Source organism: Martes martes (genome assembly GCF_963455335.1).
Source record: "Martes martes genome assembly, chromosome: 4".
Taxonomy (NCBI): Eukaryota; Metazoa; Chordata; class Mammalia; order Carnivora; family Mustelidae; genus Martes; species Martes martes.
In genome coordinates, this window is record NC_137891.1 from 161,201,882 (window position 1) to 161,271,519 (window position 69,638).

The window sequence follows — 69,638 nt, forward strand, 5'->3', positions numbered from 1 at the left end:
GCCAGCACTCGCGACACTGACCGAGATCCACAGCCCCTTCCCGGGCGTCGGTTCTGCGACTTTGGCTCCGCCCCGCGCCGCCATTGGTCGGGGTCGGAGGGGGCGGGGCCTAACGGCCGCGCGCCGGCCCCACAGGCGGCGGAGGCGGGGCGCGCGGCGCAGACGGCGGGTCCCACTGAAGAGGCGCCCGCGGGTCCGCGCCGCCCTCAGGGCCAACGGGAGCTCGCCCGTCGCTCCTGCCTCGGAAGCGGCCTCGGCAGTAGCCGACCGACCGCACAGCGACCACAGACAGATTGGCCGCCAGTCCCCAGTCCCCGGCCCCCGGAGGAGCGCCTACCGCGAGGCGGCGGAGGCCTCGTCGACGCTGCCGGGAGCCCAGCAGGTGCGGCGCTGGAGGCGGGCTGAGGTAGCGTCGCGGCCGCCGGCGACCCCGACCGGAGGCGCCGACCCCGAGCCTCGCCCGCCGCTCGCCGTCGGGGCGGCCCCGGCCCCCTCTCGGCCGCGGAGCGGATGCGCACCCGCTGAGCGCCCTCCCGGCCCGCCATGGCCGCGCGCCCCGGGCCGCTGTGGCTCGTGGGTCTGGCGCTGTGCGCGCTGAGCGGCGGTGGCCCCGGCCCGCGCCCCCCGGCCGGCTGCCCGGCCCGCCGCCTGGGCCCGCGCGAGCGCCGCGACATGCAGCGCGAGATCCTGGCGGTGCTGGGGCTGCCCGGGCGGCCCCGGCCCCGCGCGCCGCCCGCCGCCGCCCGGCTGCCCGCGTCGGCGCCGCTCTTCATGCTGGACCTGTACCACGCCATGGCCGACGACGACGACGAGGACGGCGGCCCCCCGGAGTGGCCCCCGGGCCGCGCCGACCTGGTCATGAGCTTCGTCAACATGGGTGAGTGCGGCCGCCGTCTGGGCGTCTGGGGCCCAGACGACCGTGCGGCCTCCGCGTGGAGGCGCGGGTGCGGACGGGGCCGGGGACCCCTCGCAGGCGGCAGGGGCGAGTGCACCGCCTTGGCCAGTGCTCGCCCCCGCCGCGAACAGGTGCCCCCTGGTCGTGGCCACGCCCCCAAGGAGGGGTGAGAAGTGCGGAGCTCAGGGCCAAGTCCACGGCGGGCAGAGGAGCGAATGTGAGTCCCAGGGATGTGCGCGTTCGTCCCGCCCCCGAACACACCCAAGGGTAGGAATCATCTCCTGTCGGGTGGACCGGACAGTGCCAGGAAGACAGTCTGGTCCCGGGGAGACAGATGAGTAAACAGGCCGGGATGCTGTCACAGTGATAAGGGCGGTACTGGAGAGAAGGACAAAGTTCAGTGTGGAAAGCCCCGGTCACATCATCAAAGTGACCGGAGCTGAGAACCCAGATGTCCTGAGTGCACAGCTGCCTGTTCCCTGGCCAGAGCCCCAGCTCCTGCAGGTGAGGGTGTGGCTGCCACGGCAGCAGGCGGGAAGGAGTAGACTCTGAGCTCAATGGGGCTGTCAGTAGTCTTGTCACCCTGGGCCTAGCACCTGGGACATGGCTGGCATGCAGTGAGTGTCCAGGCCTGTGGAAGGACCCAGTAGGCCCCTTGGGCCCTCCTCGTTCTCCCACACAAAGCCCAGCCTTTCCTTTCTACAGAAATTTTTCTCCAAGTCGTGGACCCATTTGTGGTTAGAGTACTCGAAGGTGTCTCCCCATTACTAAATGCTCTTTAATCTACAGTCGTGAATGTCCCCTATCTGCTTTGCCTCCTGTCTGTGGCCAGTGAGGGCCAGGGTTCTGGGCTGGAGCAGACACCAGACTGGATGTGGGGATTGAAGGACTGCAGCTCAGGCTGAGGTGGAGACAGAACCCTTGCCAAGGCCATCAGCATCCCTTCACGTACAGCGTCACGCTTACCCCTCCCCACAACCCCGGGAACAGACATGATATTCATCCCCATCTCCCAGATGAGGACAGTGAGGCTCAGAGAGGCAATGGCATGCTCAGGACGGCACAGCCTCTCCATGGCCCAGTCAGGACAGGCCCAGGTTGTTTGGCCCTACATCGGGTCCTCAAGGAGATGATATTTCTACTGTCAGGAGGGCAGGCTTTCAAGGTGGAGAGAGCTTCCAGAGGGGTTTAGACAGAGAAACCCAGGGGATGGAGCAGCAGCAGCAGGTTTTGTGGGGTTTTCAGCCATTCGCTTCCTCTATAAGGGCAGGCAGAGTGGACAGCCAAGGAGACCTCTGTCCACCACACCCCAGAGCTGGTGGGGGTGGCTGAGGTGGGGAGTGAGCACCAGGAAGTGGCTGTTAACCTCTGCTGAGAGCCGGGTGCCAGGCATAGGACTTGGTGAGTGGGTTCTGAATGCCACCTTCTTGGTTAAGGGCAGGGTGGGGGACTCAGGACGAAAGAGACCATGTGTGGAACTGGAACTAGAGCCCTTTCCTCAGGACAAGCTGACCTGGGGCCAGAACCAAGAGGGGTTGTGGATACAGTCATCCTGAGAATGTCCCTAAGGACAACATCCATTAGAGTGAGTCTCTGCCCAGCCAGTGTCCTGCTTCCCCAGCATCCCCTGGGTGAAGGCGTGCACAGCCTTGGTGGGAGCTCTTACTGTGAATCAAGCAGTACCCTTAGCTCAGACAAACCTGATTTCTCTCCTGCCTCTGCTGTGTGACCTCAGGCAAGCCCCTTGCCCTCTTGGAGCCACAGATCCCTTCTTGTAAAATGGGGCTCATTGAGATCAGTGCATCGTCAGGGGTATTGTGAGATGGGTTGATAGATGGGAGGGTGCACCTGGACTGGTCCCTGCTGCCCCAGGTCCCTTCCAGCTGCTGCCCAGCCTTGGTTGGGTATGTTGGGAATGTCCCGCACTTCTTTTTTTTTTTTTTTAAGATTTTATTTATTTATTTGACAGAGATCACAAGTAGGCAGAGAGGCAGGCAGAGAGAGGAGGAAGCAGGCTCCCTGCTGAGCAGAGAGCCCGATGAGGGGCTCGATCCCAGGACCCTGGGATCATGACCTGAGCTGAAAGCAGAGGCTGTAACCCACTGAGCCACCCAGGCGCCCCTTGTCCCACACTTCTTTTTTTTTTTTTTTTAAAGATTTTATTTATTTATTTGACAGACAGAGATTACAAGGAGGCAGAGAGGCAGGCAGAGAGAGAGGAGGAAGCAGGCTCCCTGCTGAGCAGAGAGCCCGATGAGGGGCTCGATCCCAGGACCCTGGGATCATGACCTGAGCTGAAAGCAGAGGCTGTAACCCACTGAGCCACCCAGGCGCCCCTTGTCCCACACTTCTTTTTTTTTTTTTTTTAAAGATTTTATTTATTTATTTGACAGACAGAGATTACAAGGAGGCAGAGAGGCAGGCAGAGAGAGAGGAGGAAGCAGGCTCCCTGCTGAGCAGAGAGCCCGATGCGGGACTTGATCCCAGGACCCTGAGACCGTGACCTGAGCCGAAGGCAGAGGCTTTAACCCACTGAGCTACCCAGGCGCCCCTGTCCCACACTTCTTATGTGCAACCCAGAAACAGATTTTAAAAGCCAACCAAAAGGTGCCTGTACCTATTTTTAGAATAAAAACGAGCACCTGAAGAGCCTTTGTTGCATCCATCTAGCAACATGTAAGCTGTTTTACCAGCCCCCTTTGCATGGGCTCAGAGAGGTTAAATGGCCAGCCCAGGGCCACACAGCTCATCCATGGCATCATCCAGGGCCTGTGGATTCCTGATGCCAGCTTCTTCCCACGCTGTCTGTGTGTGTTTCATTAAGATCTAAGGCCTCTGACGCTGTGGGATTAACAAGCAGATCTTTGTTTGGTGGAAGCCCAGTCTGTGGGTAGGCCCAGCCAGCTGTCAGAGGGCCTCTTTATTCTGATGTAATAATTGCACTAGTAGAACTCCTGCAGTGTGAGTGGTTTAACTGGTAATTACCTAGGATGTGGGGGTGGGAGGGTTAGACACCTAGCAGGAGTCTTTGCTTCTTTGGAGGCCCAGGCCCCAGGCCCCTGAACTGCCACAGAGCTTGATGGCGGAGTCACGGCGATATCCACGCCCACACCTGGGCACCTGTACCTGCACCTCCAGCTCCACCTCTCCTACTGGCCTCATCTGCTCCTGAGAAGCCAGACCCGGTGCCTGGTAGGCCCCTGACCATCCACAGCAGCCTGTGGGACCAGGGGCCTCGGGCCTGTCACAGGCCTCCAGCCCATGGGTCAGGCATCTGTGCCGAAGCAGATGCTTTAGGACACCCGTGTAATGGCTGACAGCGTCTCTGGAGGGAGGCTGGGGCTGTGGTCAGAGCTGGGGCCCCTGCCTGGCCTGTCTGTCTCAGACTGTACCCTCTTGGCTCCCCTTGGTCAGGACATGCTGATGGGGGCTGATGCCCATGTGGAACAGATGGGGTCTGTCCCGAGTGTCTCCTGTGCTCAGGGAGAGGAGAGCCCTGAGCTGGGAGGCAACATTCACATTCTTACACTGCCTGGACCCACCACTGATTCCTTCCTGTCCCGAGTCACCTCCCTTCCCTCCCTGGGCCTCTGCTTTCTCGTCCAGTCCACAGCGATGGTGTCAGGAAGCGAGGGGCCTCCCAGCCCTGACCCCCGTGGCCCTGTGCTGGAGACAGCTCCTCACCGCACCACCCCATCCCCTGGGCTGGAGGGTGGGTCTGACCGGCTGTACCTTAGGCACCTGGCACTGGCCCTGCGGCTGGTGAGGGAGGAATGAGGAGGGAAGGACCGACTCTGTGTGTTCCTCCTGGTCCTTCTCCACCTTGAGTCAGAGGAGTAGCAGATACCAAGTTCCAGGTTGAGAAACTGAGGCACAAATAGCCCTGCAGGCAGAGGTCTAGCCAGAAATGCATGGAGCCATCTTCACTGTTGTCCCAGCCCTTCTCTGAGCAGACTTACTCCCATGCCTTGGGCAGCCGAGGACGGGGGTGTTGACCTGAGGTGTTTGATTTGGGGGCAGCAGGGCTGTGGAAATGAGGAATCTGGTCCACGTCCTCCTCAGCCCTGTGACCTTGAAGGGGCAGTGCTTGGTCTGCATGACCCCAGGGTCACTTTCTTTGGTTCTTTATTAGGAAATTCTTTCATTTTTCATGAATTCACTCAACAAATAGTCGTGTGATAACCGCTGTGTGCCAGGCACAGTTCTGGTTACTGGGATGTGACAGTGAGCCTAACCAAGTTCAGCCCTCATGGACCTGGCCTTCGGGGTGGAGGTGGGGTGTGTAAATAATAAACGCATAAACCACAGAGATGGTTGTCAAGTGGTGTAGACAGTGACACCGCCCCCCCTCCCCAATCTGGAAACCAGGAGCTGAGGAGCAGGGGAAGGCAGATGGGACCTGGATGGGGGGTTCTGACCGTGGACTCAGACAGAATCTGCATCTCAATGCCACCACCTGCTGTGAGTGTGCTCTGGGTCTTCTAGTCCACCTCCAGGAGCCTCAGTCTCTTTTTCTGTAAAATGGAGGCACTCAGGGTACCCACCCACTGGAGCTGTTCCGGGAGCATGTGAGATGATGCCTGGTGAGGACCTCATGCCCAGAACGTCCAAGTCTGTGCCTTCATTTACATCACAATTACAGTCACATCTATGTTTTGGAAAAGAGGAGAGTGAAGCTCAGAGAAGTTAGGTGATTTTCCCAAGGCCACCCAGCAGGTCCGCTCCCTGCTCCTCTGCTCTTCTGCTCTTCTCCTGTATAGAAGCCGCCTCTCCACCCCCGTGGGGCCCTGGCCCATCATTAGGTGCATTAAGTGTGGCGGAATTGGACTGTGTGGAATGTAGGTTGTAAACTGAGATTCTTATTTTAAAAATATCTTCATTTGGGGGTTTTATAGAACTAATGAATGTTCACCGTAAAAAATTCATACCATATGGATTAATTGTAGAATTTCATTATAGAAAATCAGACCATATGTTCAGAAACATAAAATATGGGGGTGCCTGGGTGGCTCAGTGGGTTAAAGCCTCTGCCTTCGGCTCAGGTCTTGATCCCAGGGTCCTGGGATCGAGCCCCTCATCAGGCTCTCTGCTCAGCAGGGAGTCTGCTTCCCTTCCTTCTGTCTGTCTGCCTCTCTGTCTACCTGTGATCTCTGTCTGTCAAATAAATAAGTAAAATATTTTTAAAAAAGAAACATAAAATATGGAAGCCCTTTGCAACCCTCTCTCCACTTCAGAGAAAACCAACATTTTAATCCTTTGCTCTAGTCTCCCCAATCAGCCCTGACATTTTATCAATACAGATATTAATATTTTATTATTTTTTATAAAATGGGACATGTCTACTGTCTTGCTACTTCATCTGTCATTTAACAGTAAATCCTTTGTCCATCTTAAAAGCTGTTAATGTGACCATATGCCCAAAGGTGGCATCTCTTACTAAAAATTAACTTAGCTTTATCGATGTGTAATTGACATATAAAATTATAAGATATCCGAAGTATACTACGTGGTGACTTGTTACACAGAGGCATTGTATCAGGATTCTCTGCAGCTAGTTAATCACCACATTGGTCACCTCACAGATTTCAATTACACACTATTGTGTCATCAGCTCTAGTCCTTATATTTTACATTAGGTCCTCAGACCTTATCTTTTTTTTTAAATTTTTAAATTTTTTTATGAACATGTAATGTATTATTAGCCCCAGGGGTACAAGACCTTATTCCTCTTACAGCTGGACGTTTGTACCCTTTTAAATCTCTCCAATATCCCCCACCCTTAAGCCCCTTTCTACTCTCTCTCTCTATGATTCTGACTTTTTTTCCTAAGATTTCACTTAGCATAGCATGATTTCACCATGCAGTATTTGTCTTCTCCGTCTGGCTTATTTCACTTTGCGTAATGCCCTCAAAGTCCAGCCCATCTTGTCACAAATGACAGGATTGCCTTCTTTTTCATGACTGAATGATACTCTGTCGTATGTACACACCACATCTTTTTTGTCCATTTACCTGTTGATGCACACTTAGTTTGTTTCTATATCGTATCTGTTGTGAATAATGTGCAGTGAACATGGGAGTGCCGAGATCACTTCGGGATCCTGTTTTCATTTCCTTTGGATCTATTCTCCGAAGTATGTGTGCTGGATCATAAGGTAGTTCTGTTTTCAGTTTTTCAAGGAACCTCTGTAATGATTTCCACAATGGCTGCACCAGTTTACATTCTTACCAACAGTGGACAAGTGTTCCCTTTTCTCCACATCCTTACCAACACTTGTTATCTCTTGTCTTCTTGAGGATAGCCATTGTAACAGGTGTGAGGTGTAGCTTTTTGTGGTTTTGATTTGCATTTCTCTGATGCCGAGTGATGTTGAGCACTTTTTCATGTGTCTCTTGGCCATCTGGATGTCTTCTTTGGAAGAATGTCTATTCAGTTCCTCTGCCCATTTTTAAAGATTTTTAAAAAAATTATTTATTTGGCAGAGAGAGAGTGAGAGAGAGCACAAGCAGAGGGAGAGGCAGGCAGAGGGAGAGGGAGAAGCAGGCTCCTGGCTGAGCAGGGAACCCTATCTAGGGCTTGATCCCAGGACCCTGGGATTATGACCTAAGCCAAAGGCAGACACTTAACCAACTGAGCCACCCAGGTGCCCCTCTCTGCCCATTTTTAATTGGATTATTATTATTGTTTTTGCTATTGAGTTGTATGCTATTGAGTTCCTTATCTATTTCGGATATTAGTTCCTTATCAGATAAGTGGTTTGCAAATATTGTCTTTCATTTCACAGATCACTTTCCAAGAGTTGAAGGTGGTTCTCTTTTCTCTAAAACCCTGTCAGTCCACCAGGATGGTGTCCCCTGTGAATTCCTGATAACTGCCTCCTTCCCCACATCCATCTCCTCAGTGTTTCTTACCCTTCTGGGGTAAATGTCTACTACCACCCCCTGTAGGCAGGGGAGGAAATGGAGTCTCAAGGACTATAAGTGACTGGCCCAGTTCCTGGGTACCCAGGTCCACAGGGGCGGATGTGAAAAGTGGATCACAGCAGTGAGGAGGCTTGCCCCTGCCACTGGGAGGCCAGAGGGGTGGGCTACTTTGGAGGAGGACACGCCAGGTTTTAATCCTGGGTCTGCCACTTGAGAGCTGTGAGATGTTGCACAAGTTACTAGGAGCTTCCACATCTGTTTCCTCAACTTTAACATCAGGCTAATGTCCCTATATCCTGGTGCAACACTTAAATAGGTTAAGGCATATAAACCCTTAGCAAGTGCCTGGCAGTGCTCCGTAAGAGTGGCCTGCGATCCGAGGGAAGGGCTTGCCCTGTTTATCTACACCCTCCCCCGAGCCCAACCATCCCTTTAGGGACCTGCAGCTGAGTGGGTTTCAGGATCCATTTCAGGATCAGGCTGCCTGGGTTCAGATCCCCATTCTGCCACTTGCTGTTTGTGGTGGCTGCTGCGGTATTTGCCATGTCTTCTCTTCAGGAGTGAGCTGCCTGGAGGGTGGGCTTCTGACCAGCGGCGAGTCCTTCTCTAGGCGCTAAGAGGCCAGGTACACAGGAGCTGCTTACCCAAGGTCAGCCACCCTCCTTGGCAGCACCCCACATTTAATGGCTGGTTTATGGGGGTGTAAATGTCCAGCCCCCTTGTCTCAAGGAGGACTGCTCTGAATGGCCCCCAGCCCCAGAGCTCCCTCTGCAGGAGTAATGGGCTGAGGCCTTTGTGGATCCACATCACTGTTCAGCTGAGCTCAGTCCTGCTGCCTCCATTCCTTACAGAAAGTACTCTCCACCAAATCTCCTGACTCAGGGACTTTTTCCCAGGAAACCTGACCTAAGATACTGTTTATATGATTTTTGTGTAAATTATTTAATGCTCTGTGCCTCGGTTTCCTCCTCTGTAAAATGGGAGAGATAATAGTTCCTGTGTCACAGGATTGCTGTGTTAAATGAGATAATCTGTGCCAAGTGCTGAAACAGTGCCTGGTAAATACTCAATAAATGTTAGCTTTATCTGTTTTTAGCCCAAGGCCAGCTAGTTAGTAACAAGACCAGAAGTAAAATCCGGTTATTTTCTTTAGCTGCTGGCTCTGTGCTCTGAGCAACAGCCATTTATTCTGAGCAGCCAGGGGCTCTGAATACAGTGAGTTCTGGGGAAGCTGAAGGCTGCAAGACCTGGGTATGGAGGATGTTGGATTGTTCGGTCTGTGGCCATTCCTTAACACTACTAGGAACTCACTGTGTGCCATTCCCCTTCCTGATTATCTTGGGGCCTATTCCAAAGTACAGCCCCAGCCCAAGGTCTGCTTGTTATAGCTATAAATTGTGGCAAAATGGGAGGAATGACCATTTGTGCACTCAGCAAACAGGAGCAGAACGGTTCAGCACAGCAGAAGACAGACCAGGTCTTCCTCTCATTTTGTGGGAGACAAAGAGGCCAGAAGAAGAAGGTTCTCCTGGCTGGAGGACAGAGAAAGCTCGGCAGGAGGTAACATTCGTGCTGGACCTTGAAGAAGGGTAGAATTTAGTCAGAAGGGGGTGGGAGGAGAAGGTGTTCAGGTGGAGGGGAGGCATGAAGGTGAAAGCTCTCGGCATGTTTTAGAACTCCAGTTCCTCCAGTGAAAATCCACTCAAGACAATTTCTATGCTCAGGTTCCCTCTGTGTGTCCCTTCATGCCGGCATTCAAGTTTCTTGAGTCTCGTACTCTGTGCCCAGTGTTCTAGTCCAGCTTAACCACATGGTGTTCCCTTGATATGTCCCCAGTGTGCTGAGGCTTTGAATGAGGGGAAAATACAAACTTTGGAGTCAGATACACCTAGACTCTGATCCCACTTTGGGTGCTCCTGTGAACCCATGCAAATCAGTTACCTTCCCTGACCATCCATGTTCTCATCTATAAAACTGGGCAAATAATGCCTCTTCCACTGAGTTCTTGTGTCCTCTGGTCTGGTTCTCAGTGATCCTGTCTCCTGGTATTCATGCCCTTGTGCAGGTCCCTGCCACACTGTGCCAGCAGTGGTCTGTGTGACCAATAGAACATGAGAGTGGTGATGGTATGTCACTTCTGAGACTAGGTATAAAAGACTACAGCTTCCATCTTGGGTCCAACACTCTGCCACTCCCCGCACCCCCACCAGATTGCTGATTCTGAGGGAAGTCATAGTGTGAATGCCGTGAGCAACCCCAGGGAGAGGTGGACACAGTGAGAAACAGAAGCCTGCAACCAGCAGCCACATGAGTGAGCTTAGTAGATTTGTTCGTCCCAGCCAGGAGGGACCCCGAGCCAGACCCACTGGGCTAAGTGCCTAGATTCCTGACCCTCAGAAATATGTGAAATAATAAATGTTTCTTGTTCTAAGCTTCTACAATTGGGTTACTGTGTTACACAGCAACAAATGTTAGGTAAGCATTAACAGAAGTGGTGTGTGTAATGTGCCCAGTGTGATGCCTGACACAGTTGGGTGCTTAAAAAATGGGAGCTGGCACATTATTTCCCAACCCTGTGCCTTTGCCTCAAATACTCTCTTGCATTTCTGCTTGTTAGAAGTCTCCCACCACTCTCAAATCTGTTTTCTAGGAAAGTGTCACTGACCCATCTCCCCACAGCACCCTCCATGATTAGAGCCATGATACCCCATCCTATGTATTTTTCTTAGGATTTGAGTCTCTTTCTGCCAGCCTCATTCAGAGCCATGTCTTGCCCCTTTCTCCTGCTCCCTGAGAAACCATGAACAACCTGAAAACGGGGGCCAGATCTGACTCTTCATGACATCCCCCGTCCCATTGTGCACCCCAGCCCCTGTGTGGCAGGTGCATGGGGCAGACCGGCAAGGTGAAGGGAGGAAGAACACAGCGGGAGGCAGGGGCTGAGAGCAGGGGCAGGAGCCCGGGCCCCGTCGGCTGGGGCAGAGCAGGGCCTGCCCTCCCTGTCTTTGTGGAGGCCGACCCTGGGTGCAACATTCTCCCTAGACACTTCCCTGGGATCTCCAGTCCTCCCAGGGCCCTGCCTGGAGGAAGGTGGCTTCAGCAGACATTCTCAGGGGACTGGGGTGCTCCCTTTGACAGCAGAACCTCATTGACAGGTGACCCTCCCATCCTAATTTCGCCACCTGCAGGGAATCTGGTACCACGCATCTCACATCATCTTTAAGTCTGAAAGAATGTGCCCTGCCCACTGATGGGGTTCCTCCAGCACTGGGGCCCGGGACAGGGAGGTACACCCACTCCACCTCCTCATGGGAACCCATTCCCCACGGGAGAGAAGGATGTGTCACTGTGACCACATCTTTCTGGAAAACTCCCACAGTTCATTTCTTTCCCCGGAATTGCACTGGGGAATCATATACTTGCTCAATCTCGTTGGATCTATTTTTGGCCTTGACTGACTTGATGTGGTGGAGTGTGCGGGTGTTCCCTTTTAATTTGGGGTCAAAAGCTGTCTGAGGTCTGGACTGGCAATCATGAGTGCAGAGCCATTTATGGAAGTAGCTCTTGAAAAAAGTCGGTAATGAAAACTGACTAAAAATACCTTAGAAATGAAGCCTCCTTGGCCTCCTCTGGGTAGCACTGAGATTTCTGGGTGGGAGGGAGAAGCCTTTCAGATGCAGAACTGGTAGGTGATCAGTGCTGCAGCTCCTCCCTGGGCCCCCACCAGGCACAGAGACCCGGGTTTTGCTTTAGGTCTAAAGGGGGCACCTCAGCCTTGTCACTAGCAGGACTAGCTGGACAGGACCAGTGCCTCTGCCTCTGGGACCCTCTGGAGCCTGCCCTCCACCTCAGCAGCCTGGCTGTGGGAAGGAGGGCCAGTTCCGCAGCAAAGTGAAGATGTGAGCGGCTTCTGACGGAGACCCACTGTGCTGTGGAAGCCATTCCTAGACCAGCAGCTGCCCCACTGTTCTGCGGAGCTTGGGAAGAACCTGCAGACACATGCCCTCTCTGGGACCCCTGAACAAAGGGAGCTCAGTGACATCCACTGAGAGCCTCCCGTTTCTGCCCCACATGGTACAGTCCTGCCCTTAATTGCTCACCGTCCAGAGGGGCACGGGAACCAGAGAGGGGGACCCCTGGGACAGGGGAAAGAGAGAGGCCAGCAGGCTGATCTGTGTGAGGTCAGAGGAGGACGAGGGGCCTTGAAAGCTGGACTGAGAGGAAAAGCATCCTTTAGTCAGGGCAGAATGGGGGCGACTCAGGAGAGGGTGCTTTGGGGAGGGCCTTCAGGGGAGGGAAGAGGTATCTGTAGCCGGAAGGCCCAGGAGGCCATGAGGTTGGGCCGGGCCAGCTTGGGGGTGGGGTGGGGGGAGCAGAACCAGAGCTTGGTCTCCTCCTGGGGACCCTGTGGGGTTGGGGAAGGGTTTGAGGGCACACAGGTCAGGCGATTCTATGTTCTTAACAGCCACTCTGGGTGGCTTACTTTTAGTCAGAAGCAAGACAGATTTAGGTCCTGAGTGACTCTAAATTTTGTCCAGGGCACAAAAATAGCCAAAGCTTTTGTTGGTGTAGGACTGGTGGACTCAGGGTGTGGCATCTGGAGATCTAGCCCTTGAGTGGTGCAGGGCCTCAGACACAGAAACGTAGAATGTGGATGGCGGTCACAGAGGGTGGAGGACATCACGTCCCCACAGCGGGCCTTTCCCAAATATGGGATCTGGAGGTTGGTTTATCAGAGACTAAAGAAGGCTGAGAGTCCTAACAGCACACGTTGATGATTCATAATTATTTCTTGTTCCGGAAGCCACATTATGGTGATTCAGAAAGTAAATTCGTTTGCTCCTTCCCCAGACAGAAGCTGGTTCAGTGTTTGATCATTTGGGGCAGCTTTTATAATTATGTAGAAAATAAACATTTAGAAGTGCCTTTTGAGCCAGGTGTAGCTTTGTCTGTTCCCTAGGCCCACTGAGTAATTTGTGTGGGGCCTTTCATATCTCGCCAGTATATCTTGGGGTTGTTGTGTTAAAGAGTATTTGTATGTAATTTTGCCAGGGTACTGCAAAAGGATATTGCCAAATTGCTCTCCAACACATTCCTACCAGCGATGTGGGAGAATGTTCTTGTCTGCTCTCACCTACTTCTCAAAGGCCACACTGAGCACCCTATAAAATATCCTCTTCCTTTCCGCATTACTGTTGACCCCATAACCCTCCATATTCCACTCAACAATGTAAATGTCATCCCTTGTCTTACTTGTTTTGTTGTTGGTAGTGTTCATATTGTATCTCCCCCATTAGACCATAAACTCCATCAAAACAGAGACCTGACTTATTCACTGTACTCCCAGTGCTCAGGCGGTCTCTACCTTACCATAGTAAGAACTTAATACATTTGTTTATAAATAGAACTTGATAAACCAATGAAAATTAAATGAGCAAAGTGATACATTTATTTAGAAAAAGATCATTCCAAATCTCCCCTTCCTCTCCTTCCCATGGCTTTGAAATTTCTGACATGGCCTCTTGAGGGCATCACATCTTGGCACAGATAGGGAGATTGCAAGTCAGGCTCCTCAGAACTCATGTTGAAAGGCTACTCCTCCCAGGCCATTCCTGACTGTTTACAAAGCCCTTCCATGGCCCTGTGAGGAAAGCTGGACTGCACCCTTACTCCCCGTTCATGGAGGAGATGAGGCTCTGGCCTGACCATTGCCACAGTTCCCTGTGCTGCCCTGAGCTGCCTCTGGCTAAAGTAGTCTCGGCCTGCACTTGGTTAACAAAGGGACGTAGAGGTGCCAGAAAATGATTTCCCAGAACATCAGCTTTTAGAAAATCTTTCTCCTAGCTCAGAGCAACAGCCACTGAAAAGGAGGCAAATCTTTAGATTACCTCTTCCCATCCTCCCAACTGACTGTCAGATGAAGAATCTTTCTTTACCTAGTCCCACACTGCAGGAAATATCACTAATTTCTGATGAAAAGCGTCACTTTCCTCACAACGTCCTGGCTTCTGGTGCTTGCCTGGAACAGCCAGGGGGGCAGTTTCCTGTGCTGAGCTGCTGGGTAGTTCATGGATTTCACAAACACACAAGGTAGAAGCTTGGAACCGGGTTCACTTCAGGTGCACAAGGCTCCCCTGACCCTGCACCCGTGGGCCCCCAGGTCAGCAAAGGAGGGAGGCCCCAGAGCGTGGTCCTCCCATGGAGCTGGCAGATTTGTGGGTTGTCCCCTCGGCCCTCAGATCCGACAGGAAATCAGCTGCAGGCCTGCAGACTGAGATCGCCTGCAGCCCCACCTGCACGCCAGCGCCACGGTCTTGGGAGCAGATATGTGTTCACGGATCCGGGTTCAAGGCTCTGTGAGGAGTCAGGTGAAGGGTGGGACAGAGCCACCCTCCTTCCTGCTCTGGGCCATACCCTGTCACAGCCAGCAGCCTCAACCTGGGGCATCCTGCACATCCACGATTCTTACACAGCCACAGAACAGAGGTGGTCTGTGTGGTCCCTGAATCCACAGAAATTGTCCCCAAAGCTGTGCGTGTGGGAGTGTCCATAGGGAGGAGGGGACGCGTGTGGTAGTATTCGTGGCCCACATCCCCAGGTGCGGGACCAGAGCCCTGCAGTCCTCGCTCTCCACATGTGTGGGAGGACAAGGGTCCCTCCTGGGGTCACCGCCCCCAAAGCATCCTGGCTCCCGGCTGCACATGTGCCTCGTGTTCGCCAACCTGGTGGAGCCTGGCCGTTGTCTTTCTTTGCCACCGTGGTCTCGGGAGAAAAAGCCCACCTTGTCCCGTCACTGTGTGTGTCCACCGGCCCCGCCCAGCCCAGCTGTTGGCCTGTCTCTCGCTGGACCCAGTCCCTACCGCAAGGACAGGAAGCGTTCCCCACATCCACCTCCGCCCCAGCTTGGTGACTTGTGGTCATGGACCCCGGTAGCGAGAGAGAGTTTTTAAAAAGACTCACAGACGTGTCATTAAAATCTCAGTGTTGGGTTTGGGGGAAGGTGCTGGGTGGCTCCCGCCCCTGCTTTCTGGAAACACAGATTTGTGGCGTTTGACAGTGACAGGAGACTAAAGTGGGATGGTACTAAATATACCGTCCTGGGCATTTCCGGGCACCGGGGGATGTGGGATTGACTCGACACCCCAGCCTCCGGCCCAGACAGACCAGCCCCGCTTCGGCTCCCCTCCAGCCTCTGCATCCCTTTCCCCTCCGTGCCTTTCACCCGCACTTCAAACCACATTGCCCCCCCTGCTGCCCAGAACCCTAAACCCCGCTGGCCAGATGCACACTGGTCAGATGCACAGCCGGTGCTCCCAGGCCGGAATTCCAGCCCTCCAGAGTCAGACCACAGCTAGACTCAGGGCCGGTCCTCTACAGCGCTGACCTGTGGACACCACTGCCCTGCACACCTGTGCCTCTGAGGTCTTCTCTGCCTAGAACGGCTTCCCCACCACCTTCTCCACCCCACAGGACGCCATCCCATCCTTCAAGGCCAGTTCAGGTGGCACCTCCCCTGGGAAGCCTGCTCAGATCCCACCCATCATGGGACCGTCCAGCTTCCCTGGGACCTGACCAGATGTCACCAGGCACTGTCACTCCTACTTTGCTCCTTCTTGTTCCTTTCCAGGTCTCCCTCTGACCCTCCTTCTTCCCTCACCTTGTCACCAAACAGAAACTGCCATCCTTTGTCTTTCGCTGTGTTTGTGGCTGTTGTTATCCCTGCCTGTGCTATCTCTTCCTCAACCCTAGGCCTTTGTTCAGGCTGGGCCCTTCCTCTGCAGTGTCCTCCCTTGACATGGGGGCACATCCACTCTCAGCCCTTGAGGCCCAGCTCCAGGGTCAGCTGCAAACACTCCCTCTCCCCCAGGCTCCCGTGCACACACATCGGCAGACTCTGCTCAGTCCCAACCTCAAAAACATGCTCAGCTCTGTCCCTGCCCACCCCGTGGCCTGTTTCTGCCTTGGGTCTGATGTCAGTCTTCCCAGAGGAGGGACGTGCCCTCAGGTCCCATCCTTGGGTCCCAGAGCCAGCAGGGGATGGGTGGGGCAGGCTGGGTTTGCGGCTTGGGGGTCAGAAGCAGAGGCAGCTCTTGCTGGCACCACGGTGTGCTGGGCCCTGTGCCGGACACCTCAGCGCATGGCCCGCCATGCCCTCTCAGCACCAGGAGGCAGAGCTTGGGAGCAAGTCCCCTTGCAGAGGAGGGAGCCGTCCCCACCTAGGCTGCCCGGGGCCCCATCTCCCCCCGCCCCCAGCTCTGTTCAGAGCACAAGTGACGGATGGCCCCACTCTGTCTCGCAGTGGAGCGTGACCACACCCTGGGCTACCAGGAGCCCCACTGGAAAGAGTTCCGCTTCGACCTGACCCAGATCCCAGAGGGCGAGGCGGTCACAGCCGCCGAGTTCCGGATTTACAAGCTGGCCAGCACCCACCTGCTCAACAGGACCCTGCACATCAGCATGTTCCAGGTGGTCAGGGAGCAGTCCAACAGGTGCCTACCCTCACACCGCCTCCTGATGGAGCCTGGCCGGGCAGGGGACACTTCCCAGAGGACAGAAGGGGAGCTCCCTGGGGAGTACACCCTCAAAGGCAGAAGGATATTTGGCCAAGGCCTCGTGTCACTGTGGGGAGAGGCCCAGCATAGGTCCTGCTTCACATCCCTGCCATGCTGTCCCGGCTGTGGGACCATGGGCAGGTCATGAGCTCCCGAGCCTCGGTTTCCATACCCCTGCTGGGCCCAGTAGCATTTCGTGCAGTACATACAGTGAGAGAAGGCACACGGGCCGCCCACCCCGAGCCAGGCAGGATAGGTGCCCCATACACCGTCCCCCAGGTGGGCACTGGAAATGCAAAGGCAGCTGTGCCGGCCCTCAGTTAATTGTTTTTTCATGTCCACAGGGAGTCTGACTTGTTGTTTTTGGATCTTCAGACGCTCCAAGCTGGGGACGAGGGCTGGCTGGTGCTGGACGTGACAGCAGCCAGTGACCGCTGGTTGTTGAGCCGGAACAAGGACCTGGCGCTCCGCCTCTATGTGGAAACGGATGACGGTAAGGCTCAGGGTTGGGCAGCAGACCTTCTCCTGGGGGCTTTCGAGGCTGTTGGCACAGAGCCAGCTGCAACCACCTCCTTTGGCCCTGGAGGCCTGGCCTCTTTCAGCCCAGCGGCTGGGGTGATAATCCCCTAACCACTTTGGGGGCTCATTGGGGTGCAGAAGCCAAGGTTCCCACAGCGGGAGTCCCCTACCACGGTGGTCTCCCTCCTCTCCTTTTGCAGAACCAACATTTCAGTCACTAAGAGAGAGTCCATGTTGTCCCTCCCCAAGAGCAGCCATGTATGTGGGGCGTGTCCATACTGGGGAGGGCCGAAGGGAGATAGTTACACCCTCAGACTCGGAGCAGAGAGGCCTGGGTTTGAATCCCAGCTCTTCAGCACTCTAACCCCGTGACCTTGGCAGGGTACTTACCTTCAGGGTCTCGGTGTCCTCCTCTGTAGAACGAGGGTTCACATCTTCATTCATTCCCCAGGCAGCTGGGGGAGAACCTCCTTCATCGCAGGCAGTGGAGTGGGGGAGGGAGAGGCAGAAAGTGGGCACAGGATGGTGAATCTGGGTTACAGCAAGGGGCCGCCATGGCTGGAGCTGGGCGGGCGGGGGCGAGGTGGGAGAGGAGACTGAGAGCTGCAGGGCACATCCTGAGTGTGGGTGAACCCGGGCCCCGTGTCAGAGTGTTGAGGGTGGCTCCCTGTATTTCATAGCAACAGAGGATGATGGGATCTGAGTCAGGTTTTTAGAAAAGAGCCCTCTGAGACAGCCCCTGGAGGAGGGCATCACTTACCCCGGTGCTTAGTGAATTAGACTTCCCAAAAGTACAGTGGGGACGGGGCGAGGGAAGTGAGTTCACAGAGGAGAAAGCTGACGGCACTAACTTAGCAGGTGACCAAGGCTCATAGGAATGTCCTGCGCCTGCTGTGTCCCCTTGACGTGATGGAATGGGAAGGGCCCTTCATCTCGTGGTCGTCCCCCAGAACACAGAACCCCACCTGACCATGGGAAAAACATCAGACAAACCCAAATTGAAGGACCTGCTACAGATTCCTGACAAGTGCTTCTCAAAACTGTCCAGGTCGTCAAACAAAGAAAGTCTGAGAGATTGTAACAGCCTGGGGAGCCTTTGCAGTTGTAGCAATGGAATGCCATGTGGGATCTGGGACGGGACCCTGGAGGAGAGAAAGGACACTGGGGAAGACCAGTGAGGTTCGACTACATCGTGTTTAGTTTATCCTCAGACTTAGTGTTGGTCGTTTAGTTGTGACAAGTGCACAGTGCTAATGTCAATGTTGGCATTTCCCGGAGAAACGGGCCTAAGTATCTGGGAACTGTACTGTCCTTGCGGTTTTTCTGTAAATGTCAACTGTTGTAAAATAAAAACTTAGCATGTGTGTCCAACAAAGGCCCTGCCCCCTACGTCTGCAGGGGCCGTAGTCTGGGGGGGACAAGAGCAAAGTCAGAGCAACAGGAGCCACGAGCTGCAGGGGAGAGCGGAGATGTGCTTGTTGGTTGGTAGCAGCAGAAATGGAGAAGAGGGGATAGAGGAGGAATGATGGAAAACGTGGATTGAGCCAGTGGCCATTTTTAATAGAATCTTTATATTTTCCTGCCTGAGTAAAAGTAGTGGACGGGCAGGCTTGAGGGAGCAAACCAGGAGGCCTTTTTCGGCAGCGATGTTATTGAGAGCCCTGGTTGACGTCCAGATGGAGTGTCAGCTAGCACAGGTGAGAGCTGGGGCACAGGTGGGAAGCGCCCACATCTAAGTGGCTTGAGAGGCCTGGGACCGGAGCAGGTCTCCTGGGCAGGGGTATGGATGGAGAAGGAAAGGGACGGTCCAGAACCCTGGGGCCTCCCACATGGAGATGGCTGCCCCGAAGGGGTGATGCGGAGGATCTTTCCTTCCCATGGGGGTTCTGGGGCGGAGAAGGTGGCCTTCCGGCCAACCTGAGGGCTCAGGGTCAGTCTTCCCCTCACAGACACCACCATGGGGCCTCTGCAGGCATGGCTCCCTCCCCATCGGGTGCAGGGTCCTGGGTTTGGGTCCTGCGGACTAAGAAGCACGATGCTTCCCGAACCTCTTGGAGTGTGGAGGGGCCAGGATGTCGGGGGTCACCTTGTCCCCGCATAAACACCCCGTGTGCCCTCCCTGCTCTGTGATGCGGCAGCTGCAGCAGTCAGTCGGTCCCCACCAGGTCCAGAGCCCGGAGGCGGAGGGCATGATGGCAGCCCTCCAATGGTTCACCAGATTGTACACAGACCCCGTGGAGCTTGGGAAAGACATCTCCGAGAGCCCCAATCTCTGGGTCATGGCTTTGGGCTCTGCAGGATTCCAGAGAACCTTATAAAGGCGCTGCTCAAGACACAGGTCAAGGAAGTAGCAACGTGGGGGTGGACGACTTTGGGCTGGGCCTTCTCCTGGAGACCAAGCAGGTCCCCCATATCATCGGCTCCAATGCAGGGGAGAACTTGCTGTGGGAGCACCAGTACCTGTCCCGCTGGGGCTGGAGCTACCTTCCCAGGGCTCCCCGAGGGAGTGCATCTGCAAGGGGGGTGCAGGGGCGGGGCCCTGTTCTACAGGCCCACAGCCTGCAGGACCCTGGTGCAGGAGGGAGGCGCCCCCATCAGGTAGTCGGGAGGCAGTACCAGTGCAGAGAGGTGAGGGACTTTCTCGGGGATCTCCGTCTTCCTGAGCGTCCATCTCGGTGGGGTTTGCTTTGGTGAAAGGGTGGAAGGCCCCCCGCGGAGGAAACATTATCTTCAGAAGAAACACCAGGAGTTGCAACGTGCCCACGAGCAAAGCTGCAGAAACCTCCGTGGTGGGGGCGGACGAAGCTGCGGGTGTGGGCACGTCTGCCCCCGAAGAGGTCCAGGTTCCTAACGCTGATGCGACCCCGTCATCCGGAGGGAAAAATACAAGAAATGAATTGAACATCTCATGGTGCAGACAGAGGAAGGTGAAAAAGCCAAGTGTGTGGGTGACCCCAGGGCCTGGATCAGCACACGGGCAGCTCTTGAACATGAGGGTGGCATGTGTGCCACCTGGGGCGTAGGAATCCCGCTCCTGCCCAGTAACTACATCAGCCCAGATGTAACTGTTCATCCTCACCATGAAAATAGGATCCTGGGCTTGGGTCCATTTCCATTAAAAGAGGAGGCAGATGCAGATCTCATCACTGCGGGTGAGCAGATGGTCAGCATTTCCCCCAGGGGGGCTGTTTTTTCTCCTGCGAAGACTCGTCTGCAGTAATTCGAGGGGACACCTCCACCTCACTGTGCTGGGAGCCGTGCTGGTTTCCTGTCCAGTGACAGCTAACCGGGTCACCCCCGGAAAGAAGGGGAGAGGCCCGGAGGGAGCCATGGATTTGGTGTCTGGTGCCAAGGCCAGAACAGTGGTCACCATGCAACACTGCACCAAGGACAAGGAGCCCCATGTCTTGGAGAAATGCACCGTGCCACTGACCAGGGCGCTGTGTGGACCGAACCATCCCTAAGAAGGCCGTATTTGACATGAACGGGAAGAAAGGCCCCACGTGGATCGAGCTCTGGGATGGCCTGATGGTGGATGACGTCAAAAAGAGCTTGGGCAGCCCTTTGCCCTGTCCCCAAACCTCAGACCCACACAGCAGGTGGCAGCCTGAGCTGGGAAGGAAGCCCTGGTCACAGAGGGTGGGTTTCATTGGAAATCAGAGGACGGCCGGTCACCTCTGTCCGTGGTGCTGGTTGTCTGACCAGCTTTCCCACGGCCAGACAGACTATTCTGCCAAGAGGGATATGGCTTTAATTAAAAACCAAAGGAGAACGTAGCCCTTTATCTTGTATGTTCTGTGCATCCTGAGATGGTCTGGTACCGTCGTCGGGCACTTGGAACACCCTCCTCACTGTGCTGTTTACGTGACACTGTGTGCAGCTCGAATGAGCCCACAGGACGGCTTTCATGGAAGGGCCTCCCCTTGTGAATGAGTCAGAAAATGTGGGGGGATGATGAGGAAGGTGTGACCACCCCCATACCCCCAAGGACCCACTTTGCCAGCACCGTATGCCCCATGACCTGGGGGATGCTGTCTGCGTGATCTTGTCTTCCTGCAGCCCCTCTGACTTTTCCTCTGGGGCCTTCCGTCCTCTGGCTAAATTCTGTGTCCCTGTAGCCTCCCCTCTTCCTCCCTGCATGTCCTCCTCCTTGTGGCTAAATAGATGTGTCTGGAAGGACAGCAAGGCTGTCTTGCTGGGCCAGAGCACTGGCAACGCAGTGACAAGGTTCCCCTGCCGATCAGCCGTCCCCCGTGTGCTGTCGAAGGCCACGGCTTGTGGTAGGAGGGGTTCTAGAAACCTAAGACGGACTTCTGGGTTTTCTCATCCTCAGACATGGGGTTCCTGTGTCACCCAGGACACTCAGACCCTTTCTGCCTATTGTGGAGCCCTAGACCGGCCTTTTGTCACTACTCCCTTATAACACAAGAGAGGCCGTGGGGTGTTTCCTCCTGAACATAACGGGTTCATACACATGCCTGTGCAGCCATGTGCAAGTCCAGATGTGTACGTGTGTGTGAGGTAAAAAAGCCTGACACAGAGTACAACGCACATTCTCAGCGTAGCTCTCAAGGGCACACAACCATCAGAGCAGGTGGGCGAGAACTGGAGATTCTAGCTGGTGAAGGAAGGCCTTTCAGGGAGGCCTCCTTGGAGCCTCGCCCCGAAGGAAGGGCCAGTTCCTGGAATGGAGGGATGGGGACACTGCTCCTGAGGGGCAGCCTGGAGGGTGGGGGGTTAGTGGCCAGGGACCATGACTGGGTTGGGGGTGGAATGGAAGGGCAACAAGTGGATGGATAGTGGGGCACCTTTTGGGGCTTCTGGGGAGGGAATCTGATCGGCCCTGGGTGTCAGTTTTCCAGCATCAGTGTGGACAGGCAGAGCTCCCCAGGAGCAGTGAGACGTGTGAAGATGGTAGGAAGGAGGAGGAGGGTTGAGTTCCTCGTTCTCCTGTGATGAAGTAAGCAGGGGGACAAAAGTAGACTGGATCCATAGCTGGGATTCTCCGAGGGTTCAGACAGGCACCCCGGTTGTCCTTCAGCCTGGCACAGGGTCACCTCCGTGACCACAGGGTCTGTGGAAAAGAGCCAGATGGTGCCCAGAGCGGGAGGCCTGGGGGAGAGGCGGGAGTGATCTAGGCCTGGCACAGTTTGGGAGGGTGTGAATGAGGCCTTGAGCACCTGCCCCGGGACAGGATGGGGCAGATGAGCTGGCAAGACTGAGAAGTGGGGAGAGGCTGGAGGACTCATGGGTGCCCCGCGGCCCAGAGAAGTAGCGTGTTCCATCGGGCCGAAGGGGAAAGGCCACAATGTGGCCCACGCTCTCAAGCATGGCTGCACACACCTGTCAAGTGCAAAGCAGCCTGCCAGCACCCTCACAAGGTCAGGTATAGAGGCGGGGACCCTGGGCCCCAGAGGCTCCCACCACTGCCTTTCTAGAAAGCAGCCTTCCAGTGCCGGGCAGCCTAGGGCATCACCAGCTAGATAGCTCAGGCCTTCCCTGCAGCCCATTCTCTGCCCCCGGGAAACCCCAAGAAGATCCTTGATCAGACAGGCGCACAAGGAAAGTGAATAGTGAACACAGCCTCAGACGACAGATCACCCTCCCTGGCTCCTCGGTGGGCAGTTCTCTCCAGGGAACAGGGACAGGACAGTGGCACCCGCAGGGGCAGAGTGCTGCCCAACCCAGGGTCATGGAGTTACACTCCAGTGCCATGCTGACGACAGTCACCCTCCTGCTCCCATCCACTCTGGGCTCCTCGTGGCCTCTGGCATTGCCCCTCTGCTCACAGGCCTTGTATGTGTCTCGTGGCTCCGTGTCCTTGTGGTTCTGCTGCTTCCTCGTGGCTGACTTGCTGTGACCCAAACTCTTCCAAATGGCTTCTCTCTGGGCTCCTTCCTGGGTCAGCTCCTGCTGCTGACGACCTCCTGTCCAGCAGGATCGTTCCCAAGTGAGCCTCTAATGGGTCTAGGGCATTTGTGTGTGGCAGGTGATGTCATAGGTCAAAGTTCAGTCACTGGATTGATTTGCTGTTCAGTCAACTTGGCCCAAGGACATGGGCCTCCAGCACAGCTATTGAAGGGCTGACCTTTACCAGCTGAGCAGGACTGTGGGTGGGGCAGGCAGTGCCCTTGACCTGTGGTGTATCCCAGTGACTCATAATAGACCCACTAATGGAGCAAACATAGGTATTTGTACATGTGGACGTCTGTATACTCTATGATAAACGCATGTGTTTCTATACATATGTGTGTGTGTGTCAGGGTGGCCACATTGAGGGGACAGGGACACGGAAGGGGAACAGTTGCCTCTGCATGTTATGAAGCATAAAACTGAGTTAGTAATCCTCTCCTGTTGTTTAAGAAAATTCCAAAGGAAGAGAAAATGAAGAAGGGGTCTGTGGCACTCTCGTCTTCACAGTGTAAGCCAGGAAATAACTGATGTGTTTAAAGTGAAGCTAATATCTAAATATTATGGTGTATTTTCTCAAAGGATTTTATACATTTGAAATGCTCATCGTGGAGACATTTTAACAGTAGTGAACGTGTTTATATGAAAAAGTTGGAAAAAATACAGACACTCATGGTCACCATTGTGTAAAACTTCAATTGACATGAAAATATTCCAGAAATATGAAAATGCTGTGTTGGAGTGTGGAGAGATTTCATAGGGATTTTTTTTTTTTTTCTCAAAGGTTACCTTATAGTTGCTATTGTATTACTTGGACAATTAAAAAATCAGGAGGCAGGGAGCCTGGTGGCTCAGTCAGTTGAGCAGCCTGGCTAACTCTTTTGGCCCAGGTCATGATCTCAAGGTTATGAGATCAAGCCCCGCATGGGTCTCTATTCTAAGCTGGGAGTCAGCTTGAGACTCTCTCTCCCTTGTCCTCTGCCCCTCCCCAGTCAAAATAAATACATAAATCTTTTAAAAAATCGGGAGGTCCTTTGGAAATACAAAGAGGTACAGGAAGTTAGTTTTATTGGTGGAGTCGACATTTCCAGGGATCATGTGTGTGTTTCTTAAGTCATCTTCCATCTTTAAGCAGCTTTGGGACCAAATCCCATTTTCATGGGTAACCCTCTTCCTAGCCAGAGGCCCCCGTATTTCCCTGCCCACAGTCTTTTCTCTTCTTTTTGACCCAAAAACCTGGGGTTAACTCTTAAGTGAATAAGAACTTGGGGTCTGGAATTAGACATGGGCTGAACCCCAGCTCTGGGACTTTGGCCTGATGTTGCTGCCCTGCTGTCCCCGGTGTCCCGTTTGTGGGCATCAGGGGACACTTAAGGCCCTGCTCTTGGGAGCAGCAGGCAGAACAAGCCCTCGCTATGTCCTGGCAGCTGCTCCCATCTGCTGGGGCACAATTCTTCGAGTCCTCCAAAAGTATGGGGTAGGCAGGAGAACTCGGGCCTTGGAGCTCTCAGACGGCAGTGGGAACCACGGTTCTGTGCTCCCCTGGCCATTGGGCTCCAAAGTTTCTCCGTGAAGCATGTGGTCCAGGTTACTGTGGAGACACATGAGGTCACGAGTGGGAGTCGCTCAAACCTGTAAAGGGCTTCACAGATGGCAGTGTTGACCACTGTCACAAATGACAACCCTGTGTTGGCAAGGCCCCCCTCCCCTGTCTTCCTTGGACCATCTCCCTTGGGTCTCCAGATGAGGAAACTAAGGCCCTCCGCCTCCATGCACCAGAGCCCATGCAGTCTCTAATGGAAGGGTCCCCGCTGTCCCCCGTGCCCGGCCCTGCCTGTGAGTGACCACCCTCTCTCCTGTCTCCATCCTAGGGCACAGCGTGGATCCTGGCCTGGCCGGTCTGCTGGGGCGACAGGCACCACGCTCCAAGCAGCCTTTCCTGGTCACCTTTTTCAGGGCAAACCCCAGTCCCGTCCGAGCCCCTCGGGCAGCCAGGCCCCTGAAGAGGAGGCTGCCGAAGAAAACCAACGAGCTGCCACATGCAAACAGACTTCCAGGGATTTTTGGTGAGGTCCAGGGCAGGCCTGGGGCTGGGCCCCAGAACTGCTCTGGGGGACAGAACCCTCCAGGCCTGCCATAGGTTCAAGCCTGTGCTTACCCTCCAGCACTTTCCTGACACCCTCCTTTGTCCTGTGTGCCTTAAAGACCAGCCACTGCCCTCTCTGTCCCTGCCACCCAGAAGCACCTTCTCAGACCTCCCCTGGCTCACCAGGGCTTTTTTCAGAAGTCTCTGTCAGCACCAGCTGCCCCTTCCTTCAGGCACTGGTGGCTCTCAGGTCTCCCCTGGGGACCCTGAGGACCCACAGTTGTTTTCTCCCCACCTGACCAAGTTCCTTGGGATCAAGGTGGGCCTGTCCTGACCTCCTGCCCTCCTTTCCTCCACCGGGAGTCAGCCCTTTGGCCTCCATGGAGCCATTCAACCCAGTGGAACAGGTGCAGCAGAAGAGGTGGGGGGAGGTCAGGAGGTATCTCTGCAGAGGAGGAGCTGCCTGATGGTCCGGGCCCCCTTGGCCTCTTTATTGGCGCCTTCGGGGCCACAGGTTGGAAGTCAAAGGAGGCTGGGCTCTGTGCAGGGTTACTCCGTAGCTATTGGGAGCCACCTGGAGCCATGGAAGTTTCTCGAGCTGGGTCAGGGCACCAGCAGAGCAGCAGGATGGGCTTTATGACACCATATTCCTTAGTTCCTCTTCATTCATTTATTCAACAAATGTGCCCAGTGGGGTGTCCCCGCCCTGGGAGCCACCAGGGGTAGCTGCGTGAGCAGGAACCCCAGAAAAGACCCGTGCTTCTGTCCCTGCAGATGATGTTCACGGGGCCCACGGCAGGCAGGTTTGCCGGCGGCATGAGCTCTACGTCAGCTTCCAGGACCTCGGCTGGCTGGTAATTTCTGACTCTCCTCCTCCTTAAATGACAGTCCCCACCCCAAGATCCTAAGTGTAGCTCCAGGAGGAGGTAGAATTATGGGTGGTTTTCATTTTCTCATGCATTAGGTTCTTCTGTGTTTTCTGAAGGGAGAAAGAATATCTTACTTTTATTGTGAGAAGTGCTTTTTTGTAAAAACCATGAAAAGAGGGATAGTCTGAATCCTCAGCCTTAACAGGTCAGATCTGCAACAGGGAAATGGAGGCTGTGGTGGGCAGTGCGCCTGCGCACCTGCTGGGACTGCAGCTCTAGGAGGCGTGGGCGGTGGGGGCAGGTGGGGAGGACAAGGCCCGGGCTGACTGCACATGAGGGGGACAGAGCTGTGCCCAGCCCCCCCTGCTGAGAGTCTCCTGGTGGTGCCCAGCCTCTTGGGGGAGCCTGTCTGAAGGGACCCTGGGGTTGGCTGGCTGGCCTGGGGCTGGGGGCTGGGTGTGGGGCAGCCCCGAGCCGTCCTGTGCCAGGTGCTAGATTCAGGAGCTCAGGAGGGGGCATCTGGATGGGACTCACCTTCTCCCCTTACACCCCCAGGATTGGGTCATTGCCCCCCAAGGCTACTCGGCCTATTACTGTGAGGGGGAGTGCTCGTTCCCACTGGATTCGTGCATGAACGCCACCAACCACGCCATCCTGCAGTCCCTGGTCAGTACTGCGTCTGTCTGGTCCGGCTCCCGGGGAGGGGGGTTGGCACAGCCGGGTGAGTGGAAGCCCCTGCCAGGGGGTCAGGGGGCTGTCTCTGCCCAGAAGCTTCCCTGCACACATGAGCAGTGCCGGCCCGCGCCTGCTGGGAAACGGTTGCCTGTATGGCTGTGCTGGCCGTGTAGACGCCTATGCACCTCAACCTGCATATACCTGACTTACCCTGACTGCTGGTGCACACCAACCTCTGTGTACTGCACACACACATGTGAGGATTCCACAGACAGTATGTGGGTACCTGGATTTACAAGACATGCTTGCTCATGGTCAGACACATGGCACCTGCGTAACAGACGTGCATCCCTCCTGGGGCCCATGTGCTCCAAACACACACATCACTGTGTGCACATGAGTGACACGCATGTGCGCTCAGCCGCCTGCTGCATGTGTGTGCAGGGAGGGGTGTGGGTGTGCCCCGCTGAGCTGCTGGGCTCCGGCCTCCCCTGTTCACCTCCCCGCTGGCACTTTTTCCCTTTGTGCTTTTTTTTTTTTTAATATTTTATTTATTTTATCTGGCAGAGAGAGGTCACAAGTAGGCAGATAGGTAGGCAGAGAGAGAGAAGGAGGAAGCAGGCTCCCCGCGGAGCGGAGAACCCAATGCGGGACTCGATCCCAGGACCCCGGGATCATGACCTGAGCCGAAGGCAGCGGCTTAACCCACTGAGCCACCCAGGCGTCCCTCCCTTTGTGCTTTCTGCAGACGGTATGGCTTCGGGAGCTGTGGCCAGGGTACCTTCACAAGCTGCCATTGATTGCTAAGTGTTTTAAATGTTTGTTGGTTCTAGGGTTGAGATTTCTTTCTAGAACATTTAGGTAGAATCCACCCCATGATAATCTAGTAATAGGTGATGTGATATTTCTGAGCAAAAGTAAACGTTTCGGCAACAGCAGCTTTGACCCTGTGGTGACACTGCCTTTCGCAGACCCAGTGGGACTTGCTGCACCCAGGAGCCCTTTTCCTGGTAGAAGCTCGGGAGTGATGAGATGTGTGTGCTTCCTCCGGCCCACGGAGGCGAGTAGGTGATGGTCACCCACGTCAGGATGGCAGGGTGGACTCAAGCTGCAGGGCATTGGGGGGGGGCAGCTGGGAAGGTGATGCTGGGGTTGGGCAGGGGCTGGCGCACAGGGGCTTATGGTCCCACCTAGGATGCTGGGTGGGTGGATTGATTTCCAAGGAAACTGAGAAGCTGGTGCAGGGTTTTAGCAACACTAGGTCAATGATCTGACTTACTCTAGAAGTAACTGGCAGCATCACGCAGATGAATGGGGTCGAGGGTGGGGCAGGCGGGGAGCCGAGTGAGGGGCTGCTGTGGTCACCGGACAAGGGGTGGGGGCAGCTGGTGGAGGGTGGAGGTAAGGCTGCTTGCTCATGGGCATGGGTGTGGGGTGGGAGGAACCCAGGAGCCTACAGGTGAGGGCCATGTGAAGACGGGGGTGGGGAGCCTTGTCAGGGGCAGAGTTGTTGCTGGGGGACTAGGTGGAGGGGGGACAGCAGTTCTGCACCAGCTGCACCGTAAGATTGGGGTCCAATTAGATCTCAAGCAGGGCTGCCGGTGGGAAACCAAACCGACAGATCTGAGTTCAGAGAGGCGGCCAGGCCGAAGCTCTCTGAGAGAGGGGCATGTGGCCGAGCTTCAAGTCCTCGGAACAGATGAGCTTCTCTGGGGAGACCGCAGACACTGGAGAGGTGGCTAGGACTGGCCTCCTCTGTGGGGATGCCAGGGCAGTGATGAGGGTCTTGGGGTGTCCTGGGGGCCAAGAGAAGAAAGCATTTCCCCCTGGGCTCATCCTCCCAGCCCTTCTCCACACAGCAGCCAGGGGCCCCACTAAAGCACAGCTGAGCACCTTGTTCTCAGCTGAGAAACTCGCCTTGCCTCTCATCATTCCCCGGGGGAAGGCTGAGCCCTTGCCCTGGGACACAGAGCTCCTCACTAGCCACCCAGCTGACCTCGCCAGCATCCCCACATGCCCCAGTGTCCTTATCTCCCTGCACAGGCCTAGTGCCAGGATGGCCTGAGTTTCCCACCTTTCTGGCTTTGCACTTGCTGTTCCCTCCACCTCGAAGGCCACCTCCCCCACTCTGGGCCCAGCTACCACCTGCTTACCTGCACACCTCATGTCTGTGGCCCTTCCCTGTGGGGGGCAGTCACCATGCTTATGTTCCCAGTGCTGAGGACCTGTGTGCTGTGCCAACCCCCGTGGGTCCTGTTTGTCCACTGGAATGTTCCCTGTCTCCCCTTCCTCCCCACTGAGTCTGTGAGAGTAGCGACCATGTCTGGGACATTTCTGTGCCCCATCCTGGCAGAGATGGCACAGGATACATGTTCTAGATACGTTCATGTTGGAAATGAGAAAAGAACCATTATATTCATTTGGCAGAGAAGAAAATGAGCCCCATAGATGCGTGATTTGTACCCAAAAATGCACAGCCAGTAAGTGACCCTCCAATTTGGTCTCCCAGAGGCTCAAAGAGATGCTGAATGGAATGGCACATTAGCCTCCACAGATCATTCTGTTTGGTGCCAGACAGGGTAAAAGGCCTTCTTTCTGTCACTTAGCTAACAAAGCTCTTGTCTGGGGGGGAGTCTCAGGAAGGCCGCACCCCTGCAGTGCCTGACTTCTCCCCAGTACCCCAGTGCAGGAAAGGCCTTCCCTGGTTTCCAGACATGTGGAGCTCCATGGCTGGTGCAGGTGGGCTGGTGTCCCCCGGTTTCTTCTACATGGACCCACGAACACCAAGCCCCGTCCCTGCACCTGGAGCTGCCAAACAGGTTGCCCCCAGCTAGCTTTGTCTGGGTCCCGCTAGGCAGGCTCCGAGAGGCCCAAAGTCCTGGGCTGCAGGGTGGCCACCACCCCTGGGTGTGGTAGGCTTCATCTTCTCTCCTGCCCACCTCCCCACCTTGGCCACCTCCCTGTGGGGTCCCCGGACCAGAGTCACGGGTAGTGCAGCCTATCCTGCCACTGCTCAGGAGAACTATTTTTAAGAGGCTGAGAACAGGCTGCTCCCTCAGGCAGGCTCTTTGCTGGCAGTCAGGCTGTTAGGAGGGTCACAAGTCCCCACACCTGGTCCCCGTCCCGCCACCGAGAGCCACGTGGCTCGGCACCATGTGCAGCTTCCACACGCTCGGTCTCCGTCTGCCCAGAACAGAGCTGCCTTGGAGGTTATTGTCAGGGCTGGGACGTGCTTTGAGGAGCAAGAGCGCCGGACACTCCAGGGGTGGACCAAGGATTCTGGGCTTTGTTTGGTTCTGGGAACATTCACTGGCCCACATTTGGGAGGGGAGACAGACGGCAAACAGCTAATGGGGACGAGAGACAATGCAGACACATCATGAAAGCACAGAGAGAGGAGCAGAGGCGTCCCCGGAGGGCTCCTGGGCACCCCATGTGCTGGGGTGTCCTGTCTGAAGGGAGTGGGCGGGCCAGGGCAGGGGTGCAGGGGCACGGGGTGGGGCGGGTCCCCACGTGAGCACCTGCCTACACTGCAGGCAGAGGACGGAGCAGGGGAGGGTGAGTGGCCAGAGACTCTGGGGCCAGCGAGGGTGGGGGTGCCGGGGCAAGGCCGCCGTGTTCATGTCTCTGCCTGTGCCCCGCTCCGGCCAGGTGCACCTGATGAAGCCAGATGCAGTCCCCAAGGCGTGCTGCGCCCCCACCAAGCTGAGCTCCACCTCCGTGCTCTACTACGACAGCAGCAACAATGTCATCCTGCGCAAGCACCGCAACATGGTGGTCCGGGCCTGCGGCTGCCACTGAGACCAGTGCCCGCCGTGGGGGGCCCCCCCGCCCAGGACAGGCCCCTCTTCAGAGCCAGGAAACCCCCAAACCCAGCCAGACTTCCGGCGGGTTGGCCCTCACAGATCAACGTATCTGTGCTCCTCTCTCCTTCCTGCCAGGGCTGGATCTTCTCCAGGCCCTTCTGCCCTCTTCTCTGCCTGAGGTTTGTGACGGTGTCTTGGCCTCCAGGCCTGGTGGTCTGAGTCATCAAGCAGGTTCTCTCCCAGCCTCCTCCTCCAAAAGCAGGTGCTGCCCAACATTTTGCATTTGGAACAAAAGTCTGAGGACCTATTCTTGTCCATTGCTGGCCCAGGCTTGGGGTAATATGGGGTGAACTGAGAAGCACCTGGGGCCCCAAATGGCTACCTCGGGCTCTTCATGGTTCATTTCAGGGCATGGATACACGTAGACATGGTCTAGTCCACCTCCGGTTGCCTGCCCCTCCCAGGCATTTTCTGGGCACTTTTGTTAGAATGTGGACTCGCCCTCATTGTTGTGTCGTTGTGGATCTGAATTATCAGCCTGCTGGGAGGCATGTGGGTCAACTCAAGAATGAGCTGGATGAACAACATGATGTAGGGCATAGGCCAATGGCATCTGTCTCCCCACATCTTCCTGCCTTGATCTGCCTCTGCTGTCTGGGGAAGAAGTGCCAGGCATGGACATTTGACCTTTGTAGAAACAAAAAATTTGGAGGGCCTCATTTGCCTATCTGTCTGTCACCACGCTGAATCATGAGGAGCTCAGCTCCCTGGAAAAGTTACCTTTTTATTGAGCCTAGCAGGTAGATACATTGGGTGGTCCAGGAGGACAACGCTCAGCACAGATGACATCATTTCGCTTTCCCTTTGGCATGGCAAACGTCAATCACCAAACTTGATATTTTTTCTTTCCAAACCTGTATAGAATTTCAAAATGATCCATATTAAAACTCCACACAGCCACTGCCAAGAGATCAGAGTTGACACGTGAAGTGAAAACTGTCTGCCATCTTCTGGCGTGCTAAGGAGCGATCCCCTTCATCCACAGCCATACCTCTGTGACCCTGGGCAGCCTGTGGCCGGGGCTAGGGCCTCCCAGCACCTGCTTATGTCCAGAAGTTGTCAGAAACAGGCTGTTTCTGCACCACCCTGTGCACCCTGGAGCACCATCCTGTTTCTCAAGACCTGTGAGCCAAAGAAAAGGCCCCCGTCCCAGGGGAGTGACGGCAGTAATGCGGCTGGCCCCGGGTGGGGAGGTTCCCGGAAACCACTGTTCTCCTTGGAGCAGCTGCCACAGGCAGCTGGGCTGTTTATTTGATTTCTGACTTGCTAAGCCTGTAATTTACCTGCTGGCACAGAGTCCAGCTGCCCGAACCGTAAAATACTGTCATTAAAAGCAGTTCGTGGGGACGCCCCACCCCACAGGCACAGCCCAGCTGAGGTGGAGCCCCCCCCGCCATGTGCCCAGGGATGAGTACTTCAGCAGTCATTCCACACCCCGAGGAGGGGCCTGGGCCAGCAGGTGGGACAGCAGGTGTGGACGCTGGGGCCCTGCTGCAGGACAGCGGCCCCTCCACAGGGACCGGGAGGCGAGTCTGGAGTGAGCACAGAGGGAGACCCTCCCTGTACACAGAGGTTGGGCCCAGACTCTTGACAAAGTGGTGAGTTCCCCATCAGTGCAGGGATCTAAACTCTGACCTAGAGGTTAGGAGACCAGACTCATAGGTGGCTTCTCCCTCTGGGCCTCATTTTCCATCTGTACCTGAAGGCGGTGGGCTTTTTGGGTCTCCAAAGGGCCTCCTGCCAGGAATCTGTCTGCCAGCCCTTTCTCACACTGTGCCCAGAAACAGCCTCATGATCCTGAACTTGGGGGTCTGGTGGTAGTCAGATCAGAGTTGGTATATAATAGGGAACCTGTTTGCCATTCTAGTCCTTTGATGCTTCTGTCTTCCTAACATCAAGGACTGTCCTTTAGGCAAATATAAATTTAACATTAGCCAATTATTTTAACTATTTTTTACTGCCCTGAGCAGAGAAACAATTGTGAATGGATATAAGGCCCATGCATTTTATCCCGTTTATTGCAGGATACTGCACGCACTCACTGCATGCTATGTATTCCCAGTTACCCGTTTGCTGAGCCACGCACGGCAGCTGCAGGGAGCGGCCCACATGCCACCGTTTCCCTCTCTCTTGCTCAAGTCATGGCTTATCTGGGTGCACGGGACCAGAAGGATAAATACGGGCGGTTAGTTAGACGCTCTGAGGAGTCAGCGACTGCTGCCAGGAAAGGGGGGGGGGGATGCTGTGGGAAAAGGCTGAGAAGAAACGCAGCGGTCAGTCTTGGTTTGGGCAGTGTGAGGCTGGCCTCGAGGCCAAGTCAGCGCATCAGTGTTCACAGTTTTCTAAGGTGGGGAGGTGACCCATTATGGAAAAATCCCTAAGAAATAGAAAAAGGCAGCATAGCAAGAGGACAGAATTTTGAAGTCAAATGGGTTTGAATCCGTTTTTCTTTTGCGGAGCAAGGTATTGGTTCTTTCCTTCCAGGCTATTACAAACCTATGGACATTCACATTTAGGACAATGTTTGCCATCTGAACACTTAGCAACAGGCGCCTGTTGGCATCATTACAAAAGGATTTACTGACTTGCTTAGCCCTTTCCATGTTTGCCCACTAAACCTCCTCCCAGAAAGTGTGCTGTAGGTAAAGGAATATTTATTTCAGAGTTGTGCTTTTTCCTGGAAAATCTAGACCCTGCAATTTGTGGAGGGAAGGCCTTGTGTTCCCACTTGCTTTCAAGGCCTAAGGAAAATGCCTGGATATGGCCAAGGCTGTGAATATTTCCCTGTGTTCTCAGAGGCAAGGGGATCCCACCAGCCTGCTGAAGGTACAAAGCTTGACCCACTTTTTAAAAAAATGGGTTTTTCATTTATTACAAAAATAATGCAGTTTTGGAGGAAAAACTGGAAAAAAAATGCAACTGAAATCACAATTGTATGACTCAGATAAACACAACTTAATATTTTGGTGAATTTATTTCTAGGCTTTTTTCTTAGCATATACACATACAGATGTTTATATATTATAGACAGATATTTTTACAAAATTGGGATCATACCGTCTTCTATAAATTGTTCTGAAATATGCTTTTCCCACTTTATTATGCAGTAAAAAAAATTTTCCTGTTAATAAATGTTTTTTGAAAACATGGCTTTTTAGATTTTTAACCCCCGAAGCCTACGAGACTCAGTGTTCACAACTAAAAAGTAGGTCCCTAATGCCTTCCTGGGAGGGTTGCTGCAGGCTGTCATGACTGGCACCTAGAGCCCACAGCGCCTGAAGGCAGACACGCTGTCTGAGAGGGAGCTCCAGCAGCCGCAGGCCCGATCTCAGGGCCACAGCCAAAGGAGTCTGCGCACTGGCAAAACCCAGCCCTGTTTGCCACAATGGAGCAACGTGCACACCGACCAGGCCACCCTGGATGGGAGCCAAGCAGACCAAGGAAGGCACTCTGCCCTTTGGGCCATAGCAAATGCTGCATGGCACCTTCAGATCCACTTCTGTCAGTGTAGAGACTTCCAACGGAACAGGCTGGTGCTGGGCTGTGACAGCCGAACCAGGCTGTGGGGCCACTCTTCCCCGGGCCTCAGGCCCCTCCTACCTGGCAGAGAAGAGCGTGGTTTCCTTGGGTCTCCCCAGAGGGTCCAGACTAATTACAGGGACCATGACTGTGTCTTCCCCCAGGGCCTTGGGCCCTTGCCATAGCCTGAGGCTAGAGCCCAGTAAACCTCCCAGGACCACATTAAACTATGGGGAGGCAGGCCAAGCTTCCTATCCCAGCTCTGCCATATTCTGGGTGATCTTTGCAGCATGTCACCCAAGCCTTGGTTTCCCTCTGTATAGAGTTCCACTGTGGACACGATGATAATACCTGTGGATACTCTGGAGCACACCGGGAGGGGCAGTGGTGCCCAGTGGGTGCTAACAGAGAAGAAGAGAAAGCAACAAGGTCATTGTCACAGAAGTTAGTCCCCTCTTGGGAGGTGGCCATGCCATGCCCTTTAAACACAAACTTTCCTAGTGACTGACCTGTGATGGCCAACGCTTGCCCTCACAGTGGAGGCCTGTGCTTTGGGGGAAGGTCTCCTTTGGGAGCCCCGCAGGGCCAAGGGTAACCATGTGGTACATCCTGGCCACAAGGAGACAGAAACCCCGAGCAGGAGCTCAGCTAAGGGCTGGCAGTCTGTTGAGCCCAGAGAAGCCAGAGGCAGGGTGAGAATGCCATCATCCCTCACAGGAGCACTCCTGGGGCCACTAGGGCCAGGAGGCATCAGGCCTCTCCTGCACCTGGCTTGTCCAGATCTCAAGATGAAAAAGCCCAGCCCAGTGGATTCTGAATGGTCCTAGTAACCCAATCACAGAGAGGTGTCTAGTGGCCATGGGGCTCAGTCCCTGCTTGAGGCCTTCAGCAGGTAAGGGATTCTCGAAAACCACCTGACTGAGCAGGGAGGGAAGTATGTGGAGAGGGAAGGGAGAGAGAAGCCAGCCTGACATGAGCAGTGGCTGCATTAGAAGGAGCAGAGCGCAGCACGGGGTGGGGCCACATCTTTCAGCCATTAGCAAGCTCTTCCTGTAAAGGTTCGAGTAGTCAATATTTTAGGCTTTGAAGCTGTGTTGGTTCATTTTATGTGTCAGCTTGGCTAGGCCACGATAGCCGGTTTTTGGTCAAACACCGGTCTAGATGTTGCTGAGAAGGTACTTTTCAGATGCGATCAATGCCTAAATCAGCAGACTGGAAGTAGCACAGATTACCCTCCATAATGTGGGTGGGCCTCATCTAATCAGTGGGAAGCTGTTAAGAGAGAGAAGACAGAGACCGCATGAGGGAGGAGGAATTCTGCCTCCAGCCAGCCTTTGGACTCGAATTGTAACATCAGCTCTTTCCTGGGTCTCCAGCCTGCCAGTCCTGCAGAATTCCGACTTGCTACCCCCCACAATCATGGAGCCCAGTCCTTAAAATAAATCAATCTCTATAAGCATATCTACACCTATCCTACTGGTTCTGTTTCTCTGGAAAGTTCTAACCTAGGGACCATACAGTATCTGTCTCTGCAGCAGGGACGCAGCCACAGATAATATGTAAATGGATGGATATGGCTGGATTCCAGTAACTTTATGCACAAAAGCAGCAGCAGGCTAGATTCGGCCCACAGAGTTGGGTGACCTCCTGCCTCCAGACAAATAAGCAAAATACCTGGCACAGAGAAGGCACTTTGAGTTATAAAATAGCATTTACAAATTCCGTAGAATGGGGGTGCCTGGCTGGCTCAGTCAGTAGAGCAGGCGACTCTCAATCTCAGGGTCACAAGTTCAAGCCCCACACTGGGTGTAGAGCTTACTTAAAAAAACCTCTGTAGACTGACTATGAAGAAACAAATGAATTGTTGAGAATCGTAACGTACCCTTGCTGCCTCAAGGACTGGCCAGGAGGAGTTCAGGAGTGGAGGTAGTAGGACACAGGGACGTCTTTGGTATTTCTGATTTCCATTGTCCTGACCATGGTCTGACAAGGGTACGGGGCTTCAGATCTCCCACCTGGCATCTCCGGGAATCCACCCAAGGGAGGAAGAAAAGCTAAGCCCTACCCCTCTGGCAGCCTAACTCAGCAGGACCGCTCAGCCACAGACACAATCCCTGTCAACCCCTACGAACTAGCTGGACTCGGCAGTACAAGAACAAGGGTTTATTTTACCAGAAGCGATGTCCAGGAGCCACACCGGTGGGCCCAGGAGAAGCCGTGGCAGCAAAGGCCTGGAAAAGGCCACGCGCAGCCCGTCCCCAGTGGGGAAGGCAGTGCCTCTGTGTGCTCCTAGGCACAGAGCCACACCTGGGAGGGAGCCAGAGGGAGTCCGGGCCGAGACTGCAGAGGAGCCGCTCCAAGCTGACCCCAAGAAGGGCCAGAACACACACCCCTGCTCGCCGCAGAGGGGACAGGCGACCTCACGTGCTGGTTCCCAGGCGGATGGATCCTGGACAGGCAGGGGCGGCACAGAGATGGTGAGCGCAGACTCATACGTACTCCCCGCAGTCGGCAATGATCACTTTCTGCTTTGGCTTCCCGTCCTTGCTGCCCTGGGCCTTTGTGGAGACAGAAGAGGGAGAGAAACCAGGGAGGCTGGAGAGTAAGGAGCAGCTCAGGGATGCCCTCTCCAGGTGCCTGCTGCCACCTGAGCAGAAGCAGCCCTCCCTGGGAGCAGCCGTGGCCCCCCTCTCCAGCTGTCCCACTGGGCCCAGGGCCTGGGCAGCCACCCACCTCAATCTGCCGCAGGACATCCAGGCCTTCTGTGACCTCCCCAAACACCACGTGCTTGCCATCCAGCCAGTCCGTCTTGTCACATGTCAGGAAGAACTGGGAGCCGTTGGTGTTTGGGCCAGAGTTGGCCATGGAGAGCAGTCCTGGGGGAGAGAAGGAGCACGTCACCCCCTTCCCCCGGCCCCCAACCCCCAGAAGGACGTCTGTGCGGGAGGTGGGGCAGTGGAAATGCGGCCGGAAGCCGGCCCAGGATGTGGGCCGAGAACTGGCCACGGGCAAGATGGATGCTGTTGGCATCTGTGGTAAGAGTGGTTTCAGAGACAGGGTGGGGCTCGAAGTCTGGCTGAAGCGGGAGAGACAGAACAAAAGGCAGGGAGACTGCACTTGCCCAACAAGTTTTCCTTACCAGGGCGTTGGAGGCATGGACAACAGCTCGCACAAGTCAAAGGAGGACTCTTTTTAAAGATCGATACCACATACTTTCACATTGCTGGGCTGATCCCAGCAGAGCAGGGGACGCGGCCACAAGGCAGCAGGGGGACAACTACAGAAGCCACACTCCTTGGTGGGAGAGAGGGGATGGGGTCCAGGCCACGAGCAGAGGGGCCGCCCGCAGGAGACAGCTCATGCCCCCTCCTCGGAGGGAAGGCAGAGCGGGTGCATTGGGAGGGATGCAGGAGGCCATGTATCCACTTGGAGGGTGCTGTGGAGGCTTCGGGAATGAGGGGAAGGGGCAACGGTGGTCTCTGACAGGGACTGAGCGTGATTCCCTGAGGGGCTCTAGCAGCGCAGCTCAGGCCCCTGAAGTGTGGTCCTGAATTTCAAGATGCTCACGCAGCATAGTAGCTGTCTTTCCCCAGCTGCTGGGGGACCAGCCGCTCGCAGAGAGCTATGTCGGACAGAGAGACGGGGCTGCGGGGCTGATGGACCCAGCTCATCACGGCAGGCCCGAGCCGGAGCTAGACCACAGCGGGTGTGCACAGCGGGGAGCAGACAGATGGACGCCACTTCCCTGACCCTGGCCAGGCCGCACACTGGCGCTGGGTCACCGCTGGCTCGCCTGCAGACCTCAGCCCCCCGCACCCCATCAGCTCCCACCTGGTCCCGTGTGTTTGAGGATAAAGTTCTCATCGTCGAACTTCTTCCCGAAGATGGACTTGCCCCCTGTGCCGTTGTGGTTCGTGAAGTCGCCGCCCTGGCACATGAACTGGGGGATAATCCGGTGGAAGCTGCTTCCCTTAAAGCCAAAGCCCTTCTCGTGGGTGCACAGGCATCGGAAATTCTCTGGTGCAGAGAAAGGAAAAGGCATAGAAGTCAGGAAACAAAAGAGAGCCGTTCGTCGGGCCGTGGGGGCACTGTGCCTCACGTTCCATGGGAGACGTAGAAGGGGCCACCGAAGCTGCCAGCAAGATGCTAGGGGCCGTGCGGCCCACAGACAGTCCCAGCCGAGCTGCTGCAACCACGTGAAGATGGACTCTGGGCTTGGGGGCCAGGCGCAGGATGCAGGGCTAGGAGCTGTGGGCAGCACCGGCAGGAAAACCATGAGGCAGGGCAGCATGGCAGGACCTGTGGCACATTCGTGGCCATTGGGATGGGCATCTGATATGACTCAGGGCTGCCCATGACAGCTGTCCCCTTCCCATCACTCCTAGCCCATGTACTCTAATAACACCAAAGTTTCTGAGGAAACAACAAAACACAACAACCCCCCCAAAACAAAACCTCTGTAGCTAGATTCTAATAACTATATTTGTTTAGTATTTGTATTTTCATTAAAAAATATGCTGTGGATTCCAAACCTTTGTGATCCTCACACTGTAAAGGACTAGAGAGACTCCAGTTAAAAAGGAAAATTGAATACCTGTGTTCCAGCTCTGCTCTACTCTGAATGGAGGGCAACTCATTTTTTTTTTTTTTGAAGATTTTATTTATTTGTCAGAGAGAGAGAGCACAAGCAGGGGGAGCAGCAGGCAGGAGGAGAAGCCGTCTCCCCATTGAGCAGGGAGTACAATGTGGGACTCAATCCCAGGATGCTGGGATCGTGACCTAAGCTGAAGGCAGATGCTTAACCAACTGGGCCACCCAGGCATCCCGGTTTCTTTTTACTTTTCTTTCTTTCTTTTTTAAAGAAAAACTAAACAGAATCTTACCAGAAAACATAGGGGCAAATCTTTGTGACTCTGGATTTGGCAAGTTTCTTAAACATGACACCCAAAGCACAAATAATAAAAGAGAAAAAATAAAATGACCTCGTCAAAACTAAAAACCTTTGTGGATCAGATGACACTCAATAGAAAAGGCAACCCACAGAATGGGAGAAAGTATCTGTAAATCTTATCTGGTGAGAGTTCAATACCCAGAAAATATAATGAACTCCTACAACTCAGTAACAGAAAGACGAACAACGCAGTTGATAAATGGGTAAAAAACGTGAACAGACATTTCTCCAAAGAAGATCTACAAATGACCCATAAGACCAAGAAAAGATGCTCAACACCATTAGCAAATGCGGGAAATGCCAATCAAAACCACAATGAGATACCGCTTCGCACTCACTAGGATGGCCGTAATCAACAGAAAATAATGAGTGTCAGTAGGAATATGGAGAAACTGAGAGCTTCATACATTGGAGATGGGAATGTAAAGTGGTACAGCCACTGTAGAAAAGAGTCTGGCAATTTCTCAAAAAGGTAAACACGGAATTGCCATGTGAGTACATTTCCACCCCAGTTATATATGCAAAAGAGCTGGACATCCTGGCACACGAATGTCCATGGCAGAATTATTCACGAGAGCCAGAAAGTAGAAACAATGCTCATATCCATCAATAAATGAACGAACAACATGTCACATATCCAGAAAACGGGATATTATTCAGCCATAAAAAAAGGGACAGAACGCCAACACATAACGTGGATGAACCCTGAACACATACTAAGTGAAAAAAAGCCAGTTATAAGGAAAGGACCACATAGTGTATGATTCTATTTACAGGAAATGTCTAGAGCAGGCAAATCCAGAGATGCGGGGTAGAGGAGAGGCCCCCAGGGGCGGGAGGGAGACCATGAGGAGTGGGCTAATGGGATCAGCAGTTCGGTGCGGGCTGAACAAAGTTTGGAGACAGTGGGGATGGTTATACAACACCATGAATGCAATCAATGCCCCTGAACTGTACACTTAAAAATGGTTTAAAAAGGGGGCGCCTGGGTGGCTCCGTGGGTTAAAGCCTCTGCCTTCGGCTCAGGTTGTGATCCCAGGGCCCTGGGGGATTGAGCCCCGCATCGGGTTCTCTGCTTGGCGGGGAGCCTGCTTCCCCCTCTCCCTGCTTCCCTCTCTGCCTGCTTGTGATCTCTATCTGTCAAATAAACAAAATCTTTAAAAAAAATGGTTTAAAAGGCCAGAGAGAGAGAGAGAGAGAAAGGAGACCAAGCAACATAAAAGTTTTGAAAGCTAGGAAACAGACAGATGAATCATACCAGATGTAGCAGACCTCAGAAAGCTGAATCTCAGCACCTACACCCTGATGTTTTTAGCAATATTATCAGCAACAGCCAAATGATGGATGGAGCCCAAATGTCCACTGACTGAGGAATGGATAAAGAAGATGCAGTGTATATACACAAGGGAGTAGCACTCATTCACAGAAAGGAATGAAATCTTGCCATTTGCAATGATGTGGATGGAACTAGAGGGTATTATGCTGAGCGGAGTAAGCCGGTCAGAGAAAGACAATTATCGTGATTTCACTCATACGTGGAGTTTAAGAAATGAAGCAGACGAGCAGAGGAGAAAAAAAAAAGAGAGGGAGGCAAACCGTAAGTGATGAATCACTGAATTCTACTCCCAAAACTATTATTATACGCTATGTTAACAAACTGGACTTTAAATAAAAACTTGAAACATTTAAAACAAAAAAGAAAAGAAAAGAAAGTTGAATCTTAAAAGCTGGCAGAGCTGAGAACCAACTCACTCTATGCTATAGAAATGCCGAAAGCTCAGGTCCAAGGTGAAGGTAGTTCTAAAAACAGTAAAGTCGGCTATTTAAGAAAACAGCTAACCCCCGGATCCTCCCCCCATCCCGCAGGCAGCCGGCTGGAGGCTGCTTTCTGGTGGGTAAAACCGAAGTCTCTGGCCAGGAATACACTAGACGTAGCTGGGGGCTGAGGGACCCTAGCAACAAACGGGTATTAGGTGAAGGTTTCTACACTAGCCCCACTTCCCACCACCATGATGCCTAGTAACTGGATGTAGAGCCTCCAGCAGGAGACTAGACTCTTCTCAGGGGACTCCCAGCTGTCCAAGAGAATATGTCAGGGAAATGGACATCCGGGGTCTGACAGAAGAAGACCCCAACCGAATCACCCCACAGTGGAAGCCGCAGCCAGCAAGCCTTAGCAATGCCTAGGAAGTTCTCCTAGGAAGTTCTGCAAGCACATAGTTAGGGACCCATTCTTACATATGAGGGAGGCATCTGATGTGAAAAGCAAAGACCAAAACAAACAGACCAAACACAAAGCAAAACATAATACTCAGGAAAAAGCGACTTAAGACATAAAATATAGGAAGAAAAAACTCAGTAATGTCCTCAAAAAGATGAAATGATCTTACCTCTGGGAAATAAGCACAGAGTGCTATAGAGAAAGAACACTTAGGAAGGCTCCAGAAAGAGAGAAATCAGAGGGGACAAAAGCAAAGAATTGAAAGAAAATTTCCCTAACCAGAGGATAAAACACTGTCCTGTGGGTGCGGTACACAGAGTAACAGCCACCTAAACACGTCCACGCCAGTCCCTGGAAGCTGAGAACATGTTATGGCAAGAGAGCCTTTGCAGACACGATTAGGGTTATGGATGGACCTCGAAATGGGGAAAACAACCCCAATTATCCGGATGGGCCTAATATGATCATGAGCCTGTGACAGAACTTTCCCCAGGTGGGGTTAGAAAGATTCAAAACGTGGGAAGGACTGGATCCGCCATTGCTGGCTCCGAAGATGGAGGAAGGGGGGTGGGTGCTGCGAGCCTCCAGAAGCTGGGAATAGCCCTCAGCTGACAGTAGCAAGGAAATGGGGTACCTCAGTCCTACAGACGCAGGGAACTGAATTCTGCCAACAACCTGAACATGCCTGGAAACGTCCCCCCCAGCACTTCCAGTACGGAAGGCAGCGACCCAGCCATCTTCATTGTAGCCTACAGAACTTCTGGCCTACAGAATGGGAGATAATTTAAATTTGTGTTGTCATAAGCCACTAAGTTTGTGGTCATCTGTGACAACAGCAAGAGAAAACTAATACAGTGGGGCCCACTGAATATCCAGATTCATGTAAGATCTAGCCAAAGGCACATGGTTTTAGAACACAGGACATGGGGCACCTGGGTGGCTCAGTGGGTTAAAGCCTCTGCCTCCGGCTCAGGTCATGGTCTCAGGGTCCTGGGATCAAGCCCCGCATCGGGCTCTCTGCTCGGCAGAGTCTGGTTCCTCCCTCTCTCTCTGCCTGCCTCTCTGCCTACGTGTGATCTCCGTCTGTCAAATAAATAAATAAAATCTTTAAAAAAAAAAAAAAAAAGAACACAGGACAGACAGCCTACAAGCCTCTAGACAGGGCTATTGAACAGCTCTTAAGCGCCTGGCTAATGCAACCAAGTAAATGAATTTTAATTTTATTTAATTTAAATTTCAACAGTCAGATACGGCTAGTGGCTACTACATCGGACAGCTCAGCACTAGACAGAAAAGAAGTTTTATGTAAAGGATCTAGAATCGGAACAACATTAGACTTCTCTAGAAATCTATACCCTAACTGTCCATTAAGTGGGAAGGTACATGTATTTCGCCTTCAATCTCCAAAAACGGACTTCCCAAGCTTTTTGCTGCAGAAGCTTACAGAAGGATGTCTTCTACTAAAATGAGGGAATACACCAAAAAAGAAGACAGAAGAGAGTCCAACCAAAGAGGTGAACACAGGAGACCCCACGACACTCGCTGTGCAGTGGGCCTGGGCAGGGGAGAGTCAGAAGGCTCCAAGGAGGAACTTCTGCAGGGGAGGGAAACTGACAGAATATCTGCTGTGTGTGAACATGAGGAGAGATTTACACAGAGAGCAGAATTAGGGGGAGCATCAGGAATAAACGCACAGAAGACTAAGCTTGTGTGAAAACTGGACAATTACGAATCCCAGGAAAACAAAATGCTCTGCATGAAAGGAGGTTACCCTAGTATGATGCTTACATAGTGAGAATAACCTGCGGCCTAACCAAACTTAAGGTAACTATATAAGGAAGATGAAGGGGCAGCGAGAGGGATAAGCTGATTCCTTATCTCCTGAAGTAGGAAGCCAACAGAGGTCAAAAACAAAAAACCAGGAAGTAGCAACATAAATCTCTTCTCTACCAATACGGAGGTAAACAGGTAAATGCTGAGAACCAGCTGGAAGTTGAAACCACTGCCTCTGATGAGCAGCAGATGGTGTTGGTGGGGCGCCAGGGTCAGGGCCAGGGTCAGGGTCAAGGGCCTGCTGTTTTTCAAAACAAGCTTTGTGAAATTGACTTTTTAAACTATGTGTCTACATAACAAAATTAAGATTAAAAAAAAAATGAGTTGGAAGTCGGTATTTACACTAGAAAGACTCAAGAAACTGTTAGTTAACAGCAGTTACTTTTGGGGGCCTAGGTGGCTCAGTGGGTTAAAGCCTCTGCCTTCTGCTCAAGTCATGATCTCAGGGTCCTGGGATCAAGCCCCATATTAGGCTCTCTGCTCAGCAAGAGGCCTGCTTCCCCCTCCCCCTGTCTCTCTGTCTACTTGTGATCTCTCTCTCTCTGTCAAAATAAAATAATAATAATTAATTAAAACAAAACAAAACACCAAACAGTTACAGTTTTGGAGAATAAAACCGGATATGGAGAGGGGAGGAAAAAAACGGACGTTTTCTACTTACTGCCTTCAGTATTGTTCGAATACGTGTGTCCGATTTTTTGTTTTGTTTTGTTTTGTTTTACCATAAATGTATTTAAAAAGAAAATACTAAAGCAGCACCTATAAAGCTTCAAAAGTGCCTGGCTGGACTCATTTGTTACTAGAACCCAGGGTCTGAGATGCCTCAAAGGAACTCAGGTCAGCAACAGTGTCAAGGGCACAAGAAGGGAGGCAGTGAGACCCAGGGGAAGGCCCCCTGCTCGGCCTCCAGTGTCCTGCCCAGAGTCCCGCTCACCTGCTGTCATGGGGACAACGTCCGAACGCAGCAGCATCTGGATGCGGCCGGCTGGCTTGTTCCCAATCTTGATGTCCATGTACACCTGAGGGTTTGAGCGGGCCTTTTTTGCCTTGGGCTCCCCCTGGGTGCAGAAGAAATGGTTAGGTTGGAGAGCACCCCGCCTCCGCAAGTCAGAGAATGAGTCTTCCGCATCCACACCAAGAACTCAGGTGCGGGGAGCGGGTTGCAGCCTGGTGCCACCAGGGAAGGCCTGGAGCCGCAGAAGGCAGCCGCCAGCCAGACCCCCAGTGACATTGCTGGGGCACCCCCCCATCCTTGCCACCCAGCACCGGCTAACTCAGCCCTGCCCCACAGGCTTGGGACCCCGTGGCACTCGCCCTCAGACATGCCAGCTCCCAGCTCGCCGCACCCTGCCCCACGGTGAAAGAACCCCACCTCCCTGGCCCACAATAGGTGGCTCTCCACACCCACAAACACATCTCATGCCAGTCAGGCAGACAGCACGTCCTCACCTCTGCTAGGCCTCCTCGGACCCCCAGGCTGGCTACAATGGAGGCCAGGAGGGCAGCCCTCTGGCCTGCTCAGAAGACAGTGGGAGAGGGAGGGAGCCTGTTTTCCACCCCATGGAGACAAGGCTAAGAAGGGGATAAGAGACACTTGCAGGCATCGCGTGTTCCAAAGAGAAAAATCCAAAGTTCCTAACTGGTTTGGGGCTCAGTTTAGCGGCCGTGTGCTGAGACCCGGCAAAGGCATGGAGGACATGGCTGCTGTGATCAGCTGCCCTGCATAGAGCACTTGCCAGGAGCAGGGCGCTATTCTCGATGTTCACATCTGTTAGCTCATCAACTCTTTACTACCATCCTGACGATCCAGCCGTATCACTATTTATCCCCATTTTATAGGTGGGGAAACGGAGGTCCAAGGAAGTGCAGTCACTTGTCCAAACCAAGAGGCTGGTAAGTGGTGAAGGCCCACACTCTTAACCACGTTCCTCTACCTCACTCGTTAGTTAGTAAGAGGCTGACTACAAGGCCCCTAACCTCACAGAATCCCTGTCTAGAAAGGGACAGGCAATAAACACTTGTGTAGGCTGCACAAGAGTAAAGACATACACGGAAACAGACTGGTTTTCCAGAGGATGGAAGTGAGACAGCGAGGTTGGGGGACAGGAACTGGGGCACGCCCCCCCAACTTTATCCCTCAGGATGGGTGGTAGGAGCCACTGAGAAGTTCTTGGCAGGAGTCAGGGCAGCAGTCTGTGCCTTAAACAGATCATTCTAGCTGTCCTGATGAAGGGCTAGGGAGTACTGCACCAGAGACCAGCTAGGGAGCTTCTGCTGTTATGTGCAGAAGAGGCTGCAGGGGGCAGTGGGACAAACAGGGGAGGGGGACTCAGGAAGGCCTGCGAGAGAACTCAGCAGCATCCGAAGACACGCAGGCTCTGTTTTGCAGATGGCGTCTCCGACTGTGAAGGCCACAGGTGTGCTCTGCTTTGCAACCCAGTTTCTGGCTTGGGTCAGTGTGTGTGTGGATGGATGGTGGCAAATCGACAAGATGGAGAACAAGATTAGAGAGAGGCCACCCATTCTGGGCAACTCAACGTTGCCTGTGACACTTGGTGGCCGAAACGTCTGCAGCTTGACATTAGAACAGAGACCAGGAAAGGCAAAAGCACAGGAGAGGCTGCAAAGATCCGTGACTGCTACTGTTTTGGCCAAGACAAGAAGGGAAGAGGGATGCCCCAAGCCCAGAAAGAAGTCTAGAGAACACCACTCACAGGGAGCGCTGGGAAAGCCCAAGGAGCCAGCCAGAGAGGAACGCCCAGAGTCGGGAGAGAGTGCCCGCAGGCTGCTCCCAGGGAGGAAGAGCCTCGAACCCACATGCAGACTGAAGGCAGGTACCACACCCCAGCCTGCCTCTCCTGCAGGGACAGGGAGGCCGTAAGCCTGGGCAAAGCGCTTCAGTGAAGGAGGGACTGGGCAGGAGGGGTGAAGAGGAGCCCTCACTCGCCTTCCTCACCTCAGGCGTCCTCCTTATCAGCAGGCAATCCCAACCCGGGACTGGGCAGGGCTGGGCAGAGCGGAGTAGCTCATCACACAGAGCACAAGGTGAGGGACCTACCGCTTGTCTCTTTCACTCACTCAATACCCCCTTTACCACAATACTAAGACCTTATTTTTTATTCTCTCAGCTTTTAAATATGTTTTGCAAATTTCCACAAAAAGTTGAAAAAAAAAAAAAAAAGTCTCTTCTGGAAAGTGCCAGCCCCCCCGGGGAGGCGCATGCCTTCGAACTCACCTCCTGGGTTTCCACTTTGGGAGGCTCTGACCCTTCCTCCTCCTTATTTTCTTCAAGAGTCTTCCCAGAAAACTTCTTCAGCCAGTCATCATCTGACCACACTGCAAGGAAAAGAATCAAACAAATGCTCAGAAATTCAAGCCGTCAGCCCACGGCTCGCCAGCTGTTTGTCTGCAAACTGGAACATACTCAGTGGCCCTCTCAGCCAGAGGCTTCGGCTGAGAGAACTCCCAAGTATAAAGTTTCCACTGGGAATGTCAGCCCTGGAGTCCAGCTCTTACAAGGCCAAGTAAAAAAAAGTACGCCAAGGGGCGCCTAGGTGGCTCAGTTGTTAAGCGTCTGCCTTCAGCTCAGGTCATGATCCCAGGGTCCTGGGATCAAGCCCCACATCAGGCTCCCTGCTCAGCGGGGAGCCTGCTTCTCCCTCTCCTGCTCCCCCTGCTTGTGTTCCTTCTCTCACTGTTTCTCTCTCTGTCAAATAAATAAATAAAATCTAAAACAAAACAAAACTATGCCAAGATGGAAGGTGTAGCCTTGCCAGTTCCAGCCCTTGATGGGAACATCTCAGGAACTAAGTGGAGGAAACTGGGAAAGATGGGAGATCAAGCAGGGTTTCTCTCCTAATGCAAACAATAACTCTGAGAAGCTCAACCTCTTTTTTATTTCCCACAAAGGTGGCTCATGCCCTCTGCCAACACGAACCATCCAGAGCGGCGTTCAGCACCTACTTCCAAGTAAATCGGGATAAAAATGCAACCAGGGCCACAGTGGAGGGCACACTGGGGAACCTACATTGCCCCCACTCACCTGGTCTGGAAGAGCCCTCCTTAATCCTCATTGGTTTTGCCAGATTGACACGAATTGTCCGTCCGAAGAGCTCAGATTCATTCTGAAAAGATTGAAAACCTAGCTGCTTAAACTCCGTCAGGTTACGGGAGTCAGACGGCTTTGCATTTGCTCCTGCTACATGTGAGACACGCTCATGACTCGTTCTCCCTTAATCCGTGAGCCACTAGCAGCAAGCTCTGTGCCCACCGCCCAGCAGCCCAGGTGCTGCAGGCAATTTCCCTCCATCACACACCTTTCTTTCATACTAGCAAAGGCCTGTGCTCCTGAAAGTGACTCCAGGTCCAGAGTGCCCTGGGATTACAAGGATACACGTAGTTTCCATGTACTTGAGCTCACCTTCAAAAGCCAAGATCCGCTTTGAAATGGTGAGAAATGATCTCTAGGAGTTGAGGAATATGTTCGGTGAGTGGGTAACAGAAGAGGAATAAAGAACTTTATCATCCAAAGATAACTGGTACCAGGAATGGTCACTTCACGTAAATCCATTTAGAGCAGTGAAGAAATTTTCTCAGTAAAAAGTTAAGGGGGAAAAAAAAAGGAATGGGACTTTATTGTGATTAAACTAAAAATAAGGGAAATAAATTTATTATAAATTTCAGGTTTAACTACACACTAATTTGTAGGGCAAAGATAGAATGGGTGCTGGTTAATTTGCAGTGTTTTTTCCAACAAGATTCTATCGACAGTATGCTGTGACATCACTGCACCCTATCTGATAGGAAAATCACGAATACTCCAGCATTAAAGGATATTAAAATCATCGGCATCAGGAGCACGCCCTGCCATTATCCTTACTGGAATTTCTCACTTGTAATTGGTCTGAAGCTTCAGGAAATTCTGCCTCTTCTGCAACATATGCGGTTTCACTGTGCAATCAATTTACATAGTGTTTGCAATTTATTATCCTAGACATGGGGCGGCTGGTGAGAGACTGGCCAATAACAAGGATTCGAATTTGTATCACTGTTGAATGGGGAAGGATGTTTGAGTAAGGACAGATTTTATAAGTGATTAATTCACAGTGAATCTTCTCACATGACCACAGCTTTTTGCTTCCCCGTGCAACCTTGTAACTTTGACAGTTCAGCAAACCAACAGATGCACAAGGCCCCTCTGTACCACCCAAAAGCAACTTCAGTAAGAATGAAGATTCTCAGCCATACCATGTTGTCAATAGCTGCTGCGGCATCCTGTTGAGGAAAGACAAGGTCAAATTTAGCCTCCTGTGGTGTCTAAACACATACTCGTAGCAACAGAAAAACAGAGTAAAACAAAACAAAACAGGAAAAAGTCCCATCTATACCTCCTGGGTGGGCTGTGTGTCCGTCTAACAAAGAGTGCGTCCTGGCTGAGTTTAGAGCTGCTGGTGCAGCAATGTGCCATCTCGAGGAAGGCATAAGAAATATTCACCAGCGATGCCAGGCAAGAACGCTCAGTGAGCAGAGCTGCAGGAGCTCGGCAGAGCAAGAGGGGCACGTCAGTGTTGTTAACAGTCTACAATTTAATTAACTGAGGGAAGCTTTCCATCAAGCGGCACTTCCTGCCTCTATGGAAGCATCAGTTAGAGGCCTAGAAACCCAACCAAGTGGGAGATCAGCTGTCTTTGTAATCAGTAATGACACTAAGAGAAGCCAAAGACTAAACACAGGTAACACAGAATTTTCTCACCTCTGCCAACTCAAATTCAACAAAAGCAAATCCTCGGTGTTTTTCTGGAAAAAAAAAAGGGGGGGGGGACAAAAATAAGTAATTACCCCGGGGGTCAATGGGAAGAAACAGGGTTACAAGGAAAGTGAAGTCAGTCACGTACCATATCCTGACACTGGAAATTCCACCCAATCATTGTTTTGGAAGAAGGAATCTCCTTCTTTAATTCTTCCCAGTTTAAACATTTCAAGCCATACTGAACTTTGTCTTTTAGAAGACATGGCTAAGTAATGAATTATACTTCTAATCTTCCAGGCAGTCAATTCTTCTACCAAAGCCAAATTAAAACCTTAACCTCAGCATACAAGGCAAGCAGAAAAATGAAGTTATTTAACTTCTCAATTACTGATCCCACATTTTGAGCATCAACGGTGCATAAAGCACGAATCCTAAAACCTTGAGTAGGATCCTCACTCTTTATCCTCAGAAAAATGCTGCTATAACAAGAAAGATCACTGTCCTGCTGCCCTAATGAGGCACTCTCTTGAACTTTCCTACACATCAACCATACTAGAATGCACATTTAGAATTTTTTCAAATTCTTTTCCTCTTAGGATTCTGAACAAGACATGAAAAGGACTCACCTGTTTCATAATCCAGAGGAATCTGAATATCTGTGATGTCTCCAAAAGGGATAAAAGCAGCATGAAGAACTTTGTCGTCCACCTCCTCTGCCAACCCACCTGCAAAGATGCCAAATGCCTTCTGAGCCACTGTCCTCCATTCTCTTGAGAAGTTCCCGCAGCCCAGTTAGCACGTGACAGCCAAGGAGAGGGGTTGTTCCATTCAGTCCTTTGGGTACATAAGCACGTTTCTCATTTGCTCCCTCAACCATCCTTATGAAACACACCTCTTCACCTTTTCTTGCAGGCGCTCATCTTAGCGCCAGGATTACTGCAATAGCTTCTTAACTGGCCTCCCTCTCCTCCACACAGGCAACTAGAGCGATCCCGGGAACACGCAGATTTTAATCCATCACTTCCCTGCTTAAACTCCTTCAAAGATTTCCCACTGTCCTCAGGATAAAGTACAAACTCCTTAGCAGCGAACACAAGGCTCTTTACAACCTGGGCCCTGTCAATCACTTCACCCTCTTTCCCTCTGCTTCCTCAATTTCTCTGGGTTTCCCGCAAGAGGACCCCTTTGCTCCATGGGTAAGGCTAATTCACACCTTCGGGTTTTTGCTCTTGCTGCTCCCTTTCAGTAAACACAGCTGCCCCTACTTAGGCTACAAAGCCCTCATCAAACTTCGCTACGGAGGTTTTTCTCACTTCTACTGTGTTAGTCTGGGAACTCCGTTCTTTAGGGCAGGGGCCAGGACTGAGCCATCGCTGCAGTGAGGATCTGGAGCCTCATAATATTCCTCTACCAATACTCCCGGCCCAGCAGGTGAAGGGGTTCCCGTTAGATCTCAGCCGGCTTGGAAAGGAGCCGGAAAGACTGCAGAAGTCTAGGGCTAACTCCCGGAAGCAAAGCAATACCGCCACCGATCCGGCCTAGACAAAGGCTCGCTACCCTCCGCAACCGTAAACGCGTTCCTGCCCCACGCCGAGACCCACTCCGGCCGGGTTAGCCCCGATACCGCCTAGCTCCGCGCTTGCTCACCCACGTACAGCACACGCTTGGTAGTGGCCATCTTGCTCCCGCGCACACCCGCCGGAAGTCGGCATTCATCCCGCCCCCTGCCCCTGCCCCGCCCCCTTTCCCCTGCCGCGCCCCTGCGGCTCCACCCCCGTGACTAGGCGCCCGCAGACCCCGCCCCCGGCTGTCAGTAAGCGTCGAGGGTGGTGGGAGGTGTGTCGGGATGAGTGAACCGCAGCGCCCAGACCAGGTCCGTCGGTGTCCCGGGGTTTGGAAACCTGCCTGGGCGGAATCCGCCAATCCGCCAGTGAGAAAGGGAGCACAAGCAGGGGGAGTGGGGAGAGAGAAGCAGGCTTCCCGCTGAGCAGGGAGCCCATTGCAGGGCTCGATCCCAGGACCCTGGCTGATGACCTGAGCCAGCCAGGTGCCCAGGTTTTTACATTTTTAAATAGATGGGGAGAGTTTTTAAAACAAGAGTATCTTGTCACAGGTGAAGATTAATTGTTTATAAAGTGTTATTGGAACGCAGGCATGCTCATCTCTTTTAGTATGGTAGGTGGCCTCTTTCACACAAGATCAGGAGACCTACCTGAAATATCTACCACCTGACTCCTTAGGAAAAAAGTATGCGGCTCTTGGAATAAACCAGTACATAAATCACAGATTGCCATTTGTGGTAGAAAATAATGGGACCACCTATTTTTCATAGAGCTGTGGGTTAAGACCTCTTTGAGGTCACATTTAAGCCGAAGCCTTGGGCCACCTGGGTGGCTCAGTCAGTTAAGTGGGGGACTTAGGATCAAGTCACGATCTCAGTGTGAGCAGACTGAGTTCTGCTCTCCACCTCCTGTTCCTAGCTGGGTGCAGCCTGCTTAAGATTCTCTCTCTCCCTCTGCCCCCACTTCACATGCGTGCACTCATGCTCTCTCTCTCTCTCTCTCTCGCTCGCTCTTAAATAAATAAATAAATAAAGTTTCCTCTCACCTGAAACCTAAAGGAAGAAGCAGCAGGGAGAGGAGGAAGCAGGGAGAAGATTTGAGGGAGAGACACTTGCACACACTCAAGGAATGAAAAGGTCAGAGGGTGCAGAGGAGGGCCATGAGATCAGGCAGGAAAAGTGGGCAGCGGCCACACCAAGCAGGGCCCCATAAGCCACGTGAGGGATTTGGCAGCTTGGAGAAGCTAATGGAGGTTATCCTGGGGGAGTTCATGGTCACATTTTATGTTTTAAGATAGTGCTCTGACCACTATGTCCAGAGAGGACTGGGTGGAATCCTGGAGACCAGAAGGTTAATGCAGTTGACTAGGAAAGAGTTGGTGGCTTTTCCCCCTTCAATCCAAGCTCCAGCTTTTTCCTCGGGTGATCTCTCTTCAAAATAAACGTAAACTCTCCAGAGCTCCCTTCTTAAACACTGATGAATGCTAGTAACAAGGCTCCTAGAGCCCTTGACAAGGGGCCATGGCTGTGTCAAGTCAACCCCAACCTCCATATTAACTGTGGCCCTTACCACATGCCCTTTTCCCTCACCTCTGCCCCTGCTCGTCTGGTTCTCCCCTTCTTCCATCAGGAGCTACCCGCCAGTCCTTGTCAGAGGTCTTAGTTCAGCTTCTGCAGATGGGAGGCCACAGATTTCAAACCCGGAAGCCAATCAAAAACACACCCTGTAACTATAGTCAGGTGTGTCTCTCTGTCCCACTTGGACACCAAAGCCTGTGCCTGTTGTGTTCCCAGAGCCAAGCGGTAGCTGACCGCACCAACCTCAGGCCAAACCATGGAGATGCTCATAGAAATAAGGCTCTGAGATCTGACTCTGGCATCTCCTTGGGTCCCTGGCACGATTCCAGGCCCACAAGGTCACTCTCAAGAAGAATCTGACCAGGTATCCTTTAAGTGGGTATGGAATAATGAAAAATACATATGTTCGATCTTTGTCTCTAGTACCTGGCACAGTTGCTCCTGAGCCCCCTGTGCCTCAGCCACGTAACAAATTGAGGAGTATTTATTCATGAAAACCTGGTGGACTTTAGGTAAGAACCGTGGGACTCTGTGGTGTTTTGCCTGGGGCTACTGTCCCGGCTTCCATCTTCCCCTCCAGTTCAAGGAGCCTCAAGGCCATTTCAGCTCAAGTGGAGTGAGCCGTGGGAGAGCAGTAGGAGGTGAGGCCAGAAAAACCGCTGGGAGATCAGATCATGTAAAGCTTTGCAGGTGGTTGTAAGAACTTGAACTTTTATTCTGAATTCAATGGGAAGACACCAGAGGTTTGCCCAGAGGAGTGAAAAGACCTGATGTGTTTTAGTGGAACCATTCTGGCTTCTGTGGAGAGATTTCTTTTTTTTTTTTTTTTTTTTTTTAAAGATTTTATTTATTTATTTGACAGAGAGAGATCACAAGTAGACAGAGAGGCAGACAGAGAGAGAGAGAGGGAAGCAGGCTCCCTGCCGAGCAGAGAGCCCGATGCGGGACTCGATCCCAGGACCCTGAGATCATGACCTGAGCCGAAGGCAGCGGCTTAACCCACTGAGCCACCCAGGCGCCCCATGTGGAGAGATTTCTAACTATTACAAAAATTCAGTTGAGAGATGGTGATGTGGATGGGGGACAAATGGCACTGGAGGTCGTAAAAAGTGGTGGGATTATATATTGGATATATTTTGGATATATTTTGAAAGTAGAGGGCAAAGAATGGGAGAGAAGGAGTCATGTTATGTGTTTGTTTGTTTTATACCCTGCTGTGTTTTACTTTAGGAGTTTTCCAAATATTTTAACAAGTTTGTGTTAAATTTTCTTTTCTCATACCAGCCTTCTGATTTGTTTGGCATCCATTAATAGGCCCAGAGTCTTTATCTGCAATTCTAAAATTCAGAAAGTTCTGAGAGCTAACAATAGGGGCTTTTATTTATTTTTTTTTTAAAGGGAGAGTACTTCTTCAGCAAACTCATTTGGCAGCAAAACCTGATCTGAATTGAGGTGAGCCTATTTATAGTTTTAAAAAAATTTTTTTAAAAAGATTTTATTTATTTATCTGACAGAGAGAGAGTGAGAGAGGGAACACAAGCAGGGGGAGCAGGAGAAGGAGAAGCAGGCTTCCCGCTGAGCTGGGAGCCAGATGCGGAGCTCAATCCCAGGACCCTGGGACCATGACCTGAGCCGAAGGCAGATGCTTACCGTCTGAGCCACCCAGGCACCCCAATTTTTATTTTTTTTAAAAGATTTTATTTATTTATTTGACACAGAGAGAGATCACTAGTAAGCAGAGAGGGAGGCAGAGAGAGAGGGGGAAGCAGGCTCCCTGCCGAGCAGAGAGCCCGATGCCGGGCTCGATCCTAGGACCGAGACCGTGACCTGAGCGGAAGGCAGAGGCTTATGCCACTGAGCCATCCAAGTGCCCCATATCCCATTTAGTATGTTATGCTACGAAGATATTAACATATTTGATTGTCAGAGTTGGTCCAGACTTTGCTGGAGGTGTTATACACAACTTGTACATTGTACTATCTTTTTAAACTCCCAAACCCCAAAGAATTTAAGATAAAGGATTGCACACTTAGTTTAACCTAATAAAATGAATTGGCTAGGTTTCTTCTCTCTCCTTCTGTTGTTATTTGAAGTCGTTTGTATAAGAGAGGGGATCATTTCTTTCTCTGACCCGGGAACACTCTGGGTTTCATGCTGCTGTTATTGCTGATAGCAGGTCACTTACGTTTCATGCAAATCCCTTCTCTGGTGCCAGCGTGCCCTGTGGTACCCACCTGGGCCGAGCCTTGCTGATTGCGTTTGAGGAAGCCTAATCTTGCAATTCAAAGACATCAGAGACACTATAGACCAGTGGTTATTGGGCCATTTGTTTTGCAGAAACTACTGGCTTTTTCACTGAACAGTTGGGGAAGTTTACGGCTTTTCGGAACTGTATTTTGTGTAATGATAGAGCGCAAATTTTAATTTTTACCTCTAGGGGGCAGTCATGGACCACAAATTGGTATGCTTTTAAAAAACTGATACAAAATAGATTAAACTGACTGCTGTTTTAGGTATGTATGTATTGTTTTCCCCACTTTACAGATGAGTAAACTGAGCTTTAGAAAAGCTAAGTAACCCAATGAGTTCATAAGGTAAATCTGGGGTTTTAGCCTAGATTTATGGAGCACTAGAGCCCGTGCTCTTAACAATACTATATTCTTGGTCTCTTTCTCTCTCTCTCTCTCTCTATTGCCCCCTCCCGTTAGAAAGAGTGTACCAAAGTGGTTAAATATACCAACTCTGAGGTCAACATGCCTGACCAGGAAGGCTTGGCCCGTATGAGGACCTGTAGGGAAGGAAACATGGCCTCAGGAAACCGATTCCCATGAAAAGCCACCTGCCGTACCTACCAATGTCCGGCTCTATCACTGACCTGCCGTGGGACCGACAGGAGGCTGCTTAACTGCTCTGTGGCTCAGGTTCCTCGTGGTAAGAATGAGATGATAAGGAGATGTATGTTTAAATCAACCAATCCCCCTTCTGCTGAAACTGGGGCTGTCGCCCTTAGAAGCTCACCCTCTGTTTCCACAGGGTGTGTTCAGCCCTTGTACATTACCTACCCTTGTACATTACCTATACCTGCATCCCGAGGTATTTGCTAACACTTAATCTGAAGATGCGATCTCCCATGGCCTCACTTGGGTATTGGATCCAGTTCCCCTGCTTTCCCTGGCTGGGTGTTCAATTGAATACTCACTACAGATCAGGACTTATTTTTCCTTTTATTAGGGATAACAGTTCCTATCTCATCAGATTACTTTGACAATGAAATGAGGAAAAGCCTGTAGGGCACTTAGAACAAATCCCAAGGCGGTAAGGCTCATAAGTGTTATTGCCATTAGTTCGACAAATATTTTTTTCAGTGCTATGATGTCCCGCACTAAGGTGTATGTATCGGGAAGGGTCTGATCAGGAGATAGAAACTGCATGATTTATTTGAGCAGAGAGAATTTAACCTCAGTGATTGTTCCCTAGGTCTAAAGTTACTGAGTGGTTAGCTGTGGGTATCTTGGAGGTGGCAATTACTGGAAGCAATACCACCATCTGGGGTGGGAGAACAAAGGAAAGATATTTAAATTTTTTTAAAAACTCAAGCTTAGCTGAGAAGCAGGCCGCGCAGAGCGGAGACTGAGATCTCTGAGGGGTACTGCTCAGCTGTGGTTGGAGTTTCTGAGCGAAGCGCAATAAGGTTGGTGTCCAGTGTTGGGAAAACCCCAAATGGAATCAGCAAGCCTCACAGGAGGGTCCGTTGTGACCGTGGTGAAGTGTTGCTGGATGATACAAGTTTGGGAAGTGCAGGGGAAGAAGCCAGTTCCTCCTTCCGGCAATCTTGTTGTCCCTTGTACCACGTGTAGACAGAGCCTATAGGGAGCCTGCTTTTGGCAGAGCAGAGAAGTGATTGGCGGAGTCCCTGCCCTCTAATCGCAAGGCAAAGTGTGGAAGGGCAGGTTGGGGCTAACAGATGACAGTTTAATGAATGACACCCTCCCTCCCTTTGGCTATTCAGCATCCCTGTGCACAAGTCTTCACATATTTGAACTTCCATAAGACAATAAAAACAACCCCATCTTTCTACCTAACAAAATAAAACTGTCCTTCATACAAATGGAGACATCTAATCTTCTCCCCCCAAATGAGAAGATGCCAAGTTTGCAGTAATGGTTGTATCCATTTTTAAGACATCCATTTCTAAGATATGTTAATGACTCCTCAAATTCAGAATCCCAACTGACTATTCATGTGAGCTCATCCGTCTTCTTTCCACAAGCACTCTGGGGCATTCAAAAGGATTCACGCCACACCAAGGTCCTTGTAGTTATGATCACCACCATAATGACCAAGGGAAACAGCCGCTTTGTCCCCTGGCACTTCCAATAGACATTTCATCACGGTCAGCCAGGGGTGATAGTTTGATCGATTGTGAAGTCTTTGTATGCCACCACTGCTATCATCCCATTGTCCGCGGGCAAGGAGGTCAGCACCAACTTCAACTCCAAGAACACAACCAAAGCAATGTCAAAAAAATTCCTTCCTGTCACATTGTCTAAGTCAGCCGGAGCCCAGTCAGGAGACAGAAGCCCACCAATGATTGCAACAGAGAGAACTGACTATCAGGAATTGCTAACTAGCTATAAAGGTGTTAACGGACTCAATAAAAGTCACTGAAGGAGATCAGAGATGAGACCTGAGCGATCCAGACTCCGAGTGAGTTTGGAGGAAGGCAAAGCAGAACAGGTACACAGGCCTCTAAAGATGGGCACTGCTTGGAGGATGCTGGTGTCTGAATCTGGAAGAAGGTTCCATGGGGCTGAGACCCTTGTTTGGGAACAGGGCATGGGCTGGCTGAGATGGGCACAATGGGGCTGGCTTTGCAAGCGTTAGGAAATTGGACCCTGGACTCCGGGGCTGTAGCGGGAAGGTGCTGCTGTTACTAGGGAGTCAGAGCATTCCTGGAGTGACACAGAAAGTGTCAGCCATCTCGAGAGCCCACGGGAAGTTCACAGGGCACGGGCAAGGGAGTTAGTTTCTTCTTTCACTCCTGTCCTTGCATGCTCCCTCCCTGTCTAGGCACACCTGGGAGATACGGCAAATTTCCTTCCAGACCACTGCAATAAAGCAAATATCATAATAAAGCAAGTCCGATGAAGTTTTTGGTTTCCCAGTGCATATAAAAGTTAGTTCACACTGTACTGTGGTCTAAGAAAATGTACATACCTTAATTTAAAAATGCTTCATTGCTAAAAAAGAATGCTAACCATCACTTAGCTTTCAGCCGGTCATAATCACGGATCAACAGATCACCATAACTAATATAACTGTAATGAAATATTGTGAGAATTAGCAAAATGTGACACAGAGACACGAAGTGAGCAAATGTTGTTGAAAAAATGGTGTCAATATGGGCGCCTGGGTGGCTCAGTGGGTTGGGCCTCTGCCTTTGGCTCAGGTCATGATCTCAGGGTCCTGGGATCAAGCCCTGCATCAGGCTTTCTCCTCAGCGGGAAGCCTGCTTCCCCCTTTCTCTCTCTGCCTGCCTCTCTGCCTACCTGTGATCTCTCTCTGTGTTAAATGAATAAATAAAATCTTTAAAAAAAAAAGAAAAAGAAAAATGGTGTCAATAGATTTGGTTGACACAGAGTTGCTACATTTGTTTAAAAAAAAAAAACCCACATTATCTGTGAAGCACAATAAAGTGAACTTCCATAAAACAAGGTATGCCTCTAGTAATTATGCCTTTTGATTTCCTTTTATTTGATGCTTTGGCACCTTGGGGACTTACTGGCTCTGGAGGGACTGTTTATACCATCACCTTTAGAGGTAGGGGGCTCCTGGCTGGCTCACTGAGTTGGGCATCCAGACTCTTGATTTTGGCTCAAGTCATGATCTCAGGGTTGTAAGATTGAGCCCTATGTCAGGCTCTGTGCTCAGCTGGGGAGTCTGCTTGAGATTCTCTGCTTCTCCCTCTGCCCCTTCCCCTGCTCTCTCTCTCTCTCTCTCTCTCTCAAATAAATAAATAAAACCTTAAAAAATATAGAGGTGTAGGCACCTGGGTGGCTCGGACATTAAGCGTCTGCCTTAGGCTCAGGTCGGGTTCGAGCCTTGCATCGGGGTCCCTGCTTGGTGGGAAGCCTGCTTCTCCCTCTCCCACTCCCCCTGCTTGTATTCCTCTTGCGCTGTCTCTCTCTCTGTCAAAAAAGTAAATAAATAAAATCTTTAAAAAAACCCCAAAAAACTAGAGGTAGCACACAATTTGCCCTAGAGCTTGCCTTTCATATGCAACCAGCCACCTCCTCTAGTGGCTTTCACACTCAGGGTCACTATTCACTTGCTCTAGGCACCCCAGGGCCACTTACCAGACAACTAAGGACAGCCTCTATACCCCAGAGCCCACTGAAATTACTCAACCTAGTCAATTCAGGACCTGCTAACTCTGCCCTGCCTGTTCCTTCCAGTGGAAGCTGCAACCAGTCAGTTCTCTTCCCACATTTTCCCCTCACTCCCTCTCCCTCCTGACCCATCCTGGCGCTTCCCCAAGCAGCCCTGCACAGTGAGCTCTGCCTTTCTGATTCCGGGACTGTGCGTGAGCAGCCTCCTTCAAGACTGTCATTTCCGTGTGTGCGCGTCCCACCACATCTGATTAAACAAACCCCAAGTTCCCCTAGAGCATTCTGTGGCAGCCCCAGGAGGAGAGCCCGACAGGGAGCCGACTAGCAAAGCCCAGTGTGGGCCCCAGAGTCCCAGCTCCAGCCTCACAAAGTCCGTATAGGAAGGGGGTGGGGTTTGCAAAATTAGGGAGTTTCTAGTCCAGAGCACAACTGGTCACAATGAGACCCCACGAGCAGAAAACCGTGCCTCTGAGACACGCCTCACCTGAGACCGCGTCACAGGGAAGCCCAGCAGAGGGGCGACTGGGTGTGCTGGGTCTGTCCGAAAAGGTGTCACAAAGTGATATCCAGCAACACCCACAGGAAGTGAGCAGAGACCTTCTGGATATCCAGGAGTCACATGGAGCAGAACACTGGGGCAGAGAGAAGAGTGAGGGTGAGGGCCTGAGACAGGACGACGCTGCCTTCAAGAACGGCAAAAGGGACCACATGATGCCAATTTTATGTGCCAGCGTGGCCAGGCCGTGGTGCCTGGTGCTTTGGTCAAACTAGCTGTTTCTATGAAGGCACTTTTTGGGTGGGATAGATGTTTTCATGGGCAGACTTTGGGCCAGGCGGGTTACCCTCTATGTGCGGGTGGGCCTCATGCAACCAGCTGAAGGCCTGGAGAGCCCGGACTGAAGTCCCCTTGGGGAAGAAGGAAATGCTGCCCCCACGCGGCACCACAGAACTCCTGCTGGACCCCAGACCACACCAAGGCCTGCCTGAGTTTCCAGACTGCTGGCCAGCCCTGCGGAGTTCAGACTGGCCTGCCCTGACGTGATGTGGAGAACTCTCTCTCCATACATATGTACGCCTCCTCTTGGTCCTGTTTCTCTGAAATAGTCTGCCGAATGCAGGCCAGGGGCGCAGAAGAGAGTGGACGCCATGGGCTTGATGGGAGGCCTGGGGCAGGGAGCTCGTGAGGTGCGGCCTTGTGGCCAAGGGGAGGGTGGTGGCCTTTCCGTGGCTGGGGAGTCGTCAGAGGGTGCTGAGCAAACGGGTGGCCTCATCTGGCTTGCGCTCAAGGCCGCTCTGGTTACTTCGAGGATCACGGACTGCAGGGGGAGGGCAGAGCTGGGGGTCCCCACGAGGAGGCTGCTGCAGGGATGCGGAGGACAGATGGACACATGCTGCTGGCCTGGATTGGTGGACAGAGGCGCTGCGGTGAGAAGTGGCTGAAGACAGGGCTGTGCCTCATGGGATTTGCCCACGGACCCGGTACGGGCTGTGGGGGAGAGAGGTGTCAGGGACGACCTCGGGGCTTTGGGACGGAGCAGCCAGAAGGACAGAGCAGTCACTTGCTGAGACCAGGAGGAGCTGGAGTGGACGGCATCAGGGACGGGGTGGCAATCCGGAGTTCGGTTTTAGACACGCTAATTGGGTGTCTCTTAGAGACTTGGCCGTGGGGTGTCCACACCCGGACTTCCAGGGCTTGGGCGGCGCTGTGCATTTGGCCGCTTGGAGCCGTGGGCCGGTGGCCGCGCAGAGAGGCGGGCGGTGCTCCTCCCGGGACTCGGGCCTGCGTGTTCCCGTCTGCGCCTCGCAGTGGGCAGCGCCCTTCGGCCCCGCTCCGCGCCCAACAGAAGCCCCGAGCTCCGGGCCAAGGCTGGGCGGGCGACGCGCACACTGGCTCCCCCCTGTTCCCTGCACGGGGTCACCACCCCGCGGATCACGGTTTTCACAGAAAACAGGGACAAACCCCAAACCCGGTTACCCATTAACCCAGCCCTGAGTGAGGGTCAGGGGACAGGCCTAGGGTTTTTGTTTGTTTTTGTGTTTTGTTTGTTTTTTGAAGACTTCCTTCCTTCCTTCCTCTCTCTTTCTTCCTTATTTCCTTTTCTTTCTTTCTGAGAGAGAGCACGCTTGTGCGCTTGTGCGGGAGGGAGCACAACGGGGGTGGGAGGAGCAGAGAGGGAGGGAGAGGAAGGGACAATCTCAGGTAGACTCGGCACTGCTCAGTGGAGACTGATGGGGGGCTCCTTCCCAGGACCCAGAGATCATGACCCGAGCCAAAACCAGGAGTCGGAAGCCACCCAGATGCCCCCGAGACCTCATTTTTTCACCAGAGCTGGTTACATTTAGTCCCGGGAAGGCCACCAGGTTTCATCTCATGTGGCAATCTTGAATAGGTAAATTCTGGATAAAGTGTCCTCACAAGTCGGAAGGGGTGCAGTCATCTATCAGTAATGTTACCAGTAATCAGGAAAGGGGCAGGAGAAAGGAAAAGCTGCTCTTTAAATTCCTGTGACATGGTCCTCACATTTAGGGAAGTTGAAGACTGGCACGGGAGTAGCATATATAGCTGAAAGGGTAGGACAAGCAGCTTGTGTGGAGCCCATTCATTCATTCAGCGAATAATTTTTGCATGCCTACTATGTGCAGATCACCATGCTAAGTGCAAGGGATAAAAAAGTAGAGACAAGCAGACTTTGCAAATCTGCTGTCTTAGTGTGGACAGCTGTAACAAAATACCACAGCCTGGGGGGCTTACGCAGAAATGTATTTTCTCACAGTTCTAGAGGCTGGGAAATGTCAGATTAAATCCAGTTCCTAGTGTGGGTGCTCTTCCTGGCTTGTAGACAGCCACCTTCTCACTACGTTCTTCCATGGCCTTTCCCTAGTGGGTATACTTGGGGTGGAGGAAGGGGGAAGAAAGATTAAGAGAGAGAGGGAGGGAGGGAAGGAGAACTCTGCCTCTTCTAAGTCCATCAGTCCTATTAGATTTGCACCCCATCCTTATGACTTCATTTAATCTTTTTTTTTTTTTTTAGAGAGAGAGAGAGAGAGAGAGGGCATGGAAATGTGTGTGGGGGGAAGGGCAGAGGGAGAGAGAATCCTAAGCAGGCTCCACAACCAGAACAAAGCCCAAGATGGAACTCGATCTCACCATCCTGGGATCGTGACCTGAGCTGACACCAAGCATTGGACGCTTAACCAACTGAGCCACCCTGGGCGGCCCATGACTTCATTTAATCTTAATTACCTCCTAAAGACCATATCTTCAAGCACACTGGGGGTTAGAGCAACTTATGAATTTTGGTGTAGGGGGACACACAATTCAGTCCATAGCACTCACCCTTATGGAGATTATCATCTCATGAAGATCAACATTTCAACAATATAAACAGGTAAACAAAAATATAATTATGAGTCCTACTGAAAAATAAATAGGGTGCTGTGACAGAGAACAGCAAGAGAAGGAGAACCTAATTCATACAGGGTGTCAAGTGCTTTCTGAGGATATGCCATATGGGTTGGGATCTGAAGCATAAAGAATAGCCATTCAGGATCGCCTGGTTGGGTCAGTCTGTTAAGTGTGCCTTTGGCTCAGGTTGTGATCACAGGGTCCTGGGATCGAGCCCCGCATTGGGCTCCTCAATCAGCGGGGGGCATGCTTCTCCCTCTGCCCGCCTCTCCCCCTGCTTGTGCACACACTCTTCTTTGAGAAAGAAAGAAAGAAAGAAAGAAAGAAAGAAAGAAAGAAAAGAAAAGAAAAGAAAAGAAAAGAAATAGTCATTCAATGTTCCAGGAAAAGAGACCCACAAGTGCAAAGGCCCTGAGGTAGGAAAGTGTTTGGTATGTTTGGGGGACTGAAAAGACAGTTTTTGCTTTTAAAAGATCACTCTGGTTTCTTTGTGGAGAATAAACAATGTAGGAACAAGCATGGAGGAGAGTTGACCAATTCCAAGGCTATTCTATCATCCAGGCACAAGAAGATGGTGGTTGGAACTAGAACAGTAAAAGCAAGGATGGCAAGAAGTTGATTGATCCTGGTGTATATCATTTGAAGTTGGATTTGGTAGGATTTATCGATTGATTAGAGTTTGGGGGTATGAGAAGGAGGCGAAAAGCATGATTTCTGGGTGACTGGCCTGAACAACTAGGTGAAGCTTGGTGCCAAGCGTTGATGTGTGGATGCGTGCACGGGGTCTGGATCTGGAGGGGTTGATCAGAGTTTCTAATTTGGACTTGTTTGATTTGAGATATTATTAGATATACAACCAGGGACGCCTGGGTGGCTCAGTGGGTTAAGCCTCTGCCTTCGGCTCAGGTCATGATCTCAGGGTCCTGGGATCAAGCCCCGCATCGGGCTCTCTGCTCAGCAGGGAGCCTGCTTCTCCCTCTCTCTCTGCCTGCCTCTCTGCCTACTTGTGATCTCTCTCTCTCTCTCTCTGTGTCAAATAAATAAATAATAAAATCTTAAAAAAAAAATACAACCAAAGAGCCTGCAAAAGGGACTATGGTGAAGCCAGCATGTTACAGGAAAGGTGTGTTATAGGAGTCCAATGAAGAAAGAGTCTCAAGGAGGAATTTGTTCAACTGCATTGTTGATGGGATTAAGAGGGACAATAACATAGAAATACTATGGGATTCGGTCAGGGGGAAGATATTTGTACCCTCGACTGCCTCTAGGTAGGAGATGAACACTCCTCCAAGTTCATGGGGGCAGAAGAGATGGATCCAGATCCGAGCTCTTTCATGAACTTGGTGATAGACAGACAATGGAGTTTGCCCTTTTCCTTAACAAAATGCCAACAAAACGAACTCATGTGTTGTGACCATTAGTCAGAAAGAGGTGTATGAGATCATCAAAATTCGATCAAACACATGTTAGCTGGTCAGAGCTGCAAGACCAACCCTTTGACACGGTGCCTATACGAAGGGTTCTTGTCACAGTGCGATGCTGAGCGCAACCCCCAGAGATGTTCACGGCTCATCAGATCCCACCAGATGAAAGCCTCCAGTCACGTGTAATGTCAGTAAATGAGCAGAGATGGTTATTAGTCAAGGTAGTGAATGTCAGCCACTGTAGCACACAGCTCCTAACTGTAAATGGCTTAGTAGCAAGTTATTCTCATTCATGTCCCAGCCCGGGGTAAGGCAATGAGGGCTTTGCTCTACATGGTTCCTCAGAAACCCAGACTTCTTCTACGTTTTGGTTTTCCCTTCTTCTAGATCTTTGAACTCCTGTCTGTTGAGCTGATAGATGGAAAAGAGAAAGGATCATACAGGAAGTTTGTATGGGCCAGGCCTGGAGGAGATCGTACCACTTCCACTCATATTCCATTGGCCAGAGCTCAGTCCCATGTCTACACAACAGCTCCGGCTGAGGTCCCCGACTGACACCAGCATCAAGTCCCTGATGTGCGTGTGAAGATGGCCCCAGATGACGTTAGCCCTCAGTCTCTGATTTTCCCAGTTGAGGCCCCAGATGTTGAGGAACAGAGAGAAGCTGCCCCTGCCAACTATGCCTTTAAGGAAACCCTACAATTGCATAAACTCTAATCCCTTCATAAATTCCTGTTTCTATATTGTTCATACTGTTTCTGCTTATCTGCTGTAACCCTGATTCATGCAAGCCATGAACTTTGGCAGAACAGATTTGCCATTCCAAATAGTACAAGCACCAAGGGGCTCGAGCACCTTCTACTTTTAAGAACACTGGGGTAGGCTTTGATCCAATATTTCTATGCCTAGCAATTATTAATACGTTTTTGAATATTTCTCCCTTAGATCCAGAAGATTTTTCTTTCTGATATTTAAAAGAAACATTTACCCAAACACCACCGTCTTTCTCCTGGATGTTCATCTTTAAATTTTTTTCTGTAAGTTCTGGATCTTCCAAGAAAACGTTAACACCCTGCCCACCTACTACTTATACAAGCATAATGGGCCACCAATTAAAGCCGATGGAAAGGGTAAACTATTTAGAGCCCCTAACACGTGAGTAATTTGAAGATAAAGATAAACTGATGATTCCCCTAGAGCACAGAGCGCTTTATAAAGAATGAGCAAGGCACCCGGGCGCTGGGTGCAGAGACGTGGGCGGAGTAGCTGAGAGCGCCATGGGTGTTTCTCAGCGGTGGCTATTTTAGGAGGACATTTATCAATGTTCATGAGGGTATCCAATGAACTAATGAATCTAGAACTTATATTTATATATAATTAACTTTACCATTTAGTGAGGTTCTGACTAGTATGTCAGCTGGCAATATTTCCTCACCTGTCCCAGTTGTAATGGCGCGTACCCGCTCAGCGGTCCTCAGCCGATTTAACCCTGTCCTGCCACGATGGGGGATGGGGGTGGGGCAGACCCGGGTTATTTACTTAGAAATCTCTCCCCACTTGCAAATTCTCCTTTCAGAATTCACATCACAGAAGTGTTTTGTTTGTTCTTTTTAAACAGGAAGAACATTTCCCTAATCCAGTCAAGCCCTGTGTGTTCACCCTTTGCCTATCTCATTCATTCCGGGGTTGGGGGGGGGGTCTTGTCTTTCCCATCCAGCCTCCTCACCCAAGCGCACCCACTACCCTGCCTTTAGTTCTCCTCCTTTGGTCTCGAGTCTTCATGAACCCAAAATAAATAAAATAAATAAAATGGACAAGACAGTAGTTCTCAAACTTCGGTGTACAGAGAATGTCGATTCCCAGAAGTCACCCCAGAGTTTCCAATTTTATTCTCTGGGTCACTTCGAGCTCTGCCTTTTCTTGCCTCTGGCTGCCTCCCCACCTTCCAGATCTGGAGGGAGATTATCCAGCCCCATGTAAGCGGGCTCCATCAGCAAACAGAGGATAAGTGAGGCTTCAGCGCCAGCCCAGACCATATGACCTAGCCCCAGATGGCCCTTTAGTCTCAGCCAGAAATTAGAGTTTCTCTGGGCATGGGGAAGCAGCTTCCCTGTGTTGACTCCCTGCTCTGTGCCTGACATCGTGCTGGGTATTTTTTCATGCATTGCCTCACCCAATGCAGATCACAAACCCTGTGAGCCCGGGACCATTATCAATCTTGCTTACACCAAGTAATCACTGAAGGGGAAGTCCCAGCAGGTAGTATAGCGCGGAGCTGGGATGGAATCAGACTTGTACTGAGCCCTCCTCTTTCCCTTCCCACCTGCTCACCCAAGAGCAGGAGCTAGAACTCGGATCTGGAATTGACCCCTGAGTTCAGTCTAGCTAGCCGCGGTCTACTAGGAAGAGGGAATAAGTTCAGTGCTTCCCTTTCCATGGGCTGGCTACTGTTGGGGTTCCCCTTCCCCAGCACCCTAAAGCGTAGACACCTACCCACCTAGCACCCAGAGGCCCCCAATATTCAGAACAGGGAGTTAGGCTTCCAGTCACCTTCCATGGTATTGGTGTGGGAGGCCAGGGGAACAGGCGTAGAGACCCTTACCCCAAGTTTTATCTGTCACCCCTTTCCATCAGGCTGCTGGTGCTCTCCTCAGGATCCAGGCTTCAACCCCTCCAGCTTGGCCACCTCCACTTGCAGCCCCCTCCAACCCAGAAGCCTAGAAGCCTGAATAACACCAAACAATGCGATTCAGAGAACTCACATAACCCACCACCCACGCACAAAACAGTCTGGTAGCCCTTGGGATAAAACCCCAGCTCCTGGCTATAGTCTTCTCTCAGTGAACTCCCTTCTCTTTCAGCTACAGAGTTCTTCTTCGAGCTCATGTGATAAACCACCCTTCATCACCAGAACATTCTTCCTCTTCTTTCCCCTGGCTGGCCACTGCCAATCCTTGACATGTCATCTTCTTGGAGATGCTCCCCTAAACCTCCAATCTGCATTCAGTTCGGTGCCCCTTTATTTGATCAGAGACCCTGCTCATTTCTCTCATGGCATATTGTGACAGTATGGAATTACATACCCATTGTTTTACTTTTGGGGTCTGTTGTTCCTGTTGGACCATAAACTGCAGGAGAGGAGTTGCCGTATTGGTCTTTGTAATTGTTAATTTCACACATCAACATGGCAGGGCCATGGGGTGCCCAGACGTTGTTCTGGGGTGTGCCTGTGGGGTGTTTCTGGATGAGATTAGCATTTGGACCACTGGACTCAGTAAAGCAGACTGCCCTCCACAATGTGGGTGGGCAGCATCCAACCATTCAGGCCCTAATAGAACAAAAGGTGAGGAAGAATTTGCTCCTTCTGCCTGACCATCGCCGAGTTAGGACATCCTTTGGATGGATGAAGACTAGAATTTATAGCATCAGCTCTCCTGAGTCCCCAGCTGGCTGACTGCAGATCTTGGGATTTCCCAGCCTCCGTAAGTGCATAAACCTTTCGTTATTATCTATTATCTATCTATCCATCTACCTACCCATCCATCTCTATCATCTTTTGGTTCTGTTTCTCTTGAGAACCCAGACCAATATAGACTCTTTTATATTTATATTCCCAGAGCTTAATACTTAATAGGCATCCAATAAATATGTATTCAGTAGATGAATGGTGAAAACTTAAAGAAGACAGACATAGGGCTCACATGATAAAGAAGGTCTGGGGCGGTGACAGTGGAGAATGCTGGGCCTCCCCAGCCACGCCCACCCCCTCACTCTCTGCTAAGCACATGGTGTGCTTTACAAAGACTTGACCTCCAAATCTGTACCTAATTTTTCCGGTGTTTGCCTGATTGCCTTTCCTCTCGCCCCAAAGGAAAAAGTGCTCCCATTTCCCTTTTCCAGACCATTCCACCAATCTTTGCCCTTAAAATCTTCCTTCTATCCCTTCTCCTCTTCTTCCTCTGCACCAAGAGCCTCCTGATAACACTCCTGTTCTTTGGAAACATCTGAAGTCTGTGGCTACTGTTCAGTGGTCTTTTTTTTTCCCTGTGCCTTGCTATTTTCTGGTTCTTTCTCTGACCCTTTGATTATGTGCTTAATGAAATGAGAATAATAATAATAACTAAAATGTATTAATAGTGTATTTGCTGGACAATGTTTTGTTTTGTTTTTGTTTTTTAGAGACCGAGAGAGAGAGTACACAAGCATGGATTGGGGGGCAGAGGGAGAGGGAGAAAGAAAATCTTAAGCAGGCTCTTCACCCAGCGTGGAGCTCAACATGGGCCTGGGATCTCACAACCCTGAGGTCATGATCTAAACTGAAACCATGAGTGTGATGCTCAACTAGCTGAGCCACTCGGGTGCCCCTGGCCAGACAATGTTCTAAGCACTTAAGAGGCATTGTTGGATTTAATCTTCACAACAGCCTCATAAGGTAGGTTCTAGTCTTATCCCAGTTTTATGAATGAGGAAACCAAAGAAGTGACATGACTTGCCAAAGGTCACACGGTGAGTAAAATGATAGATACAGTTGCAACAAAGATCCTGACTTTCCATCTCACCATCTCCTGGTGTGCCCTCCCTACTGCAAGGAAAAGCCTTCTCCCCACTGCCTGGCTCCTCCACCCAACTTTCCTTCAAAGGCCTCTAGAACCTTTGGGGCCCACTCAGAAGCCCCTTTAGAATGAGTCCACAGTGCCCTCTGCTGGCCTCTACCTCTCACTGCATCTCCTGTCTCTGACCTTAAATGGCCTTTATTAGTTCAGTCATTTGACTGAAAGTCAGAGAAAACAGCTCTGGCTAACTTAAGGGGGAAAAGGTGTGGGGGGGGGAGTGAGGAGAGCAGAGGATGAACGTTAGAAGAGGCATGGAGTAGCTCATGGATTCCAAGACGGGGTTGAACAACCAAGACAATTCACAGAAGGGCAGACCTAGAGCCCCCACAACCCCCCATAGGAGACCAGAGGACTTTCTCCCGAGAGTGCTGCCATCAATGTGCTTCTGCTCTAATGACACTGGGGTTTCTGTGGCTCTCCATTCAAAATTCCAAATGCCCAGGAAACAACATCTGACTGGCCCCAGTTGAGCCAGGCGTTTTCCGCAAGAGCAGACTGAGGTTATGAGGTCTCTCTGGTGAGTCTCCCCCTCTAACGGCCAGACTGGCCCTCGAATGCCTGCTCCTGTATTCCCAAAAGGCCTTGGAAGTCTTCAGAGCAGACAGGTGTGCTGGGGTGTGTGTGCATGTAGGTGGCCAAAGGACCAAGCAGGCATTCCCTGGGCTCAGTGGCTGACATCCCAGAGCCAGGGTAAGGAAAGAGCTGTGCCTGGGACTGGTGATGGCAGATGGGAGAAGGAGGTCCCTAAGGAGATCAGCACTTGAATCAAGGGAGTTGATTCCTTTCACTGGGCCACTCATCCCTACTCCAACCCTGAGCCCAACACCTCAGTCACTTTTGATTCTTGAAATTCAATTAAAGTTTCCATTTCACATTTGATTCAAAGCTCTTTCCCAGCCCCACCTTATGAAGCACAGACTTAAGGCTCCAGCAGCTGGAGGCAGCGGGGGAGCTCTTAGACACTCACTCCCTTCCTTGTGATTGCTTCTCTGGTCTGGGTTTGAGGGTGGAGGGAGACAGGAAAAAACAGGTTCTCATGTGACTGCCCCGAGTGAGTTGGGGCAGGCCTCTTCCTTTGGGTCATAACCGCTATTCGCCTGCACAAGGAACCACGTGTTGGTTGCTGGGCTTTTAGGGTCCAACAGCAGCAACAAGTGACTTCAGGCTTCCCGCAGGCAGCAGCGGTGGTGTTCTGATGGTGGTGGTTCTGATGGTGGTGGTTCTGATGGTGATGGCAGCAGGCATTCCACTCGACTTAGCCATGCAGTGAGCAGGGGCTCTGGCTAATATCATTTTCCCCTTTGCCCCTTCAGCCTAGCGGTGGTAGTATCTTCCTCCAATTCGAAATCTCTGGGTCACCTCACTGTCTGCCTCCTTCACTCTCTCTTCACCTTTCCACTCGCTGGAGACCCCAGGGAATGGTGGAACCACACAGGAGATGGAAACTTGCTCCCAAATCCCTGTAAAAGGGAGAGCCACCCATCCACCTGACAGTGACCTTAGACAGTATGTAAATGAAAAATAAACTGCTGGGGCGCCTGAGTGGCTCAGTGGGTTAAAGCCTTTGCCTTCGGCTCAGGTCATGATCCCAGGGTCCTGGGATCGAGCCCCGCATCGGTCTCTCTGCTTGGCAGGGAGCCTGCTTCCTCCTCTCTCTCTGCCTGCCTCTCTGCCTACTTGTGATCTCTGTCTGTCAAATAAATAAATAAATAAATAAATAAATAAATTACATAAAATAAAATTTTAAAAAATTTAAAAAAAGAAGAAGAAATCTCTCCTTAAAAAAAAAAGAAAAGAAAAGAAAAATAAACTGCTATTGCATTTGAGTTATTGTAGGTTGGGGTCTATCTGTTACAGCGGCTTTGCCTTTGCCTCAACTAATAGGGCACATTCACAGCCATGGTCGGCATATTTATGTGAATGTCAGGCACTTTGCTAAGCACTCTGTCCTCACTGGAGCCTCACGCAACAAGCACTTCTTTTTATCATTCCCATTTGCAGACTAGGGAACTGAGTTGCCGAGAGGTTAAGAACCTTGGCCAAGGCTGTCTCATTCGGAACCCTATGCACTTAGGTACACATATAGAGAGATATTTTA

General features: G+C 52.0%; 3 protein-coding genes across 9 annotated transcripts; 2 read left to right on the plus strand and 1 right to left on the minus strand.

Moving 5' to 3' along the window:
* Positions 1–543: 543 nt before the first annotated feature.
* BMP8B (bone morphogenetic protein 8b) lies at positions 544–30,845 on the plus strand (the record flags this gene model as incomplete). Of its 2 annotated transcripts, none has more annotated exons than XM_080800129.1 (7): positions 544–877; positions 16,119–16,308; positions 16,716–16,864; positions 24,672–24,866; positions 25,661–25,740; positions 26,311–26,448; positions 30,082–30,845. In XM_080800129.1, the coding sequence occupies 7 exons, from the start codon at positions 544–546 to the stop codon at positions 30,229–30,231; spliced, it is 1,236 nt and encodes a 411-aa protein (XP_080656255.1). In that variant the 3' UTR covers positions 30,232–30,845. The 2 variants fall into 2 exon arrangements, with proteins under 2 accessions (XP_080656255.1, XP_080656256.1); XM_080800130.1 differs by having other exon boundaries at positions 26,311–26,421.
* On the plus strand, positions 18,537–20,501 carry OXCT2 (3-oxoacid CoA-transferase 2; the record flags this gene model as incomplete). Its single annotated transcript, XM_080800065.1, is given in 9 exon segments — positions 18,537–18,587; positions 19,189–19,363; positions 19,555–19,743; positions 19,746–19,783; positions 19,787–20,068; positions 20,071–20,113; positions 20,116–20,323; positions 20,325–20,449; positions 20,452–20,501. Coding segments are annotated over 9 exon segments (1,161 nt in total).
* A 161-nt stretch (positions 30,846–31,006) lies between the features above and the next one.
* Positions 31,007–50,270, minus strand: PPIE (peptidylprolyl isomerase E). 6 transcript variants are annotated; one of them, XR_013966632.1, is made up of 11 exons: positions 50,217–50,270; positions 49,196–49,294; positions 48,573–48,616; positions 48,068–48,094; positions 46,863–46,944; positions 46,056–46,156; positions 43,755–43,878; positions 37,647–37,832; positions 36,549–36,691; positions 35,988–36,373; positions 31,007–31,150 (listed from the first exon to the last, which is right to left on the minus strand). XR_013966632.1 is itself a non-coding variant. In XM_080800131.1 (10 exons), the coding sequence occupies exons 1-10, from the start codon at positions 50,245–50,247 to the stop codon at positions 36,305–36,307; spliced, it is 906 nt and encodes a 301-aa protein (XP_080656257.1). In that variant the 5' UTR covers positions 50,248–50,270; the 3' UTR covers positions 35,964–36,304. The 6 variants fall into 6 exon arrangements, 4 of the variants coding, with proteins under 4 accessions (XP_080656257.1, XP_080656260.1, XP_080656259.1 ...); XR_013966633.1 differs by having other exon boundaries at positions 31,134–35,087; XM_080800131.1 differs by lacking the exon at positions 31,007–31,150 and having other exon boundaries at positions 35,964–36,373.
* Between the last annotated feature and the right edge of the window lie 19,368 nt (positions 50,271–69,638).

Bases quoted from the DNA above. Each gene is read 5' to 3' on its own strand.
- PPIE (XM_080800131.1), bottom strand. From the start codon at position 50,247: ATGGCCACTACCAAGCGTGTGCTGTACGTGG. The intron at 43,879-46,055 runs GTGAGTTCGAAG...TTCTGCACCCAG, and splicing joins CCAAAGTGGAAACCCAGGAG to GGGGAGCCCAAGGCAAAAAA. The intron at 36,374-36,548 runs GTGGGTGGCTGC...GTCTCCACAAAG, and splicing joins ATGTCCTGCGGCAGATTGAG to GCCCAGGGCAGCAAGGACGG.